The sequence below is a fragment of the Thalassophryne amazonica genome, chromosome 7 (assembly GCF_902500255.1).
Source record: "Thalassophryne amazonica chromosome 7, fThaAma1.1, whole genome shotgun sequence".
Classification (NCBI taxonomy): domain Eukaryota; kingdom Metazoa; phylum Chordata; class Actinopteri; order Batrachoidiformes; family Batrachoididae; genus Thalassophryne; species Thalassophryne amazonica.
In genome coordinates, this window is record NC_047109.1 from 56408504 (window position 1) to 56480592 (window position 72089).

General features: G+C 42.6%; 2 long non-coding RNA genes across 2 annotated transcripts; both read left to right on the forward strand.

Annotated features, from left to right (window-relative positions):
* Window positions 1-32916: 32916 nt before the first annotated feature.
* On the forward strand, window positions 32917-43373 carry LOC117513980. The gene is made up of 3 exons (XR_004561761.1): window positions 32917-32927; window positions 42822-42824; window positions 43259-43373. It is a non-coding gene; the product is annotated as an uncharacterized LOC117513980 (long non-coding RNA).
* Window positions 43374-57206: 13833 nt separating this feature from the next.
* Window positions 57207-68241, forward strand: LOC117513296. The gene is made up of 3 exons (XR_004561544.1): window positions 57207-57298; window positions 58356-58361; window positions 68228-68241. It is a non-coding gene; the product is annotated as an uncharacterized LOC117513296 (long non-coding RNA).
* The last annotated feature ends 3848 nt before the right edge of the window (window positions 68242-72089 follow it).

The following is a 72089-nucleotide window of genomic DNA, read 5'->3' on the forward strand; positions in this document are numbered from 1 at the left end:
TTTCAAGACACATTGTTGTGTGGGCCGCTGAAGAGGAGGTACTGCTGGCCCACCACCACCAGATGGCGCCCTGCTTGAAGTGCGGGCTTTAAGCACGAGAGGGCGTTGGAGCAACCGGGAGTGACAGCTGTCACTCATCATCAGCACCAGCTGTCACTCATCCACAGTTCATCACCACCACCATAAAGGCCGGACTACAACTCCACCTCCCCGCCGAGAAATCAGCCACTAGAGAGGTAATTTCTCTGCTACACTTAACCCTGACATATAGTCTGAACTTATTTGCAGCCATTTTCCTGTGGTGTTGCCTTATCTGAGGGATTGGCGTTTGGTGTGATTAGCGAAGGCTTCGTTTCACACTCCAACCAGATAAGTGGTTAGACAGGAGCTGCACGAGTGTGTGATTGGAGGTGGAGGTGCTCCCTCCCAAAAGAACACAGACTGTGGGATTACTGAGTGTGCGAACTCACACTCATCAATATTGTTTCTGTTCTCTGCCAGCAGTACCAGGTCTGACAGCTGGAGACGGTGGCCACCTGGGGATCCAGGACTTGGCGGCTCTGGTGTTCTTCAGATCCGTTGGCGGTGAAGGCCGTGTGGGATCCGGCTCGGTTCGGGACGGACGTCTCCTATCCTCAAGCCTGCCCACACGTCACGCTACATATAATTGTCTGTGGTACCAAAACTGTGTTTGTCTGTATTCCGTTGTGCACTTCACAACATTAAATTGTTACTGTTTGGCTTATCCATTGTCCGTTCATTTAACGACCCCTGTTGTGGGTCCGTGTTCCGACACCTTCACAACACACATGAACAATTAAATCTATTATTAGATATAAACGCAACACTTTTGGTTTTGCTCCCATTTTGTATGAGATGAACTCAAAGATCTAAATCTTTTTCCACATACACAATATCACCATTTCTCTCAAATATTGTTCACAAACCAGTCTAAATCTGTGATAGTGAGCACTTCTCCTTTGCTGAGATAATCCATCCCACCTCACAGGTGTGCCATACCAAGATGCTGATTAGACACCATGATTAGTGCACAGGTGTGCCTTAGACTGCCCACAATAAAAGGCCACTCTGAAAGGTGCAGTTTTATCACACAGCACAATGCCACAGATGTCGCAAGATTTGAGGGAGTGTGCAGTTGGCATGCTGACAGCAGGAATGTCAACCAGAGCTGTTGCTCGTGTATTGAATGTTCATGTCTCTACCATAAGCCGTCTCCAAAGTCGTTTCAGAGAATTTGGCAGTACATCCAACCAGCCTCACAACCGCAGACCACATGTAACCACACCAGCCCAGGACCTCCACATCCAGCATGTTCACCTCCAAGATCGTCTGAGACCAGCCACTCAGACAGCTGCTGAAACAATCGGTTTGCATAACCAAAGAATTTCTGCACAAACTGTCAGAAACTGTCTCAGTGAAGCTCATCTGCATGCTCGTCGTCCTCATCGGGGTCTCGACCTGACTCCAGTTCGTCGTCGTAACCGACTTGAGTGGGCAAATGCTCACATTCGCTGGCGTTTGGCACGTTGGAGAGGTGTTCTCTTCACGGATGATGCGAAGGAGATGTGTTGCACTGCATGAGGCAAATGGTGGTCACACCTGATACTGACTGGTATCCCCCCCCAATAAAACAAAACTGCACCTTTCAGAGTGGCCTTTTATTGTGGGCAGTCTAAGGCACACCTGTGCACTAATCATGGTGTCTAATCAGCATCTTGATATGGCACACCTGTGAGGTGGGATGGATTATCTCAGCAAAGGAGAAGTGCTCACTATCACAGAATTCGACTGGTTTGTGAACAATATTTGAGGGAAATGGTGATATTGTGTATGTGGAAAAAGTTTTAGATCTTTGAGTTCATCTCATACAAAATGGGAGCAAAACCAAAAGTGTTGCGTTTATATTTTTGTTGAGTATAAGTATTTGAACACCTTGTGGTTTTGCAGGTTCTCCCACTTAGAAATCATGGAGGGGTCTGAAATTTTCATCTGAGGTGCACGTCCACTGTGAGAGACATAATCTAAAAAAAAAAAAAAAAATCCAGAAATCACAATGTATGATTTTTTAATAATTTATTTGTATGTTACTGCTGCAAATAAGTATTTGAACACCTACCAACCAGCAAGAATTCTGGCTCACACAGACCTGTTAATTTTTCTTTAAGAAGCCCTCTTATTCTGCACTCTTTACCTGTATTAATTGCACCTGCTTGAACTTGTTACCTGTATAAAAGACACCTGTTCACACACTCAATCAATCACACTCCAACCTGTCCACCATAGCCAAGACCAAAGAGCTGTCTAAGGACACCAGGGACAAAACTGTAGATCTGCACAAGGCTGGGATGGACTACAGGACAACAGGCCAGCAGCTTGGTAGAAGACAACAACTGTTATGATTATTTATTAGAAAGTAGAAGAAACACAAGATGACTGTCATTCTCCCTCAGTCTGGGATTCCATGCAAGAGCTCACTTTGTGGGGTTAGGATGATTCTGAGAAAGCTCATAACTACACAGGAGGACCTGGTCAATGACCTGAAGAGAGCTGGGACCACAGTCACAAAGATTACATTAGTAACACATGATGCTGTCATGGTTTAAAATCCTGCAGGGCAGCAAGGTCCCCCTGCTCAAGCCAGCACATGTCCAGGCCCCTTTGAAGTTCACCAGTAACCAACTGGATGATCCAGTGGAGGCATGGGAGAAGGTCATGTGGTCAGATGAGACCAGAATAGAGCTTTTTTGGAATCAACTCCACTTACCATGTTTAGAGGATGAGAACAACCCCAAGAAAACCATCCCAACTGTGAAGCATGGGGGTGGAAACATCATACTCTTCTGCAACTGGACAGGACGACTGCACAGTATTGAAGGGAGGATGGATGGGGTCATGTATTGCGAGATTTTGGCAAACAACCTCCTTTCCTCAGTAAGAGCACGGAAGATGGGTCATGGCTGGGTCTTCCAGCATGACAATGACCCCAAACACACAGCCAGGGCAACTAAGGAAGGGCTCTGTAAGAAGCATTTCAATGTCCTGGAGTGGCCTGGCCAGTCTCCAGACCTGAACTCAATAGAAAATCTTTGGAGGGAGCTGAAACTCCAAACCTGAAAGATTTGGGGAAGATCTGTATGGCGGAGTGGGCCAAAATCCCTGCTGCAGTGTGTGAAAACGTGGTCAAGAACAACAGGAAACATTTGACCTTTGTAATTGCAAACAAAGGCTACTGTACCAAATATTAACATTGATTTTCACAGGTGTTCAAATACTTATTTGCAGCAGTAGCATACAAATAAATTATTATAAAATCATACATTGTGATTTCTGGAATTTTTTTTTAGATTATGTCTCTTACAGTGGACATGTACCTAAGATGAAAATTTCAGACGCCTCCATGATTTATAAGTGGGAGAACTTGCAAAATCGCAGGGTGTTCAAATACTTATTTTCCTCACTGTATATAGCTCCAAATCACAACAGAGTTGCCTCAAGGTGCTTCACACAAATAAGGTCTAACCTTACTAACCCCAGAGCAGCAGTGGTAAGGAAAAACTCCCTCTGAGGAAGAAACCTCAAGCAGACCAGACTCAAAGGGGTGACCCTCTGCTTAGGCCATGCTACAGAACAATTCACAAAACAAATATCCAGGAAATGCTGTTGGTGCACAGGACAGGAGGGTCTCCAGCACAATTACCACACCCATCTCTGGCTAGAGCTGCACCTTAAACAGAGAGAAAAAAAACAGAATCAGGCATCAGAAAGACAAGAAATATAGTATAATTTGTCAGCATTAAACAAAAAGAAAAACAGGAAATACTAAGGTGATCACCGGCCACTAGCCTAAGCTTTACTAAAAGACCCAGAATTTAGGTAAAGTTGAGGGTGCGGCATGCTCCGTTTCCTAATAAAATGAATTAAAAAAGTAAAAAGTGCAGAACCATACTATGCCAGTATGCTAGCCATACAAAAGGAAAATAAGTGCATCTTAAGTCTGGACTTGAAAGTCTCCACAGAATCTGACTGTTTTATTGACGCAGGGAGATCATTCCACAGAACAGGGGCATGATATGAGAAAGCTCTGTGACCCACAGACTTCTTATTCACCCTGGGGACACAAAGTAGTCCTGCACCCTGAGAACACACAGCCCGGGCCAGTATGTAGGGTTTAATTAGGTCAGCTAGGTAGGGAGGTGCCAGTCTGTGGACAATTTTATAGGCTAGTAGCAAAACCTTAAAATCTGATCTCACTGGGACAGGAAGCCAGTGAAGGGATGCCAAAATGGGTGTAATGTGGTCAAACTTTCTGCTTCATGTCAAAAGTCTGGCTGCAGCATTTTGAACCAACTGGAGAGCCCTAATGCTGTAAATCAGAAAACAGAACACTGCAGGAGAGGAGATAAACGCATGGATCAAGGTCTCAGCATCAGCCATAGACAGGATGGGACGAATCTTCGCTATATTTTGCAGGTGGAAGAAAGCAGGCCTAGTAATATTTCTAATGTGGAGGTCAAAGGACAATGTAGAATCAAAAATTACCCCAAGGATTCTAAGGATTTTATGGATTTTATGTGAACAAGATTACCAGCAGTTATCGGCATGTATAACTAAGTATCATCAGCAGAGCAGTGAAAGGTAATCCCGAAACACCACAATAATGCCCAAGGGGTGCTATATAAAGGGAGAAAAACAGGGGGCCTAAGACGGACCCCTGCGGACCCCCAAATTTCATGTCACTAAGGTTAGAGGTAATGTTACTGTACAAAACACAGTGAGAACGACTGGTCAAGTATGACGTCAACCATGCAAGGGCACTCCCAGTAATCCCAAAATGATTTTCCAGCCTATCAAGTAGAATATGATGATCCATGGTATCAAATGCAGCACTGAGATCTAACAGCACCAGAACCGTAGTGGTGTCCGAATCCATTGCAAGCAGAAGATCATTCACCACTTTAGTGAGAGCCGTCTCTGTGGAATGATGTTTTCAAAAAAGCAGACTGCAGTGGCTCAACATTGATAGTCCATGAGCTGCCGTGACACCACTTTTTCCGGAATTTTAGAGCAAAATGATAGATTTGATATCAGCCGATAGTTTTTCAATACACTAGAGTCAAGATTAGGTTTCTTAAGTAATGGTTTAATTACTGCAGATTTGAAACATTTAGGAACAGATCCAGAAGGTAAAGAAAGATTAATAATTTCCAGCACAGTTGGCCCAAGAGTGGGCCACAGGTCCTTAAACAGTTTTGTTGGTATAGGCTCAAATAAACAGGTTGTGCTTTTTGTTGACGTTATGAGTTTCATCAGCATGCCTAGAGAGATACTCTCAAATTTTGTAAATCTAGGTAATACCTCAGTAATGGCACCCTCCTCAATAGTAGGGTTTAGTGGCTGGGTTAAGGCATGCTGGGATATGTTTAACCTAATGTCTTCTATTTTCTTGTCAAAGTAATCCACGAAATCGTGTGCTAAAGGAGAGCAAACTACAACCCCTGGCAATAATTATGGAATCACCGGCCTCGGAGGATGTTCATTCAGTTGTTTAATTTTGTAGAAAAAAAGCAGATCACAGACATGACACAAAACTAAAGTCATTTCAAATGGCAACTTTCTGGCTTTAAGAAACACTATAAGAAATCAAGAAAAAAAAATTGTGGCAGTCAGTAACGGTTACTTTTTTAGACCAAGCAGAGGGAAAAAAATATGGAATCACTCAATTCTGAGGAAAAAATTATGGAATCATGAAAAACAAAAGAACGCTCCAACACATCACTAGTATTTTGTTGCACCACCTCTGGCTTTTATAACAGCTTGCAGTCTCTGAGGCATGGACTTAATGAGTGACAAACAGTACTCTTCATCAATCTGGCTCCAACTTTCTCCGACTGCTGTTGCCAGATCAGCTTTGCAGGTTGGAGCCTTGTCATGGACCATTTTCTTCAACTTCCACCAAAGATTTTCAATTGGACTAAGATCCGGACTATTTGCAGGTCATGACTTTGACCCTATGTGTCTTTTTGCAAGGAATGTTTTCACAGTTTTTGCTCTATGGCAAGATGCATTATTATCTTGAAAAATGATTTCATCATCTCCAAACATCCTTTCAATTGATGGGATAAGAAAAGTGTCCAAAATATCAACGTAAACTTGTGCATTTATTGATGATGTAATGACAGCCATCTCCCCAGTGCCTTTACCTGACATGCAGCCCCATATCATCAATGACTGTGGAAATTTACATGTTCTCTTCAGGCAGTCATCTTTATAAATCTCATTGGAACAGCACCAACACCTTGCCCAATGCAGATTCGAGATTCATCACTGAATATGATTTTCATCCAGTCATTCACAGTCCACAATTCCTTTTCCTTAGCCCATTGTAAATCTCATTTCCTTTAGGCGGTTTCTTACAGTTCGGTCACAGACGTTGACTCCAGTTTCCTCCCATTCGTTCCTCATTTGTTTTGTTGTGCATTTTCGATTTTTGAGACATATTGTTTTAAGTTTTCTGTCTTGACGCTTTGATGTCTTCCTTGGTCTACCAGTATGTTTGCCTTTAACAACCTTCCCATGTTGTTTGTATCTGGTCCAGAGTTTAGACACAGCTGACTGTGAACAACCATCTTTTGCAACATTGCATGGTGATTTACCCTCTTTTAAGAGTTTGATAATCCTCTCCTTTGTTTCAATTGACATCTCTCGTGTTGGAGCCATGATTCATGTCAGTCCACTTGGTGCAACAGCTCTCCAAGGTGTGATCACTCCTTTTTAGATGCAGACTAACAAGCAGATCTGATTTGATGCAGGTGTTAGTTTGGGGGATGAAAATTTACAGGTGATACCGGTGATTCCATAATTATTGCCAGGGGTTGTACATGTGGTTGTCCATGAATAAGTGTTGCCACCATGTCAAACAAGAACTTTGAGTTGTGCTTGTTTTTGTTGATCAAATCAGAGTAATAGGTCAGCTTTGTAGCCAGTAATGCATGCTTATAGTCTAAGATAGCATCACACCACGCAAGGTGGAATACTTCTAATTTTGAACTGCACCATTTCCATTCTAGACCTCAAGCCTTATGCTTGAGGTCACGCAGGTAATCACTGAACCAAGGTGATTGTGTTTTGGGGGAGCGCGGTTTTAGCAAAAGTGGTGCAATCATGTTGAGTGTAGTTTTGAGCACTGAGTTTAAACTATCCACAAGACTGTCTACTGATTGGGTACTTGCCAAATGTGAAGCTAAGACATCAGGCAGTCTAGTTTCGAGTTCAGTCTTAGTTGAGGAGCTGATGCATGTAGTGATATATAAGGTTGTTGTTCCACTAAACATGGCAGCGAAACTGTAAACTTAATAAGTGAGTGATCAGAGACCACTGATGTAAGAGACATGATGTCAATACTCGTGACAGCAATACCATGAGCGAGAACCAAATCCAGGTTATTTTCACTAATGTGCGTCGAGTCCTGAATGCATAGCCGAAATCCTAATGCATCCACATGATTTGCAGAGGGGATCAGAAGGCTTATTTATATGAACTTTGAAGTCACCAATGCTCAGAATGTTATCTGCACGAGTTGACAAGTTAGAGATGAATGCACCAAATTCATCTAAGAATTCAGAATATGGGCTAGGAGGCCAATATACAGTGACAAAGTAATACAGCTGATTTTTATTCCTCTGACCTTGGCAATGCGTAATATCCTCAGCAGAGTGGAGAATCAGATGCTCAAATGAGTTATATTTGTGACCCCCAATAGCTAATAAGCTAAACCTAGATTTATAAATAAGAGTAACACCCCCGCCTTTCTTCGCATCACAAGGGACATGACTAAATGTATATGCTGGTGGCCAGGCCTCATTTAAGGGGAGGACAAGTGTAGGTTTAAGCCAGGTTTCACATAACCCAATCATATCTAAGTGATGATCAATAATTAGTTAATTAATCAACAATGATTTTGAGGATAGTGATCTTATGTTACTGAAACCCAGACTAAGGACCTTATTATATTTTATTTTTGATTGTATCAAGTATTTGCTAGGCTTAAATGGTTATTTTTTTTAGTGAGTTTTAGGTATTTGAGTATGCATGTCAACTGGTCTGAACTGGTTTTATCTGGTCAGAAAGGCCAGCACACAAAGGAGTTAGGTTCCACCAGGTACCAGACAAGTGAGGGCTGAAGACAGGGTTTCTCCTCTGTCTATGCGAGCCAATAAGGTTAGGTGTTGCGTGAATAAAACCCACCCACTGTACCGCCTACATTGCCTTTTATAAAAACTACATGTTTTCTTTTTTGTGGTCTCTCAAAAGATGGGGCCCCTGTGTGGGCTACATCTCTGGGAACCCAGGACTGTTTTCACCATGATTTTGAATACATTTAATCTGAGAAATAGTTTGACTTTGTACTTTGTAATGGACAGCATTACAATAAGAACCAGGGTAAAATTAACACTATTATGAATTACAAGTTAGCTCAGCTCACTAGTACGGAGCAGCAACCAATTCAAACCACTCCGTCAACATTAAAAGCAAGTGTTTGCGCACACTTTGGATTCTATAATATCCAAGGAAAGAAGGCGCTTCATCCGAGCTAGCAAATGGGTGCATTAATATTATTTGACTTTAAAGAGATTGACAGTCAGCTGTTCTGCTGGTTGCGCAACCAGTGTTAAAAAATACATCCAATAACTGTAAACCAGACTGGGCAAACTAAGTAACAAATAATAAATACATACCCTGTAACACAACCGCATCCCACTGGTTAAGCGGCACATATGACTCAAGAAGAATATCGTCCTGCTGTCCGATGCGCCTTCCTGCTTCACAGGGCTTTGTAACATTACATATTTCAAAGTTCCACAAGTTCCACATGGCGGTCAATAAATATCTGATTGCCACCATCACCTTAGATGACGTTAACAGCTAGCAGTGCTAACTGCTTGCACGTCCCGTGTCCACGGGAATGCTGTTCTGTTAAGATCGCTAACCCAGTGTCACTTCCTTTCCAAACATTCATGGTCACACTCTTGAAAAATCAGATAAACCTGCATGCCTTTCACATACACACATGTAAATCAAATCAAATAAATAGAATGGCAAGCATTGTAAACAGTGTGACTGAAAAATTTGTCTGACTAGGGAAAAAAAAAAATGTTAAAGCAATGAATTCTGGTTTGATTTTTTTTTTTTTCAGTATGCAGTAGGAAGAATTCAATATGCAAACTGTGCAAAATGAAACATTTCAGAAACACATAAAATGTTAGGCACATTTAGCACATAATCACCCCGAGTTGAAAGAAGCCAAGCAGCCCCAGAGGCAACACCAGGAGCCTCCCAGCGCACACTGTATCACCTTATCAAACATCCAGCCAATTCTCAATGTGCAAACAGAATGAGATCCATCACCTGTGTCATTTCAAAAGACCTGCACCGTGGGAAGTGAACACCTTTATTCATAGATTTACTTTTGTTTACATTTCCTTTTTCAAATATAAAACTCATACATAATATTAGGGTTGGTAAGGTTAGACCTTATGTGTGTGACGCGCCTTGAGGCAACTTTGTTGTGATTTGGAGCTATATAAATGAAATAAATTGAACTGAATTGAAGTAGACACACTTTATTTTCATGGCATAATTTGCCACACCCCCTTTCTTAGCACACTGCAGCACAACCAGTGCAACTCCTGAAATTATGAACTCTATGTACTGAATTATTGAAAGTAGTTTTGAACTGACTCATGATCCCATGAACAGGAGTTGAATCCAATCGCGAGATGCTGGAAGATTTATGCCCCTAATTATAACACTCAAAGATTAGGATTGCAGATGGTATGTTCACACACATCAAGGCATTTTAGATGGCAAAAATGAGTGTTAGTGAGTATATATACATACACACAGTTGCACAAAGGTCAGCAGTACATACATGCTGCTGACCGTTGTGAAACTATGTATTAACTCTGCCAACATCTGTCAGTTGGCAGAGTTAATAATGATATTATGCATTACTACTCTACTGGCAGAGCACTTTGCTCTACTGACAGAGTAAAGTGCTCTCTGAGCACCCTTTTCATTTTGATGGTCACATTTTCTCAGTAAAATCTAATTCTGTACATCTAATACTTGGCAGAATTACACTGTCAGAGTGTATTAAAGAGGAACATATTGATGTTTGGAGACGAGAAGACAGTTATTTGTTTTTAAGTCCAGGGTACTGGGAACAAACTACTTGAAATATGTGCATGCCAAACACATGGTTTGCCTTTGTGAAATTCTGCAACCGGCAGTAAGATTATGGACCAAGACCATATTTATTAGACATACGTCAGGGTTTAGTGCAGGATTAAATACCATTTGGGGTAGATCCTAGTAAACTGTCCTTTTATGTGCACAAAATATTCTGTGTGTACATGAAAAAATTAATGGGCATTGTGAGGGTATAAAGCAGAAGAGTTTAATATCTGTAAATATACGATTCTGTTTGATTATCGTACAGTGCATCCGGAAAGTATTCGCAGTGCTTCCGTTTTTCCACATTTTGTTATTTTACAGCCTTATTCCAAAATGGATGAAGTCCAACGCACAATACCCTATAACAACAATGGGGGTTTTTTTTTTAGATTTTTGAAAATTTATTAACAATAAAAAAACTAAGAAATCACGTGCACATAAGTATTCACACCCTTTGCCATGAAGCTCTAAATTGAGCTCAGGTGCATCCTGTTCCCACTGACCATCCTTGACATGTTTCTACAACTTAACTGGAGTCACCTGTTGTGTGGGCCGCTGAAGAGGAGGTACTGCTGGCCCACTACCACCAGATGGCGCCCTGCTTGGAGTGCGGGCTTCAAGCACGAGAGGGCGCCGGAACCAGTGGAGTGACAGCTGTCACATCATCACCACCAGCTGTCACTCATCTACGTCAACCACCATAAAAGCCGGACTGCAACTCCACCTCCCCGCCGAGAAATCATCTACCATACAGGTAACTTCTCTGCTGAATCTAAAAACCTTGTGTAATAGTCTGATCTCATTTGCAGCCGTTTTCCTGTGACGGTGTCCTTATTCTGCAGTATTGGCGTTTGGTGTGGACTGCGACGGCTTCGCCTCACACCCCAAACCAGATAAGTGGTTAAACAGGAGCTGCACGAGTGTGTGATTGGAGGTGGAGGTGCTCCCTCCTAACTGAACACAGACTGTGGGATTACTGAGTGTGCGTACTCACACTCATCAAACTGTTTCTGTTCTCTGCCAGCAGTACCGGGTCTGACTGCTGAAGACAGTGGCCACCTGGGGCGCAGGGCTTGGCGGCTCCGGTGTTCTTCAGATCCGTTGGTGGTGGAAGCTGTGTGGGTTCCAGCTCTTCTATCACCAGACGTCTTCTATCTTCAAGCCTGCCACACGCCACCTTGTGTATGACTGACATTCTGCACTACTGTTATTGTCTGTACTTCATTGTGTGCTTCACAACATTAAATTGTTACTTTTTGGCTTATCCATTGTCCGTTCATTAACGCCCCCTGTTGTGGGTCCGTGTCACGACACCTTCCCAACAGGATTTCTCGGCCAGCGTCATGGATCCAGAGGGGCGTCAACCAGTGCTTGAACAGCCAATGGAAGAGCGAGGTGCACAGGCGCCAGCAGGAGGCGTGTTAGGTGAGCTGCAGCACATCTTAACCGTCTTTACTGCTCGGTTGGACTTAGTTACCGAGCAGAGCATTATTCTCAATCGAAGGATGGAGGCTCTCACTGCCCAGGTGGAAGCGCATGCTCAGGGCGCTGCTGCAGCACCTCCTCCTGCTGACAGAATGCCAGAGACAGACATTCCACTGGTCATTCAACGAACCCCCCCACCTTCCCCTGAAGCATACATAAGCCCTCCGGAGCCGTACGGAGGCTGTGTGGAGACGTGCGCGGACTTCTTGATGCAGTGCTCGCTCGTCTTTTCACAGCGTCCCGTCATGTACGCGTCAGACGCTAGCCAGGTGGCTTACGTTATAAATCTGCTTCGAGGAGAGGTACGCGCCTGGGCTACGGCGCTCTGGGAGCAGACTTCACGGCTCCTAATGATTTACACTGAGTTTGTGAGGGAGTTCCGACAGGTGTTCGACCACCCTCATAGAGGCGAGACCGCTTCAAGCGTGCTGCTGTCGATACGACAGGGGTGTCGGAGTGCAGCGAAGTATGCAGTCGACTTCCGCATCGCGGCAGCGCGAGCCGGCTGGAATGCTGTTGCGCTCCGCGCCGCCTTTGTAAACGGACTGTCTCTGGTCCTTAAGGAGCACCTGGTGGCGAAGGACGAGCAGCGGGATTTAGACGGGCTTATCGACCTGGTTATACGGTTAGACAACCGACTAACAGAACACCGACGGGAGCGAAACGAAGGGCGTGGTCAGGCACAAGCCGTCCCTCTTCCTCCCGGTTCCAAAAGGGAGCCGACTTCCCCACGCTCCACAGCCAGGGCTCTCCACGTGATGACAGCTCCCCCTGCTGACGTTGCTATGGAAACGAGCAGGGCCAAAAAACGATCAGATCAGAGACAAAGGAGGCTGATCCGTGGAGAGTGTTTTCTCTGCAGCTCAACCGAGCACATACAGAGAGAGTGCCCCAAATGGTCAAAACAGCAGCACTCGTCCTTAGAGACTGGGCTAAGGGTGGGTCACAATACCCACACGGGGAAACCCCGAAAATCTGCGCGTATCCCAGTCACGATCCTGAGTGGGGATCTAACCCTTCACGCCCCAGCACTGGTGGACACGGGGTCGGAGGGGAATCTGCTGGACAGCAGATGGGCAAAGGAGGTTGGGCTCCCTCTAGTGGCCTTACCATCACCATTGTCAGTGCGGGCACTAGATGGCACCCTTCTTCCACTAATCACACACCAGACACAGCCCGTGACTTTGGTTGTTTCTGGGAATCACAGGGAGGAGATTGTGTTTTATGTAACACCTTCTACCTCCCGAGTGATTTTGGGTTTTCCATGGGTGTTGAAACACAACCCCCGGATTGATTGGCCGTCTGGGGTTGTGGTTCAGTGGAGCGAAACCTGCCACCGGGAGTGTTTAGGATCTTCGGTTCCATCCGGTGTGACAGCTAAGGAGGAGGTTTTAGTCCCCCCCAATCTGGTGGCGGTGCCAGCCGAGTACCATGACCTTGCTGACGTCTTCAGCAAGGATCTGGCACTCACGCTGCCCCCACACCGTCCATACGATTGTGCCATTGATTTGATACCGGGCGCTGAGTACCCGTCCAGCAGGGTGTACAACCTCTCACGTCCGGAACGCGAATCAATGGAGACCTACATCCAGGACTCGTTAGCTGCCGGGTTGATCCGGAACTCCTCCTCCCCGATGGGTGCTGGTTTCTTTTTTGTGGGCAAGAAGGACGGCGGACTCCGTCCATGCATTGATTACAGAGGGCTGAACGAGATCACGGTTCGCAGCCGATACCCGTTACCTCTGTTGGATTCAATGTTTACACCCTTGCATGGAGCCCAAATTTTTACAAAATTGGATCTTACGAATGCTTATCACCTGGTTCGGATCCAGGAGGGAGACGAGTGGAAGACGGCATTTAACACCCCGTTAGGTCACTTTGAGTACCTGGTCATGCCGTTCGGCCTCACCAATGCGCCCGCGACGTTCCAAGCATTGGTTAATGACGTCTTGCGGGACTTCCTTCATCGGTTTGTCTTCGTATACCTAGACGATATACTCATCTTTTCTCTGGATCCTGAGACCCATGTCAAGCATGTACGTCAGGTCCTACAGCGGTTGTTGGAGAACCGGCTGTTTGTGAAGGGTGAGAAGTGCGAGTTTCACCGCTCTTCTTTGTCCTTCCTGGGGTTCATAATCTCCTCCAACTCCGTCGCCCCTGATCCGGCCAAGGTTGCGGCGGTGAGAGATTGGCCCCAACCAACAAACCGTAGGAAACTGCAACAGTTCCTCGGCTTTGTGAATTTCTACAGGAGGTTCATTAAGGGCTACAGTCAGGTAGTTAGCCCCCTGACAGCCCTGACCTCCACTAAGGTCCCCTTCACCTGGTCGGATCGGTGCGAAGCCGCGTTTAGGGAGTTGAAGCGCCGGTTTTTGTCTGCACCAGTTCTGGTGCAGCCTGATCCTACTCGCCAGTTCACAGTGGAGGTGGATGCCTCTGACTCAGGGATAGGAGCCGTGCTGTCCTAGAGCGGGGAGTCCGATAAGGTCCTCCACCCTTGTGCCTATTTTTCCCGCAGGTTGACCCCGGCTGAGAGGAATTATGACGTCGGCAATCGGGAACTCCTGGCGGTGAAGGAGGCTCTTGAAGAGTGGAGACACCTGTTGGAGGGAGCGACGGTGCCCTTCACGGTTTTCACGGACCATCGGAACCTGGAGTATATCCGGACCGCCAAGCGGTTGAACCCCAGGCAAGCCCGCTGGTCACTGTTCTTCGGGTGCTTTGACTTCCAGATTACATACCGCCCCGGGACCAAGATCCAATGATCGGATGCCCTGTCCCGGGTGCATGAAGAAGAGGCCAAGGCCGAGTTGTCAGACCCCACAGAGACCATCATCCCCGAGTCCACTGTCGTGGCCGCCCTCACCTGGGACGTGGAGAAGACCGTCCGGGAGGCCCTGACACGGAACCCGGACCCGGGGACCGGCCCGAAGAACAAACTATACATCCCACCGGAAGCCAGAGTGTTTTGGACTTCTGCCATGGTTCCAAGCTCTCCTGTCAGGACCATGGCGGTAGTCCAGCAGCGCTTCTGGTGGGCGTCTATGGAGGCCGACGTCCGGGACTACGTCCAGGCCTGTACCACCTGTGCCAGGGGCAAGGCTGACCACAAGAGGACCTCAGGACTCCTCCAGCCCCTACCGGTGCCTCACCACCCCCTGGTCCCACATCGGCCTGGACTTTGTCACGGGCCTCCCGCCGTCCCAGGACAACACCACCATTCTCACGATAGTGGACCGGTTCTCCAAGGCGGCCCACTTCGTGGCCCTCCCGAAGCTCCCCACGGCCCAGGAGACAGCAGACCTCCTGGTCCACCACATCGTGCGTCTGCATGGGATACCAGCGGACATCATCTCAGACCGTGGCCCTCAGTTCTCCTCTCAGGTCTGGAGGAGTTTCTGCAGGGAACTGGGGGCCACTGTGAGCCTCTCGTCCGGGTATCACCCGCAGACCAACGGACAGGCAGAGCGGGCCAACCAGGAGCTGGAGCAGGCCCTCCGTTGCGTTACCGCCGCGCACCCGATGGCCTGGAGCACCCATCTGGCCTGGATCGAGTACGCCCACAACAGCCAAGTGTTGTCTGCCACCGGCCTCTCCCCGTTTGAGGTGTGTTTGGGGTACCAGCCCCCATTGTTTCCACTTGTGGAGGGAGAGGTCGGTGTGCCCTCGGTCCAGGCCCACCTCAGGAGGTGTGGCCGGGTGTGGCAGACCGCCCGTTCTGCCCTGTTGAAGGCCCGGACGAGGGCCAAGGCCCATGCAGCCCGCCCGCGTTTTCCGGCCCCTGCATACCAGCCCGGGCAGGAGGTGTGGTTGTCAACAAAGGACATCCCACTTCAAGTTGACTCTCAGAAACTCAAGGACAGGTATATCGGACCGTTTCCCATCACCAAGGTCCTCAGCCCGGCCGCAGTGAAGCTACGGCTACCAGCTTCACTGCGGATCCATCCTGACTTTCACGTGTCTCAGATCAAGCCTTACCACACCTCACCACTCTGCACCCCTGGATCTGCACCGCCTCCTGCCCGGATCATCGACGGTGAGCCGGCATGGACCGTGCGTCGGCTCCTGGACGTCCGTCGCAAGGGTCGGGGGTTCCAGTATCTGGTGGACTGGGAGGGGTATGGCCCCAAGGAACGCTCCTGGGTGAAAAGGAGCTTCATCCTGGACCCGGCCCTCCTGGCCGACTTCTACGCCCGGCACCTGGACAAACCTGGCCGGGCGCCACGAGGTGCCCGTTGAGGGGGGGGTCCTGTTGTGTGGGCCACTGAAGAGGAGGTACTGCTGGCCCACCACCACCAGATGGCGCCCTGCTTGGAGTGCGGGCTTCAAGCACGAGAGGGCGCTGGAACCAGTGGAGTGACAGCTGTCACATCATCACCACCAGCTGTCACTCATCTACATCAACCACCATAAAAGCCGGACTGCAACTCCACCTCCCCGCCGAGAAATCATCTACCATACAGGTAACTTCTCTGCTGAATCTAAAAACCTTGTGTAATAGTCTGATCTCATTTGCAGCCGTTTTCCTGTGACGGTGTCCTTATTCTGCGGTATTGGCGTTTGGTGTGGACTGCGACGGCTTCGCCTCACACCCCAAACCAGATAAGTGGTTAAACAGGAGCTGCACGAGTGTGTGATTGGAGGTGGAGGTGCTCCCTCCTAACTGAACACAGACTGTGGGATTACTGAGTGTGCGTACTCACACTCATCAAACTATTTCTGTTCTCTGCCAGCAGTACCGGGTCTGACTGCTGAAGACAGTGGCCACCTGGGGCGCAGGGCTTGGCGGCTCCGGTGTTCTTCAGATCTGTTGGTGGTAGAAGCTGTGTGGGTTCCGGCTCTTCTATCACCAGACGTCTTCTATCTTCGAGCCTGCCACACGCCACCTTGTGTATGATTGACATTCCGCACTATTGTTATTGTCTGTACTTCGTTGTGCGCTTCACAACATTAAATTGTTACTTTTTGGCTTATCCATTGTCCGTTCATTAACGCCCCCTGTTGTGGGTCCATGTCACAACACCTTCCCAACACACCTGGGGTAAATTCAGTTTTTTGCTTTTTACAATGAGTTGAGGGTTACTGAATTAATTTGTTTTAGGTGGGCATTTAATAAACTTTCATTTAAAGAAAATAATAATGTTTAACCACCTTTCTTCAAAAAAAAAAAACAAAAAAAAAAAAAAAGGGAGTGGGCTTATGCACAACCCTGTGCCCTCAAACGCGCGAATACAGTGTATACAGATTTGTCATACAGCCACCTATTCCATTGGAAGGTTTTTTTAGTTTTAGTTTTCTTCGAGTTGTTCTTTTGATATCCTTTCTGTAGTTTTGTGCAAAGTGCACAATTATGAATAGGATGAGTCGGGAATACTTCCCCAAATTTTTGTTTGCAGAGGGTATGCAATTCATATTGCTCAGTGACACTGGATGTGGCTGATGCCATTTTGATATATATGGATGGGGTCTTAGTCTTCAGTACAGTGGTGCATGGAGAATATACTTTTTCAGCTGTCAGCAAGCTGCCCATGTCTCCAATGTTTATCTTCCACAAGAGCAGCACAAGAGATTCACAGCTGCCACTGAACAGGATATAATTAGGTTTGCCCAAGTCTGACAAGAGAGTTCTTTCAACACCACTGCATAACCGACTGCACTGACAGGCTGGAGCATTTACCTTTTTACTGCACTGTATCAATGCAAGTGATTGAATGAGCAGCTAAAAATAGATTCCAGGCCTTGGCACTTGATGACACAAATTGGACATTTTATTTAGCAGAAAATTAGCTTGTTTGGCATCAGACAAGAAAAAGACAAGCAGCTACCGCTCAGATAAGACGGATGAGGGGAAGAAACCACAGACTCTTCATTAAAAACTATGCCCCTGTCACCCATAAACCAATATCTTCTCCCAGAAAACAATTGACTGAATAAACTAGCTTTGAAGAAATACAATCATACACAAACCACAATCTATACTCAACAAAATATAAACGCAACACTTTTGGTTTTGCTCCCATTTTGTATGAGATGAACTCAAAGATCTAAAACTTTTTCCACATACACAATATCACCATTTCCCTCAAATATTGTTCACAAACCAGTCGAAATCTGTGATAGTGAGCACTTCTCCTTTGCTGAGATAATCCATCCCACCTCACAGGTGTGCCATACCAAGATGCTGATTAGACACCATGATTAGTGCACAGGTGTGCCTTAGACTGCCCACAATAAAAGGCCACTCTGAAAGGTGCAGTTTTGTTTTATTGGGGGGGGATACCAGTCAGTATCTGGTGTGACCACCATTTGCCTCATGCAGTGCAACACATCTCCTTCGCATCATCCATGAAGAGAACACCTCTCCAACGTGCCAAACGCCAGCGAATGTGAGCATTTGCCCACTCAAGTCGGTTACGATGACGAACTGGAATCAGGTCGAGACCCCGATGAGGATGACGAGCATGCAGATCAGGTTCCCTGAGACGGTTTCTGACAGTTTGTGCAGAAATTCTTTGGTTATGCAAACCGATTGTTTCAGCAGCTGTCCGAGTGGCTGGTCTCAGACGATCTTGGAGGTGAACATGCTGGATGTGGAGGTCCTGGGCTGGTGTGGTTACACGTGGTCTGCGGTTGTGAGGCTGGTTGGATGTACTGCCAAATTCTCTGAAACGCCTTTGGAGACAGCTTATGGTAGAGACATGAACATTCAGTACACGAGCAACAGCTCTGGTTGACATTCCTGCTGTCAGCATGCCAACTGCACGCTCCCTCAAATCTTGCGACATCTGTGGCATTGTGCTGTGTGATAAAACTGCACCTTTCAGAGTGGCCTTTTATTGTGGGCAGTCTAAGGCACACCTGTGCACTAATCATGGTGTCTAATCAGCATCTTGATATGGCACACCTGTGAGGTGGGATGGATTATCTCAGCAAAGGAGAAGTGCTCACTATCACAGATTTAGACTGGTTTGTGAACAATATTTGAGAGAAATGGTGATATTGTGTATGTGGAAAAAGATTTAGGTCTTTGAGTTCATCTCATACAAAATGGGAGCAAAACCAAAAGTGTTGCGTTTATATTTTTGTTGAGTGTATTTTCTTGACAGTATGAAGAAGTTAATCGATTTTATTTCTTTTAAAAGAATGAGTAAAACTCTTGTGTTTTCCCTACAGTTTTCTGGTTGCCATGGTGGTCAGGTCGATGAAGGCAGCTCCTTTTCCTTTACTTCTCACGCTGTGGTTTTATCACCTGTTTCACAATGTCAAAAATAAGCATCACACCACACTCACATTAATCCTCAAGCCAAGTCTGTAAATATGTGCTGGTGCTGAGTTTTACTGCATCCACAACACCACGGAACCATCTTGAGTCCCAAATGGGAACCACCCAAGCAGACAACCGGTCCATTCCCAAACCTCTAAAATAAGTATCCATCTGCCACAGCCAGATGAAACGTGGGTGTCCCCTTGGCCTTCCTGAGCTAGTAGGGTCCTCAACACTCAGGTAGCTGAGCCCTGGATTATGCAGAGAGAAACGTGCCACATTGCCAAAGAGTTGAAACTGACGCTCCCTCGCAATGCAAGTTATAGTCCTCATCTTAGTCTCTCTAAGTAACGACTCATTTGATACACAATCATAGTGATACTGAAGGATCAAAAGATGTCCAGTTGTCATCTTAGGTAACTGGTTACCACCCAAGTCTCACAACCATACGGGGGGCACCAGAACCCTAAAGCCATGGACCTTTGTTCTCCTGCAAAGATGTCGGCATAAATTGAAATGGTCTTCCAATGTGCCACCATAGGCCAAATGAATGTCTGTACAAGTTCGACACGTACAGATACACTTCTGATAGCTGAGTCCAGGAAGTCTTTAAAAGCCTGTATCTTAGTCTTGATCCAGGACAATCTAAAACCCAGACACTCTGATTCTTCACTCAGCTTCGCAAGTGCTACAATCACAGTATTCATTGATTCCACAAAGATCACAGCATCATCCACAAAGTCAAGGTCAGTAAACCAAGGTCAAGCAAACATGATGCCTGGCATTAACACCAAAGAGTTTAAACCTGGTCTCATCAGACCAGCGAATTTTGTTTCTCATGGTCTGAGAAACCTTCAAGTGCCTTTTGGTCAGCTCCAGGCGGGCTGCCATGTGCCTTTTACTAAGGAGTGGCTTTTAAATAACTCTACCATTACAGGCCTGATTGCTGCAGAGATGGTTATCCTTCTCACCCAATCACTCAGTTTAAACAGGTGGCCAGCTCTAGGAAGAGTCCTGGTGGATCTGAGCTTCTTCCATTTATGGATGATGGAGGCCATTGTGCTCATTGTGACCTGCAAAGCAGCAGAAATGTTCCTATATGATTCCCCAGATTTGTGCCTCAAGACAATCCTGTCTCTGAGGTCTACAGACAATGCCTTTGACTTCATGCTTGGTTTGTGCTCTGACATGCACTGTCAACTGTGGGACTTTATATGTAGACACAGCCCAGTCTCATGTTTTTTTTTCATGCTCCCGTCACGAAATGAGTCAAATTTTCGTGACAGGGTTTTTTTTAAACTCACTATTACTAACCCTACTCCTAGCCCCAACCCTAAGTTTAATCATAATCTAATCCTACTCCTTCCCCCAACCCTAACCATAACCACCCCGACCCCCCACTTCACTTTTAATTTCGTGCAGCCATCACAGAATGAATTAGAATGAATTTGTGCTGCCATGACAAAAATGAGGCGCTTTTCATCACAATATCACAAACCAATAGATTAATGTATATTTCGTGCTCCTGAATCACGACATGCCATGAGTCAGAGTTGGTAGACAGGTGTTTGCCTTTCTAAATCATGTCCAATCAACTGAATTTACCCCAGGTGGATGCCAATTAAGCTGTAGAAACATCTCAAGGATGATCAGTGGAAACAGGATGCACCTGAGCTCAACTTTGAGCTTCATGGCAAAGGCTGTGAATATTTATCTACATGTGATTTTCTAGATTTTTTTTATCTTTAATAAATTTCCAAAAATTAAAAAGAAAAACAACTTCTTCACATTGTCATTATAGGGTATTGTGTGCAGAATTTTCAGGAAAAAAAATGAATGTTATCTATTTTGGAATAAGGCTGTAATATGGCAAAATGTGGAAAAAGTGAAGAGCTGTGAATACTTTCCCAATGCACTGTATTCAGCTTTGATTTCTAATAGATACAGTAACTCCTAATTTTAGCATATTTTGACATAATAACCAGCAATTATTCTTTTATAAATTAATGTAAATAAGGATGTTGGCGCAATGTGACATGATTGGGCTTGTTCAGGCAGGCATATATAAAATGGACCTTAGCTCCTGGATAGTATGAAGTGCATTTTGGATGGACCGAAACATAATGGCCAAGAGGTGTTCTACTGGATTTAGGTTAGGCGGGCATGCGAGCCAGTCAATGGTAACAAGTCCTTCATCCACTAGGAACTGCCTGCTTACTCTCACCACATGAGGCCGGACATTGTCATGCACCAGGAGGAACCCAGGGCCCACTGCATCAGCGTAGGGTCTGACGATGGGTCCAAGGATTTCATCCCCACACCTAACAGCAGTCATGGTGCCATTGTCTAACCCACAGAGGTTTGTGCGTCCTTCCAGGGATATGCCTCCCCAGACCATCACTGACCCACCACCAACCAGTCATGCTGAATGATGTTGCAGGCAGTGTAAAGCCTGATTTATCCTTCTACAACTCTGTAACTCCATAGCCACACAATCACGTTGCTGTGGGCATGATGCTTTCAGAGTTCTCCATCGCGTTGGTGGGTGTCACAGTGCAATTTGCCACTGGATCAGTAGGGTGTGCAATGTGAAAAAAAAAGGCAGGGACTTTCCTTCCGCATGCATCGCCCCTACTACTGGTCTTTTCTTTTCTTTTTATTTTTCTGGACTGATTTGTCCCTAAACAACCACCAAACCAATGTATGTGCAATTTCCCTACATGAATTGCTGGTCATTTAAGCGTCTTTGTAATTTTTCAACTGGTCTTATTTGTAGTTTTCTTCAACCAAACATTCCTCTATTTGATTCATGATCAAAATGTAATCAGTGTGCGCACTGCAAAAAGTTTTAATCAGACTTTAAATATAACGGGAGAGGAAGGAGTGAAACTGGAAAAGTGACCGATCACAGCCCATGCAGTCTCCTTTGTTTCGATGTGTAATTTAAATTTTTGGAAGGTGCGCATCAGGCTACGGAGAGGGTCTCAGAGACGGTTTGCAGCAATGCAGAGGGCTCTGCCTGCTGGCTAAGGAGCTGCAGAGACGGAGAAGTATAAATCAGGCTTTATGTTCTCCACAGCATGTCCAGACCCTTTCATGTCCTTCACATGTGCTCAGGTTCAACCTGCTGTCATGTGTGAAAAGCAGTGGTGGACATGCCAATTCTGGTGTTCTATGGCAATCGAGCTCAATGATGCTGGCCAGTGAGCAGCAGGCCCACCACAGGGTGTCGGGCCCACAGGCCACCCTCATGAAGTCTGTTTGTGATTGTTTGTTCAGAGACATTCACACCAGTGACCTACTGGAGGCCGTTTTGGCACTGCTCATCCTGTTCTTCACACAGAGGAGCAGATACCAGTTCTGCTGATGAATTAAGGACCTTCTACAACCCTGTCCAGCTCTCCTGGAGTAACTGCTTGTCTCCTGAAATCTCCTCCATGCTCTTGAGACTGTGCTAAGAGACACAGCAAACCTTCTAGCAATGACACACATTGATGCACCATCCTGGAGGACAACCTGTTATAATGTCTGTAGGGTCCAGGTACCGCACCATGCCACCAATATAACGGTACATAATAAAAAAAAATCTCTCTGTACATGAAAGGTTCACATCACAGCTGGATGACACTTGTGTCGTGCACACTGACAGTAGACCACATCTGGGTGAGCAGCAGCGTGAACAGAACATTTTGTGAAAACCAAACACAGATCAAACATGGATAAACATGAATGTGCAAAGTTGCATCCAATTAGCAGCTCTTCATGTGCTGATGGAATGAGTCATTCCTGTCTCCAAATAAATCATCAGCTTTCTTCACTGTGCACATTAACACACCTTCACACATACACATCAACAGATGCATGCATAAATTATCACACTCACATGTAGTTCTGAGACTTGCAGAGTGCACAAGACTCAGAAAAATAAATTACTATATTAATAGGATTTGAGATACATCCCCAATTCCAATGAAGTTGGGACATTGCGTGAAATGCAAATAAAAACAGAATACGATGATTTGCAAATCCTTTTCAACATATATTCAATTGAACACAGCCAGTCGTCCAGCCCCTCGTCTGAATTCCTTTGTCTGAGAAGTTGCTGAGAGACTGGCGCTTTGTTTGATCAAAACTTTTTCTAAACCTGTCAGGCACATCAAAGTGGACACGTTTCGAAAAATTAAGCTGGTTTTCGGTGAAAATTTTAACGGCTGATGAGAGATTTTGAGGTGATATTGTCGCTTTAAGGACTTCCCACGGTGCAAGACGTCGCGCAGCGCTCTCAGGCGCCGTCGTCAGCCTGTTTCAAGCTGTATATTCCACTGTTAAAGGAGATTTTTTTTAATGAAAGACGTGCGGACGGATTGCAGCATCAGCTCGCAGCCGCCGCGACGCTCCGCCACAGGAAAAACACCTCAGTTGGAAGCCTTAAGGACAAGTTGGAACATGTCCAGCTGTTAAACAATTTCTCATATACTCACTCCACTGAAAGCCATCAAAAGCCGCCTGGATTTTACAAATGGTTATCAACACGGAGGTGTTTTTCCTGTGCCGCCGCACCGCGCCGGCTGTGTCCCGACTCGCGGACCCGTCCGCACGTCTTTCATTAAAAAAATCTCCTTTAACAGTGGAATATCCAGATAAAATGCTGAAACCGACTTCTTCTGAAACTTCTCTGTTCTCTCACGACGTTCTGGATCAATACAGCCTGAAATGTGGAGGTTTTCAGCTTGAAACAGGCTGACGACGGCGCCTGAGAGCGCTGCGCGACGTCTCGCACCGTGGGAAGTCCTTAAAGCGACAGTATCACCTCAAAATCTCTCATCAGCCGTTAAAATTTTCACCAAAAACCAGCTTAATTTTTCGAACCGTGTCCACTTCGATGTGCCTCACAGGTTTAGAAAAAATTTTGATCAAACAAAGCGCCAGTCTCTCAGCAACTTCTCAGAAAAAGGAATTCCGACGAGGGGCTGGACGACTCCTCCTACAAGGAGTGCTCACAGGCGAATGACGTCACTGACAGGTGTGGAAAAACTCACGCATGCGCACGAGGGTTCAAGCATGTCTGACGTAAAAACATATGAATGAAATCCATATAGTTTTTGAAAAAAATAAAAAGGACCTATACTTTATTGACAGCCCTCGTACATCAACAACATCCAGAAACGCCACCGCCTTCTCTGGGCCCAAGCTCATTTGAAATGGATAGACGCAAAGTGGAAAAGTGTGCTGTGGTCTGATGAGTCCACATTTCAATTTTTTGGAAATCATGGACGTCGTGTCCTCCGGACAAAAGAGGAAAAAAGTTCCAGCACAAAGTTCAAAAACCAGCATCTGTGATGGTATGGGGGTGTGTTAGTGCCCATGGCATGGGCAACTTACACATCTATGATGGCTCCATCAATGCTGAAAGGTACATCCAAGTTTTGGAGCAACACATGCTGCCATCCAAGCAACGTCTTTTTCAGGGACGTCCCTGCTTATTTCAGCAAGACAATGTCAAGCCACATTCTGCACGTGTTACAACAGCGTGGCTTCGTAGTAAAAGAGTGCGGGTACTAGACTGGCCTGCCTGCAGTCCAGACCTGTCGCCCATTTAAAATGTATGGTGCATTATGAAGCGTAAAATACGACAACAGAAACCCCGGACTGTTGAACAGTCGTACATCAAGCAAGAATGAGAAAGAATTCCACCTACAAAGCTTCCACAATTAGTGTCCTCAGTTCCCAAATGCTTATTGAGTGTTGTTAGAAGGAAAGGTGATGTAACACAGTGGTAAACATACCACTGTCCCAGCTTTTTTGAAATGTGTTGCAGGCATCCATTTCAAAATGAGCAAATATTTGCACAAAAACAATAAAGTTTATCAGTTTGAACATTAAATATCTTGTCTTTTATTTTACACAACATCCCAACTTCATTGAAATTGGGGGTTGTACAACTCAATATGTATGTTCATGCAGTGATGGTGATTTTTAATGCCCCCCCCCCCCCCCCCCCCCCCCCACACACACACACACAGACACACACATTCATCTTGACGATCAATGCATGTCAAAATGATGGGGAGAAATTCCACTCAAAGCCTCTATCAACTATTCCCAACCCAATGAAACAGTTTGTTTTGGGTAGGTCAGTTTCAACAAACCTCACCCCAAAAGGCCTTAGGAATGAGCTAACCTTGGATGAAGGCTTATTAACACTACTAGCTACCTGATGCAATGCAATGGAAAAAATCATTCATATTACTGTGACGAGCTGTGTGGAAGAACGAAGACTGAGCCAGAGCTTTTGTCTTTTCTGCACTCTGTCCCAAGGAGGTGCTTTTATTTTTACACATAACAACACAGAGACACTGGGGGACGTGATCAAACACATTACACTTTACACTTATGGTAACAACAACATGACACTCAACCAAACTAACTAAACCATTTGAACTACAATACACTTTTTACTGAGCACCGCTACTTGTACCTAAGAATAGGTAATACATAGGACTGCGGAAAGAGAGCATCATTAACACTGTACTTGTGCTGGTATGTGTGCATTTCACAGGACGCATGTGGTTGACTTTGGCTTCCATTAAGGATTTAATTTATGATGAGCTACATAAAGCACATACTGTAAAACACATATTTGTAAACACTGTAATATAGATCCAAAAGTTTCCTCACTTGTTCCAGGTCCCAACTTTAGTCCAACATAAACATTCATAACAATCTGTACACAGTAAAATCACTAGGGTTAAATTAACACTGCTAGTGAACATATGGTCCCACTCTGGCTAGATCCCTTAGAGACTGGGCTAAGGGTGGGCCATAACGATCACGAGGGGAGACCCCAAAAATCCGCACGCATCCCAGTGGCGATCCTGAGTGGGGATCTCACCCTTCACACCCCAGCACTGGTGGACACGGGGTCGGAGGGGAATCTGCTGGATAGCAGATGGGCAAGGGAGGTTGGGCTCCCTCTGGTGGCCTTACCATCACCTTTGTCGGTACGGGTACTAGATGGCACCCTTCTCCCATTAATCACACACCAGACACAGCCAGTGACATTGGTCGTGTCTGGGAATCACAGGGAGGAGATTGTGTTTTTTGTAACACCGTCTACCTCCCGGGTGATTTTGGGTTATCCTTGGATGTTAAAGCACAATCCCCGGATTGATTGGCCATCTGGGGTTGTGATGCAGTGGAGCGAAACATGCCACCGGGAGTGTTTAGGATCCTCGGTTCCACCCGGTGTAATAGCTAAGGATGAGGTTCAAGTCCCCCCCAATCTCGCAGCGGTGCCAGCTGAGTACCATGATATTGCTGACGTCTTCAGCAAGGATCTGGCGCTCACGCTGCCCCCACACCGTCCGTACGATTGTGCCATTGATTTGGTACCGGGCGCTGAGTACCCGTCCAGAAGGTTGTACTACCTCTCGCGTCCGGAACGCGAATCAATGGAGACCTACATCCGGGACTCCCTAGCTGCCGGGTTGATCCGGAATTCCACATCCCCGATGGGGGCTGGTTTCTTTTTTGTGGGCAAGAAGGACAGCGGACTCCGTCCATGCATTGATTACAGAGGGCTGAACGAGATCACGGTTCGCACCCGATACCCGTTACCTCTGTTAGATTCAGTGTTCACGCCCCTGCATGGAGCCCAAATCTTTACAAAACTGTATCTCAGGAATGCGTATCACCTGGTTCGGATCCGGAAGGGAGACGAGTGGAAGACGGCATTTAACACCCCGTTAGGTCATTTTGAGTACCTGGTCATGCCGTTCGGCCTCACCAATGCGCCCGCGACGTTCCAAGCTTTGGTTAATGATGTCTTGCGGGACTTCCTGCATCGGTTCATCTTCGTATACCTGGACGATATCCTCATCTTCTCCTCGGATCCTGAGACCCATGTTAAGCATGTACGTCAGGTCCTGCAGCGGTTGTTGGAGAACCGGCTGTTTGTGAAGGGCGAGAAGTGTGAGTTCCACCGCACTTCTTTGTCCTTCCTGGGGTTCATTATCTCCTCCAACTCCATTGCCCCTGATCCAGCCAAGGTTGCGGCGGTGAGAGATTGGCCCCAACCAACAAGCTGTAGGAAACTGCAACAGTTCCTCAGTTTTGCAAATTTCTATCGGAGGTTCATTAAGGGCTACAGTCAGGTTGTTAGCCCCCTGACAGCCCTGACCTCCACTAAAGTCCCTTTCACCTGGTCGGATCGGTGCGAAGCCGCGTTTAAGGAGTTGAAATGTCGGTTCTCGACTGCACCTGTTCTGGTGCAGCCTGACCCCGATCGCCAGTTTATAGTCGAAGTGGATGCCTCTGACTCAGGGATAGGAGCTGTGCTGTCCCAGAGTGAGGAGTCCGATAAGGTTCTCCATCCTTGTGCCTACTACTCCCGCAGGTTGACCCCGGCTGAAAGGAACTAAGACATCAGCAATCGGGAACTTCTGGCGGTGAAAGAGGCTCTTGAGGAGTGGAGACACCTTCTGGAGGGAGCCACGGTCCCCTTCACGGTTTTCACGGACCATCGGAACCTGGAATACATCTGGACCGCTAAGCGTCTGAAGCCCAGGCAAGCCCGTTGGTCACTGTTCTTCGGTCAGTTTGACTTCCAGATCACGTGTCGCCCCGGGACCAAAAACCAATGGTCCGATGCACTGTCCCGGGTGCATGAAGAGGAAATCAAGCCAAAGCTGTCGGATCCACCGGACACCATAATCCCTGAGTCCACTGTCGTCGCAACCCTCACCTGGGACGTGGAGAAGACCGTCCGGGAGGCCCTGACACGACACCCGGACCCCGGAGATGGACCTAAGAACAGACTATACGTCCCACCAGAGGCCAGGGCTGCGGTAACATACAACATGTACGTCCAGTAAAGACTCACCCCATCCTTAGTTTTTACACACTCTGGGTGCTGGGCCTTTAAGTAAACATTCATTAGTGCTCACTTTGATCTCCAGGGAAATTTCTTGTGGCCCACCATTATTTTTTCTTCTGTTTGAAATGGAAGTGATGTCACATAATACTCAGATTAGATGTACAATTCCACCATTCACCAACAATTCATTGTGAATGGTGGAATTGTAGCTCTAAACTGCTCATCAATTCACCATCATCATTCATCCATCAATTCCATTCCAGCCTCTGCTAGAATGAAAACAGTACTGCATGTCCACTTTGTTTCAACCATCAATTAAATTTGCATTATATCAGTTCTGGACTTTATAAATCAATTTTCATCCATCCATCCATCCATCCATCTTCTACCGCTTAGTCCAATTATAAACAGACCTGTTTTTATGTTTATTTTTTAAGCTATTAGGCTGCAGCTAGCTGTGTTTTGTTTTTGGGCTTTTGTTTGTTTGATTTTTCAAAATGGGCTACTTTATTTTATTAATTTTCCAAAAATATGAAGAGTCACATAAGCCTACATTGTTCTTTTCAATTTATTTCAAAGTATGCCTGCACATGCCAGTGTATTTTTCAATCCATTTTATGAGTTTGGCATTTTAATTTGCACTAACAGTTTTTAAAAACAATAAAATATGAACACTTTTCTTTAGAGTAGCTCTGTAATTTCGTAAATGCAACACGTACAAATTCAAATTATGACATTTTTTTTACCATGTCTGATAGAACCCCAAACTGCAGGCAGCAACAGGCAGGTGGTATGTGAAAAAAACAGCTGATTTATTGTCCAAACAACAGTTAAAAAATCCAAACACTGTCAAAAAGTGAGACATGGGAAAAGGGTCCAAAAACACACAAAAAAGAGACTAAAATGAGGCACAAGGAAATGAAACAAGAAACACTTGGAATGATACAGCAGCAAAGGCAAACTCTGGATACTCACACGAAGCAGGTAACTGGCAAACAAACATAAACTGAGATGTGGCTTAAATGCAAAAAGAACTGATGAAAAACTAAAAGACAGGTGTGTGCAAAAGTCAAAAGGTCACAGAGAAACAGAAGGTGGCAAAAAAAAAAAAAAACAATGGTATGGAAGATGAGAAAAGGAAAAAAAAAAACATAATAATCAAACCCCAAGAAAGAAGTAAAAAAAAAAAACACAAAACCAAAATATAAATCCAAGTGCACAAAAGTAAAAACAACCATGGAACTCAAAGGTGTAAAAATTGTAACATAAGAGAAAACTCGCAAGAAGAACAAACACACAAAAAAAGAGGTGATCAAATAAAGTACAAAAACCAAAAGACTAAGTCAAGATCTCTAACAGAAAAGCAACGTGGAGCATAAAAACAAAATGCTACAGTAGAAAAACAAACATGAGGATGAACACAATAAAGAGGACAATCAAATAATCAAACTATACAAAGAACTGAACACTAACCAAAAACTAAATCAAGAAATACAAGCACATAATCCATGGAACTCAACTGAGAACAGATAAGCCAGGAAGCCACAGGGAAACATTACATGGGGAACTGGGAACAAGGGAGACCAAAGGGAAACCAAACACAGACAGTGGAGAGACAGATCCGAGACACAGATAGAGGATGACCCACAAAGAGGACACACCAGGATGACAGACCATGACGGGACAGGAGACAGACTACAAAACACAGACATGAACACAGGACCTGGAGTGTTCACACACATACCCACAACACAAATAAGAAAAAGATGGGACAATATGAAGAATGCAAATTAAGAAATACAAACAATATGGTATTGTGTGGTAAACCTGTGTCAACAAGGCAGTTCTTGAAAATTGAGTGACCATGATAAAAGGAGACAAGTGAGGGAAGCCACCAAGACACAACTCTGATGCAGTTATAGGCTTCTGTGGGTGTGAGTGGAGAAACGGGGAATGGAAAAAATATTTTTTAAATGATTCACATGTTGTGTGGCTCCACATTGAAACACCCATTGTGGATAAGGTACCAGTCCATTAGTGTGGCATTAGAAAGCACGCGTGACTCATGTAACACCACATGACAGCAATATGTGGCATTAGTATGGTTTTTTGCACTTTTTGTTTTTACAGGCAATTCTGTGGTCTTTTTGTTTTGGTTTAGCACCATGAAGGAACAACAGACTGTGGCTAACTATGCATATAAAGTTTCTCTAAAGCAGACTGCGGACAGTCTTTGTGTCTGAGAGTTCTGCAGTTGAATTGTCTTCTATACTTTTACTTTTTGCATTCTAGGTCAGGTTAACGCAGCCCGCACATCTGTTCTGTTGAACATTTCTATAAAAAGACACAATCAGACCTGAATTGTTTGGCGTTCCTCCTATGAGGACATACAGACTGTTGACAGCTGAAGATGTATAAATTACTGATAGTGTTGTGATTAGTGATTCGTATCTCACATCCAGCCAGCCACTTTTCCCTTAGCGTCACCAAATATGTGATCGCTTGCACAGTCTGATGAATGGATCTAAGACTGACCTCGAGACAGTGACACATTTCCTACACTAATATTTTTTAAAGGGTATTTCTCACAAAGGAAGCAATGATCAGCAATTAGTTGTGCGATCAGAAACTTGATTGCTCAGAATGATTTAATATGTACTGAATTGTAAAATATGTATTTATCCATCATTGTCCAGGACTCAGTATTTCAACTGGCTCATTTATCTCGACAAGTATGTTTTTTCCTGTTGGAGATGTTTTTTGTTTGGTTCCAGATTAAATTACCATATTAGAAAATGCTTCATCCTGCTGAAAAAACCAAACTGCACATAACTTATGGAAACTTACTCAGTGACAACTGCAGCAATAAGCACCACAGTCACTTATGCCAAGTTACAAAAACAAAAAAAGAAAGAAAGAAAGATCAATTACTACATTTACAAATTTTTATTACACTCAAAAAAACTGATTCTTTGGATTGGATTTCCATGTAACAAATATATGTAGTCCCAGCTAAGTAAAATTGAATTATCTGGCTTGGATGTGCTTTATTTGAGTTGGAGCTACATACGAGGGCTGTCAATAAAGTAACGGTCCTTTTTATTTTTTTCAAAAACTATATGGATTTCATTCATATGTTTTTACGTCAGACATGCTTGAACCCTCGTGCGCATGCGTGAGTTTTTCCACGCCTGTCGGTGACGTCATTCGCCTGTGAGCACTCCTTGTGGGAGGAGTCGTCCAGCCCCTCGTCGGAATTCCTTTGTCTGAGAAGTTGCTGAGAGACTGGCGCGTTGTTTGATCAAAATTTTTTCTAAACCTGTGAGACACATCGAAGTGGACACGGTTCGAAAAATTAAGCTGGTTTTCAGTGAAAATTTTAACGGCTGATGAGAGATTTTGAGGTGATTCTGTCGCTTTAAGGACTTCCCACGGTGCAAGACGTCGCTCAGCGCTCTCAGCCGCCGTCGTCAGCCTGTTCAAGCTGAAAACCTCCACATTTCAGCCTCTATTGATCCAGGACGTCGTGAGAGAACAGAGAAGTTTCAGAAGAAGTCGGTTTCAGCATTTTATCCGGATATTCCACTGTTAAAGGAGATTTTTTTAATGAAAGATGTGCGGACGGGTCCGCGCGTCGGGACGCAGCCGCCGCGACGCTCCGCCACAGGAAAAACACCTCTGTTGAAAGCCTTAAGGACAAGTTGGAACATGTCCTGCCTGTTAAACAATTTCTCATATACTCACTCCACTGAAAGCCATCAAAAGCCGCCTGGATTTTACAAATGGTTATCAACACGGAGGTGTTTTTCCTGTGCCGCCGCACCGCGGCGGCTGCGTCCCGACGCGCGGATCCGTCCGCACGTCTTTCATTAAAAAAATCTCCTTTAACAGTGGAATATCCGGATAAAATGCTGAAACCGACTTCTTCTGAAACTTCTCTGTTCTCTCACGACGTCCTGGATCAATAGAGCCTGAAATGTGGAGGTTTTCAGCTTGAACAGGCTGACGACGGCGGCTGAGAGCGCTGCGCGACGTCTCGCACCGTGGGAAGTCCTTAAAGCGACAGAATCACCTCAAAATCTCTCATCAGCCGTTAAAATTTTCACTGAAAACCAGCTTAATTTTTCGAACCGTGTCCACTTCGATGTGTCTCACAGGTTTAGAAAAAAAATTTGATCAAACAACGCGCCAGTCTCTCAGCAACTTCTCAGACAAAGGAATTCCGACGAGGGGCTGGACGACGACTCCCACAAGGAGTGCTCACAGGCGAATGACATCACCGACAGGCGTGGAAAAACTCACGCATGCGCACGAGGGTTCAAGCATGTCTGACGTAAAAACATATGAATGAAATCCATATAGTTTTTGAAAAAAATAAAAAGGACCCTTACTTTATTGACAGCCCTCGTATATTTATTAGATGGAAATCCTCCACGTAATTGAATTGAGTTCATCCAATGAGTCATTGTTGTTTATATTGTTGTTTTAACCTATAAAGTTGAAGGGGAGCAGTAAATCTGAAAAATCAATGGTTACTGGACAAAACTGCTTCATGTCAACCCCTAATAAAAACACCCATATTGCAGAAAAAAGCCTCTTATGAAACCTTTATTTTTCCTGTCAACTAATAATTTATACGGGCCCACTTGTAAGCAAACAGTGTGTGAGAATAAGGGCGTCAAAGGTTAAATTGACCAACATTGAACTGCCATCCAGATGGCGGCTGAGCCGTTGCTACAGTGAGGTGGAAATTGTTTTGAGATTCACACGTACAGAAATACATATCAGTCGTTATTCACCAGAAATAATCCCGCTATGTGTTGGATCTCTCCCCATCGATTGATCACTCATCTATCACCTACTCTGGTCTGAGTGTGGAGGGGAGTCCCACTCAGGCTGTATGAAGGACCCATCAATTATTCAGGCTTGTGTTTTACAGCCAAAAGGACAGGAGCGCCACAGTCGACTCGTCACTCGGCAATGATGTATTAGTGCGATAAAAAAAGAACTTGGCCTTCTTGTTGTTGACATGCAGCCCCACAGTGTGAGGTCTGTGCACTCTGACTCAGGAAATGACACTTTTACTCAAGTACAGCATGTTTCACCGCTCACGTTCATGGAACAGCAGCAGCCTGGAAGGAGGAGGGTGTGATGATTGGTCGTCAACCTTACTGAGTCAGAGTTCCTCCCTGATGCTGGGCTATGAATACTCCCGTCCCCTCAGGAGGATCTGCAGCCTAACATGGTGTGTCACTGTTGCCCAGCTCTCTGCGTGCACTATCACCATGGTGCAAAGAAGACGGCTGACAACAGAGTGTGAAACGCAGTGATGTCACCTCTGCAGCCATTTTGGTTTTGCTCGTTACAACCTGGACTAAGGAGGAGTTACTGAAAAGAGTGCAGTTCACAACCTGCAGCATGCAAAGTCAAATATAACACAAAAATACCCAAAGTATATGTAACGGAGGCCAGCAGGAGTCACTGTGCATATGTAGTTAGTAAAACTCACTCAACAGCTCAAAAAGATTTTCTGGTCACAAGGCCAGAGTCCTGGGTTTTAGCCTTCTGGTCAAAGTGTCTGACTCCCATGCCGACGATGATAAGTTCGTGTTCCGAGGGGAGCGAATGGGCGCAGTCATAACAACACAACGCAGAGAGCAGCCGCTACATATACACAGTAAAATCACCAGTGTTAAATTAACACTCTGGCCAGAGTAGGCAGAGTAGGACCATATTTACACTGGCAGCATCAATTTAACGCAGTCAGTGTTAGTTTTACTTTGGTGATTTTACTGTGTATATATATATATATATATATATATATATAGATAGATAGATAGATAGATAGATAGATAGATAGATAGATAGATAGATAGATAGATAGATAGATAGATAGATAGATAGATAGATAGATAGATAGATAGATAGATAGATAGATAGATAGATAGATAGATAGATAGATAGATAGATAGATAGATAGATAGATAGATAGATAGATAGATAGATAGATAGATAGATAGATAGATAGATAGATAGATAGATAGATAGATAGATAGATAGATAGATAGATAGATAGATAGATAGATAGATAGATAGATAGCGAGTGATATGCAACATTGGTCAAAGCATATGTCTAGGAAATAAATGTATGGCTGGATAGAAAGCTGACAGGCTGAAGTTTTTCATACCAATGTCAATACTGGCCCTGCATTTTGTCAGTCTCTTAGACAACATGTTCAATGTAGGCCCCGCGTTGGCCAATTACGGCCTGCAAACGCTTTGGGGAAAGTGTCCTGAGGAATGTTTCGGATTTCTCAGCAGATGTTTTCCTTCAATGCATCGATACTTGGCATCAACATAAACTTCAGGGTCTCTGCAAGTAAAAAAGAAATGTAAGTGATTACGTTTGTAGCATTTAAGGGTCAAACTGAGTGTTTTAAATGTTGTATATTTTTTGGGACACCCTATATATATATATTGTTATTTGAATTAATTATTAAGACCCTATTGTCTTATGTACAATTTGTACATGTTCCATAAAGCCCCTCTATCAATTTTCAATTTCACTTTATTTTTATTTATATAGTACCAAATCACAACAAAGTTGCCTCAAGGCACTTCACACAAGTAAGGTCTAACCTTACCAATGCCCAGAGCAAGCACACAGGCGACAATGGTAAAGAAAAACTCCTTCTGATGAATTGAGGAAGAAACGTCAGGCAGACCAGACTCAAAGGGGTGACCCTGTGCTTAGGCCATGCTACTGACACAATTTACAAAACAATTCACAAAAGGAATATACAGGATATGTTGCTGGTGCACAGGACAGGAGGGTCACAGAAACAGACACCACATCCATCTCTGGATGGAGACACACCTCAAACAGAGGCAAAAAAAAAAAAAACAGAATCGGGCATCAGAAAGACAACAAATACAGTATAATTTGTCAGCATTAAGTAACAAGAAAAACAGAAGAAATACTAAGGTGATCGCCGGCCACTAGCCCTAAGCTCCACTAAAAGACCCAAAATTTAGATAAAGTTGAGACCGCGGTCCGCTCCATTTCCTAATAAAATGAATTAAAAGAGTAAAAAGCATAGTAACATACTATGCCAGCATGCTAGCCATATAAAAGGGAAAATAAGTGCGTCTTAAGTCTGGACTTGAAAGTCTCTACAGAATCTGACTGTTTTATTGACACAGGGAGATCATTCCACAGAACAGGGGCACAATAAGAGAAAGCTCTGTGACCCAGGCCGGATGTGGTACGTAGGGTTTATTTAGGTCAGCTAGGTAGGGAGGTGCCAGTCCGTGGACAATTTTATAGGCTTGTAGCCATTGGCACCCCCATGTGGTGGCTAGGGGTGGCTACAGCCACCACCAGGTTACTCTGAGCCACCCCTCAGCCACCACATGAGGGCGCATTGGATTTGTGTGGATTTAGGGAATATATTTTAAGTCACAACATAGTTGAATAACCCACATATATTAAGTTAATGTAATTAAAGTGTGATTGTAGTAATAAAAAAACAGTGTTTAAATATATGAATATACTGTAAATTCAGTATATCAAATAGTTTGTTTTGTTTTTTTTTTGTTTTTTTTTGGTCGGGTATGCCACCCTAAGATTTTGCCTAGCCCCCACTAGCCACCCTTAGAATTTTTTTTTTTTGCTGGTGCCACTGCTTGTAGCAGAACTTTAAAATCTGATCTCACCTGGACAGGAAGCCAGTGAAAAAATGCCAAAATGGGTGTAATGTGGTCAAACTTTCTGCTTCATGTCAAAAGTCTGGCAGCAGCATTTTTGTGCTCTGCGCCTCTGTCCCGACGTGTGAATCCCTCCGCACGTCTTTTCATGCCGAAAAAGTGCTGATGTCAAACTCTTCTGCCATTTCTGTGGTAGTCAGACGACGTCCCGGATCAACAAAGCGCTTACTTTGGAAATGAACGGCATATTCCACTGTTACAGGAGTTTTTTGTCATGAAAAGACGTGCGGAGGGATTCACGCGTCGGGACGGAGGCGCAGGGCACAGAACAAAAAGCAACGCCGTGATGAAGCCTCACAGGACATGTTGTGGCATGTCCAGCTTGTCCACAATTTCTCGGATAGTCACACGACTGAAAAGCCACCGAAAGCCATCTGAATTTTCCGAATGGTGCAAGAGCTGGGCATGTTAGGGCTTGTCCTGTGAGACCAACATGGAGGTGCTTTTGTCCCGCGCCACGAGCGGCTCCGTGGCGAATTTCTCCGCTCCTCTTTCCATTACAAAAACTCCTGTAACAGTGGAATGTGCTGAAAAAGTGCTATGTCCAGCTGTCTTGCCATTTCTCTGGTAGTCAGACGACGTCCCGGATCAACAAAGTGTTCACTTTGGAAATGATCTGGTCGTTTGAGCCTGTCGATCGCTGCTCGGTGCGCGGCGTGTCATCCGCCGCTGTGGGCCGTCTTTAATCCAGTTGTAATTGTCCTTAATCTCTGTGATCCCCATAAGATCTTCACCGAAAGCCATCTGAATTTTCCAAATGGTTTCCGCTTGGCTGTCTCTCACACTTTCTGAAAAAACTTTGATGAAGCAAAGCAGCAGTCGATCAGCCAATTTCCTGACAATGAAAATCCGACGAGGGGGCTGGAGCACTCCTCCCACAAGGTGTGCTCACAGGCGAATGACGCAACCGACAGGCGTGAAAAAACCCACGCATGCGCACGAAGGTTCAAGCTTGGCTGATGCAATCACACATGATTCAAATCCATATAGTTTTTGCAAAAAATAAAAAGGTCCATTACTTTTCTAACAGACCTCGTATAAGCTTTTGACAAGAACAGAAGTTAGCTTTGCATTAGCAAAAGTTAGCATGCATGTTGATGTCCGTGAAATGTCTTGTAAATCATTCCAGAGGTGTTTTCAGGTTACAAAAACAGCGTTTTCACTTTTGTGTTTATTTCTCACTAGCTTTTACATAGAAATATGCTACAGAAACACATAACATTAAAAAATTACATAATATATGAGATAGAGGTTATATTTACACACAAATGAAACAGAGTTTCCAGCTAGCTACCAGCCTGTGATGTCACCATGCTAACATCTGCGAAATGTCTTGTGAATCCCTTCACAGGTGTTATCAGGTTCCAAAAACAGCATTTTCAGTTTTAGAAGTGTTTTTGTATCGCTAGCTTTTACATAGAAACATGCTATAGAAACACATAAATGAAGCGGTTTTGCAGCGCTACAGAAAGGCCAGCCACTGACGTCATGGTGCCACTCTTCTCTGATTGGCTTTCACCCCCACCACTCAAAAAAAAAAAAAAAACCCAGAATGAACAGAATGAGACTTTTTTAACCTCTTAAAATACCTCTTAAATCAGGTCAAGGGTAGCCATCTCTGAACTTGTCCAAGGTCTGTGTCCCAAGAATGTTCCCTGTGAAGTTGAAGACTCTGGTATGCTGAGCACAGACAGATGGACAGACGGACTCAGAGCCTTCGCAATACCCGAAGGCCATATTTGATGACCTCAGGCAAAAAATGGGTAATTTACTGGCTCCTTCGCTGTCTGCATAACAAGACTTTTTCCCCCAGCATGCACCAGCAGACTCACACTGGTGTCATCTTCTCCTGTGACTGTATAATTTGGGGCACCCTCATGTGGCAAATTATAAACATTAAATATAACAGTGAATTCAGTGGGGCTAAACTGCAGATTTCATCTGGCATCTGCTGTAGCAACCATGAGTGAAGAAAGGGACAAGTCGAAGGAACGAACTTACACTGGTACAGAAAATGTTTAATGAGTCTTGAGACAATGAGGACAGGACCTCTGAGAATACAGTCAGGCCAACAGCCACGCCCTCCACAGAGGAGGTGAGGCCTTCACAGACAGACAAGAACATGCTGCAGGGATTATATAGACAGGTCACGGCACTGCTCCCTACGTACATATTATACTACTGTACCTCCTTCTCTCACAATGAACGAAGGATGTCATTCATTATTTTATGTGCAGCTGAATTAAACACATGCCGCTACAAGCTGATGTCCCAGTGAATCTGAGATCATGATCTTTATGCTGGAGCTGTGATGTGATTGTGTTCAGTTACCGTATACTGCCGTATTTATTTGTAATAAAAACACCTGTCAGAGAATGTCACTCAGATCATTTATCAGTAAGAATACCAAGCATTTCCTGTTTTATTTGCTGATTTTTAGTTTATAACATCAAACAGAAGCTGTAAGTGGTGATGCAACAGGCAATATTTACACTTTCTCGCTTTCCTCACTAGTGTTCTTGTACAGTTACTCAGTTTTTGAGAAGTGCTTTCTCCAGACAGATTTACCAAACAGAACCATACTCTTTGTATTTCTTCGTGACTGATTTATTGGAAGCCCAAGACATATTCAGTGACGTGGAAATGTTCATCTACAGTGGGGCAAAAAAGTATTTAGTCAGTCCCTGATTGTGCAAGTTCTCCTACTTAGAAAGATGAGTTCTAGAGCTCCTCTAGAGCAGTGATGTTTTGGGGCTGTCACTGGGCAACATGGACTTTCAACTCCCTCAACAAATTTTCTATGGGGTTGACGTCTGGAGACTGGCTCGGTCACTCCAGGACCTTGAAATGCTTTTTTACAGAGCCACTCCTTCATTGCCTGAGCGGTGTGTTTGGGATCATTGTCAATGCTGGAAGACCCAGCCATGTTGGATCTTCAATGCTGTCACTGATGGAAGGAGGTTTTGGCTTAAAATCTCACGACACATGGCCCAGTTCATTCTTCCCTTAACACAGATCAGTCGTCCTGTCCCCTTTGCAGAAAAACAGCCCCAAAGCATGATGTTTCCACCCCTATGCTTCACAGTAGATATGATGTTCTTGGAATGCAACTCAGCATTCTTCTTCCTCCAAACACAATGAGTTGAGTTTTTACCAAAAACTTCTATTTTGGTTTCATCTGACCACATGATATTCTCCCAGTCCTTTTCTGGATCATCCATATGCTCTCTGGTAAACTTCAGATGGGCCTGGACATGTACTGGCTTAAGCAGGGGGACATGCCTGGCACTGCAGGATTTGAGTCCCTCTCTGCGTAGTGTGTAGCCTTTGTTACTTTGGTCCCAGCTCTCTGCAGGTCATTCATCAGGTCCCTCCGTGTAGTTCTGGGATTTTTGCTCACCGTTCTCATGATCATTTTGACCCCACAGGATGACATCTTGCTTGGAGCCCCAGATTGAGGGAGATTATCAATGGTCTTGTATGTCTTCCATTTTCTTACAATTGCTCCCACAGTTGATTTATTCACACCAATGTGCTTGACTATTGTAGATTCACTCTTCCCAGCCTGGTGCACATCTACAATTTTCTTCCTGGTGTCCTTCGACAGCTCTTTGGTCTTGGCCATGGTTGAGTTTGGAGTATGACTGTTTGAGGCTGTGGATAGGTGTCTTTTATACAGATAACGAGTTCCAACAGATGCCATTAATACAGGTAACAGGTGGAGGACAGAAGAACTTCTTAAAGAAGAAGTTATAGGTCTGTGAGAGCTAGAAATCTTGCTTGTTTGTGGGTGACCAAATACTTATTTTCCACCATAATTTACAAATAAATTCTTTAAAAATCCTACAATGTGCTTTTCTGGATTTTTTTTTTTCTCATTTTGTCTCATAGTGGAAGTGTACCTTTGTTGAAAATTACAGACCTCTCTCATCTTTCTAAGTAGGAGAACGTGCACAATCAGGGGCTGACTAAATATTTTTTTACCCCACTGTATCATCCCCTGACTTGTCACAAGAAAACTGCCTGTAAAAGTAATTACTTACACTCACCTGCCACTTTATTAGGTACACCTTGCTAGTACTGGGTTGGACCCCATTTGCCTTTAGAACTGCTTTAATTCTTTGTGGCATAGATTCAACAAGGTGTTGAAAACATTTGTCAGAGATGTTGGTTCATATTGACATGACAGCATCAAGCAGGTGCCATTTCAACCAGTCTGTCTATTCTACTCTGACCTCAGACCAGACCATCTGGCACCAACAACCATGCCATGGTCAAAGTCACTTAAATCATTCCCATTATCAGTTTGAACTTCAGTAAGTCATCACCACCTCGAGATGCCAAAATGCATTGAGTTGCTGCCATGTAACTGGCTGATTAGCTACTTGTGTAAACAAGCAAATGAATAGGTGTACCTAACAAGCGTAGTTGTGTTATACTAATGATGTTGAAGAGATAAGTTTTCACCATGCAGCCACAACTTGCAATAGCTGAACATTTGTCTGTCAAGGGTCCCAAAATCCCCACTGGCCCTCATTTCCACAAATACAGGTTTTTGTGAGTTAAGTATGCAATCTTCATCTGTTTCCTCCAAATTCTCCAAGGCACTCACTAAGTTTCACGAAGACCTGTTTAGAGTAGAATCTGCCTTTTTACAGCCTGTTTGATATCTAACCAGCACACTGTATTTTGAAACCATAAACTGACAATAATTTAAGATACAGTGCATCCAGAAAATATTCACAGCGCTTCACTTTTTCCACATTTTGTTATTTTACAGCCTTATTCCAAAATGGATGAAATTCATTCATTACTCACAACACCCCATAATGACAACATGAATAAGTTTTGTTTTTTTTTTGCAAATGTATTAAAAATAAAAACTAAGAAATCACGTGTACATAAGTATTCACACCCTTTGCTCAATACTTTGTTGATGCACCTTTGGCAGCAATTACAGACTCAACTTTTCTTGAATATGATGCCACAAGCTTGGTGCACCTATCTTTGAGCAGTTTTGCCCATTCCTCTTTGTAGCACCTCTCAACTCCATCAAGTTGGATGGGGAGCGTCAGTGCACAGCCACGACACTAACACTCTCTGATTGGTTGATTATCAGTCAGATATTTTCCCATATCCGGACCGATACCGTGACAATCGATCAACAATGTGTATTTTCGTTACAAACCAAGAAGCTAAAAACACAATTAGAAAAACCGAGTCGGACATGAACGTACTCCATAACTATCTCAACAGCATCTGAAAAAACACAGACTGAAAGCTTACCAGCTAATGACTGGACCATCTGTTAGCAAGTTCTTCACCAAGGTGAAGCAAACAGGTCTGACTACGAGCCGTCAGCAGCTTTCATATTTGGGCGATACTGTAAGTTTGTGTGTTTAGAAATATATATAATAGCCATATAATAAACAAATTATTAGCCTCGCTTGTTTGGTCTGTCCGGGGATATCAGACCAACGTGTTTTTCGCAGTGACAACATGTCAGTCTGATATTTCCCGTACAGACCTCGCGGTTGGTTAATAATCCTTTAATACTGCCCTGTGGACCAAGGAAAACTGACTTTAGAGCAGGTTTTTAGTGATCTGTGGTGCAATTCTGCTGCATCACAACAGCAATGCACTGACACGACACATGACCACACCTCATTTTAAGACTAATATACTCATGAGTGCATAGATTTATTTGCTACTTACACACTGTAGGCTGAATGTGAAACTACAATCTACATCACTGATACTTGCACTGCACTAAGCACCGCACTATGCACTGCTCTGCACGTTGTAAACTCCAAACCAATGGCCCTCAAGTGGCCCCATAATGATTTACTCTCTGTCTTCTTTTGAATACATCCACATTAATGCAAGCTGCAGTCACAGTATTCAATATGAAGGGCTGCTGATTTTCCACATATCATTTGAAGGAGATGCCGTGAAATCAGAAATAGGGTCAGTAAAACTGAGGAGGTACCAGTGCATTAGAAATGTTACCACACAATTAGCCCAGTGGCCAGAAACCCTTAATGAACACCACTGAATCATTCCAGAAAACAATCAGTCGCTGACGCCCTACTTCTGGAGGATGACAAGCAAATGGCACTTTTGATGGAGGGTTATGTGCTTTGCAGTAATCGCTCCACTCCACTCCCCCATCTGGAGCTGTCCAGGGAAAAGGTCATTGATTATCTCTCAGACATACAGTAAATCTTTGACAGAAAGATCTTTCAGTAGCCTTAACATCAAGCTAAATGCAAATCAGCACAAATGTTTCCTCACACCACAGATCCAAACAGCTGTGCTAACTGCTGATTCTGACAACACCTGGATGGTGTAGCTGAGGCAGAGAGACATGCTCTGCTGCTCCTGCAGCCTGTTTTAGGTGTTATGCTAATGTGCCCTGCACATGGCTCACAGCGACAGCACAGGCGAGTTGTGACTTGTGAGAGGGTTAATCTCTGCAGAGAGACCGGAGTGCAGCCCAATCAACAGGGGTAGCAGGCAGAAAATTACACTACCAACTACAGCAGCTCCCTGAGCAACTCCTTGTTTTAAGACGTGCTGTTGCCTCAACTCCAATGCAGTTAGCAGTGTGCACGTGTAACGTGCATTATGTCTGCCCCTCGCTGGACTCAAACTCAAACCTTGCCTATGGGAGGGTGGTGTCACTGAGGTTTACTTGGTGCACAGTACTTACCAGTTTTCTGTTTTTGAAATGTGCAGATTGATGCATTAGGATATAAATGGACAGAATATTACAAGGTACCCGCCCCAACCCTACAAAGACAATAAAGTCTATTCTATTCTATCAGTTTACATTATCCACAGAGTTGCTGATTAATTTCAGACAAAGCAAGTGGGAAGGGTTTAGGTTATCTTTTGATAATTGTTGTGTCCTTATATCAAGGCAAGTATGAGAAATCATCACTACTAATGATGACATTAAATATTACAAGCAAGTAAGTTATTCTAGGTTCTCATTTTTTAACTTGGAGTTGCCACAGCAGATCCAATATGGATCTGCATGTTGATTTGGCACAGGTTTTATGCCAGATGCCCATCCTGATGCAACTCCAGATTACATGAAGAATGAGCTTATGTTATTTTATTTTATGTTATGTTATGTTATGTTATAACCCCAATTTCAAAAAGTTGGAACAGTATGTGGTATTTTTGAACAACAAATGCTGTACTTCTCTGTTGTGCATTGTACATATTAATATGCAGTGGTGAGCACAGTTCCACTAATCACTAATTATTGAAGATATGTTTTCATTATCGGAATAGCTTTTCAAGACTTATGCCTCATTGGGGGATTGCTACATGCTGTTAAGAAATAATTAATTTTCTTTTTTTTTTTGTAGCAACCAGGCAGTCAAGCTCCTTTTGCTGCAGTAGCGTTAAGCTTAACGCCTCTCAACTGCTTCATTGCTGCTTCATTGCTGCAATGTACGTAGCAAACAGGAGCTTCCAGCAGTGGGCAGGGTGCACAAAGACAGAAGTGGTGACTCATTGTTTGGGTTTGTGATCGTGGTGTAATTGGCTTATTAGTAGCTGAGTACTGGAGACAATACTGAAAGTTATCGGTTATCAGTTAGCTTTAGCTTCCTATACATTTTTGAGAGGTTTATCGGTTTAGCTTTATAAAAGACAACTTTTCAGTTAGCTGATTAGCTGTTATCAAAGCTAACTTTTTGTTTATCTGTGCCTACCACTGTTAATATGTACGCACAAGTAGGGATGCACCAATCCACATTTTTTCACTACCGATCTGATCCCAACACCTCAATTTGGATATCTGCAGATACCGATACTATTCCAATTAGAGGTGGGCGCATCGATCCTAGTATCCAACACTGGTATTGATATTGAACGATCTTCGTGTAAAAAGATCGATACTCAAGCTTTTTTCTCTCCCGCACGCACTGACAGATTCATCAAAGTCTACTCTCTGTCTGTAAGAGCAGCGCTGGGCTCTGTCACACAACACAGAGCAGCGCACCCTCCCCCCTCTAGTCTTTTGTTGTTGCACCATCACGTGGCTCAGCGGCGCCAGCCAACAGCCATGCAGGTAGGCTCAGCCTGGTCTGCCCACACAGCGCTCTGCTCTACCTCAGGAGATTTTGTTTTAAGTTGTGTTGAGTGATATTGTTTTTAAATAAAAATGTTGATTGTGATAATAAAGTATTTTGTTGTCACATACAATGTTTGGTGAAATTCTATGCTAGGTCTTTTGGATCCTTTGGATCTAAGAAGCTTAAATAAAACGTATCGGTATCAGTATCAATATCGGCAATACTGGGCCTGTATTTACTTGGTATCGGAACAATACCAAAATTCCCGGTATTGCCCACCTCTAATTCCAATACCAGAGCTCTGTTTTCTTTAATATTATTATTATCATTATTGTTGATTTTATATGAGGATTTTTGTATTCCCTGTTATACAGCTTCATGATGAAGTGCTATATTCAAAAGAAGATCTGAAAGTTCACCTACAATTTGCCAGAAGGTTCCTCTAAGATGCAAGCCTAGATTTGATGTTTTGGTGAAAGAATTAAGTACTTTTATTTATTGTTGGGTCAGTGGCTGAAGTTTCACCTCTTGAACACCAGATGGCACACCCACCCAAAGTACATGTACTGTTTCAAAGAAGGAGCGCATTTCCATATTTCCAAAATACAACAAGAAACCACCAATAAATAAATAAAAGTACTTAATTTACTCATATTTGGAGTCAGTCTGGGTCAGTCTGGGTAAATCGTTGCACCCTTCCTGTCGTCTCCTTTTGTCTTTCTAGTCCCAGCAAAAAAATAAATAAAAAAATAAAAATCCTTGTGCTCTTTAATGTGGCGCTTTTTCAAATGTTTGATTAAGTTTACTGTATTGTAGGTCCGCCTCTCGGTACAACGGCTTTGCAAGCATTGCACATTGCTGTCTTGCTTTGCAGTGTTCCACACAGTGGATATGTGATGAAACGCTGGTCAGTGACACTGCTGCTTGATGTTCTCCCGCTCACTGACTGTGGGCTGTGATTTCCTTAACAGAGGTGTGTGTCATATTACTCCGTGTCTCACTGGGGTACACCTCTGTTTGAGAGCTCCCTTTCACGGGTTGCATCCAGCGGCAGCCAGCAGGGAATCCCTTCTGGAGACGTTTCAGCAAGAAAAAAAAAACAAAAAACAGATGTGGCTCCTAGATTGGAGCCAGGAGCCACAGGAAACTCTGCAAGTTGTATCGGAAATTTCAGATCTGTGAATTACGTTGGTATCTGAACCCGATGATATTTAATCGGATTGGCCTCATCTCTATGCACAAGCACTTGAAATTTACTTTGAAATCCATATTTGCATATTTACTACAAATCCTGTCCATTCACCAATAAATAGCCCCCCCCCCCCACCCCCCCGCCACCTATCCCCACCAAGAACCCCCCCCCCCCTCTGGAGCCACCAATGCTTCCAGGACCATCAGACAAGAGAAGTTGGAAAAAAACAATTACAGCCATATTTATTTCTTTATCTACTAAACGAAACGTTTAATAGGCACAAAAAAAATCAGCACAAAGCGGCATCGTGCGCAGAGCTCGAGCATCGTTTCCCCTCAGTCACGTTCTGCCGCTGCGCTTCCACAAGGTCATTCGAGCGCACGGCGCGTGCACCACAGCCGGCTGAGGATTTTTTAATATATAATATTTTTATTATATCACATCAACTGTACAGCACTTCTAAATAAGTCACAGCGAGACTGAAACACCGCAATCATTTCCGCGTACTAAAGAGCAAGGACAAACAGTGCGCAAACTGCGCTTCTCACTACGATTTTCTCTTAATCCTGATCTTCACATGCGGAGCTGGAAAGCCTGGGTTCAGGTCTTTCCCATCTGGTCCAAGCGGACACCTGCGTCCGGAACAAACAGGTGTAATCTGGTTTGATGTCATAAAGAAAAGGATGATAAACATTCCTGCTGCTACAGGCACGGCCGCACCACGCACGCCCATTTCTTTTTTTAAAAAAATACATATATATAGGAAGCGGTGAGTATTGCTTCTTTTCTTACCTGTGGGTGGACACCTGGGCGCGTGACAGGGTGACTTTTTTTCCCTTCAGCACAGGGAGTCACCCCGAGTCCTGGAAGAGAAACGCTCGTGCGTGCCTCCTCTGATGCGCACTGACGTAAAAGCGGAGAACAGCACCTCCCTCGCCCCTTCTTCTCCTCCTCCTCCTCCTTTACTACACAGCATCCTTCCTCGATGGAGCGACCCCCCCCCCCCCCCCCCCCGCCCATCCCTCTCAGAAAGGGAGGGGGGGGGGGGTCCAGTGTTGGCGTTTGTCATTGATGAGTTAAAGGTCACACTGCGAGGAAGCGCAAACATCACGTGACTGTTGCGCTCCTTCTCCTCTGTCTGGCCGAGCATCATTTGCGCCATATGCACCAAATGTTTGGTGCAACGGACTGTGCAAGACTCTGGCTGCACGTGCCAGGGCTCGTGCCTAATTGCATGTCCAAAAAAAACAAACAAACAAACAAAAAAACAAGGATGCCCCCTGTGCAAAACCACACAAAAATGGCCAGAAATGTTCTAAAAATACATGTAATTCAAATTTTTAAAGATTGATTGATTGATTTTTTTAAGTGAATTGCACAGCCCAGTTTCACTTTTTTGTTTCGTCCTCTCGTCACTACATGATTCAAATTTTCGTGACGGGTTTTTCTTTTTTTAATTCACTATTACTAACCCTACTCCTACGTGATCTTACATTTTGCAAGTCCTGTTTTTGTGTCAGAGCCCAGAGCGGTTTTGTTGTCGTGTGTAGACGTTGACTGGCTGCAAATTAAGCACAGCTTGATTCATGTCAAATCAACATATATTTTAATCTAGTTTTTACAACCTTGCCAGATGATCAAAGAACCAAAGACTGGACTATATTACAAGTTTAAAAAGAACAATTGTTCCAAAGAGTTTGCAGCATTAGTCCAGAATGAATATTGCATATTCAAGTCAAAATGTAAACTTATTTCCACACAGTACACACCACAGATTTTCACTAAATAAAACCAAAGTGCTCAAACATTTGATTCTTGACTCCAGTTTCCAGTACCATGACAAAACAAGCAGTCCACTAAATTTAGCAGAAGGTGCACTCTCCCAACATCCACCTTCTGTCAGTGTCAGTACATACGACTTTCATCAGGATCATTCAAATCAGATGAGGTTTTTTTATATATATTTTTGGCTGCAGGAGTTCTGCTGTTGTCTGTTTGGCTGATCTATTGATCTGTGGGCTGAAACGCACCGTATCTGCAGGTGGCAGCACGTCCGTGCTGTGATGGTGGAGACTGACAACACTATCACTCGTCATCAATCTTTCCAATGCAGTGTAGACTCATTGGGCCCTATCTTCCACCCAGTGCAAAGCAATGCTCAGCACAGTGCAAGTGTCTCTGTTAGTTTCCAAGAGTACGTAGAATAGAATAGAATAGAATAGAATAGAATAGAATAGAATAGAACTGTACAGGGGTGGGGGTCAACGGAATTGGCACAGTTGTCATTTTTCTGCCCGGTGTCCACTTTTTTTAAGTAGGAAATAGGCAGTGCTCATCATTGCTGTCCTGAATATGGTCTACCCAGCCCCGTCTCACATTTTTTTCGTCCTCCCGTCACAAAATGATTCAAATTTTCGTGTTTTTTTTTTTTTTTACTTACTATTACTAACCCCACCCAACCCTAACCTTTACCTAACCCTAACCATAGTCACACACACACACACACACACACACACACCCCACCGCTTCACTTTTAATTTTGTGCAGCCATCACGGAATGTATTCGAATTAATTTGTGCTTCCATGACAAACATGTTGCACTTTTTGTGACAATATCATGAACCAATAGATTGATGTATATTTTGTGCTGCTAAATCACGGTATGTCGTGAGACTGGGTTGGGTCAACCATCTGTTGGATGTCTATGGGATATTACTCATGCAAAACAAAGTTGTTCTTTTGGTTGTTGTGATGCATCAAAGTTCACCAGATGCAACAGAGTTCTTCCTCATAAAATGTTCTGTTAATGTGGTGAATTACTCAAAGATAGCATTTATTGTTTTTGAGTTATTGTCTTCGCAAGCTGGCTGTGATGGACTCACTTACTCATCCACTCATCTGTCCATGTTGTCCAATCCCTATGCTGTTGCCAACCCAAGGAATATACTTCTCCAAACAAACGATAGTTCTGCTCTGGTGTGTGTGTGTGTGTGTGTGTGTGTGTGTGTGTGTGTGTGTGTGTGTGTGTGTGTGTGTGTGTGTGTGTGTGTGTGTGTGTGTGTGTGTGTGTGTGTGTGTGTTGCAGAGATTTCCTCCAGCTGTTAACTCTAATTATATTTAGCTGTGCCTCCTCTGCCTGTCTCACTCAAATTTCCTTTACAGTAATGAAACTAGGACTGATTTATTGATGATCCTTTGCCAGATTGTATCAGCAGCTATAAATATCATGAATGACTATTTTTTTTAAAAACTAGAGCACCGTGCTCACAGAGCGTAAGCCTCCACCAACACTAGTTTCCACTTCCACAAATTTTTACCTTGGAAAAAATTGTCATGGTCAAAGTCCTGTTAGAAGTGGCTTCTCATAAGATAAAATATAATACAAAATATAGATCAAAAGGGCTTTTCAATGTTTAAATCAAATATCCGCTAAATCTGCAATACAGATCAGATGCAGATCAAACTAGTCTGTTCATTGAGAGTGACAGTTTGCACCTTATTGTCACAAATGAGAGTGATTGAGGCACTTCTGATTGAGACATAATGCAAAATGTACATCAAATGGGCTTTTCAATATTAAATTCAAATGTCCACAAAATCCATAATCTGGATCAGATCCAGATCAAACCTTGTCATGCAATCGTGAGTGTCAGTCTGCACCTCACTTTAAAATAAGAGTGTGATTGGGGCATGTTTGAATATATATTAAATGGGGCTTTCATTGTTAAATTTAAATGGCCACAAATATGTGATCTAGATCAGATCTAGATCCTGATCAAACTTTGTCAGTCGATAAATAACACTGTCAAATATGAAAGAAAGATAATCTTTTTTGAGATAGTTATGAATTTTTGAAAATTCATTCAGTGTTAAAGGATAGGGATTTTTCCAATTTTCAAAGATTTTTCCTGACTTTGACCTTTGATCTATGACCTTGAAAAGTGAATCTTGCCTATTAGGATATGAATCCTCTGTAAAAATAAATAAATAAAACAATAATAATAATAATAATAATAATAAGTCATAACAATATATGAAAAATCGTTGGCTCCAGGCTGTTCACAAACAGACAGACAAACAAACAATCAAACAAACCAACAGGGGCAAAAACATAACCTCCTCAAACTTTATTGGCGGAGGTAATAATGTACTAAAAAAGGACTTGCTATAGAGTGCCTATAAAAAAGTACTGTACCGGAAATCATTCACATGTCACATCAAAAACAAAATATTTACGTTTGTTTATTTATTTATTTTAAATTATGCTTTCATCAAACTGGAAACAATCATTTACATCATCTAAATGAGATAAAATCACACAATAATAGACAGTATGAGCTTTCACTCCTTTATTTGGCATTACTGATTGAAATCTCAGGTATCATGGAAGCAGGTTTTTGTGTACTTTTTTGCTGATGTTGCCCTGTTTGCTGAGAATGCTGCAGGAGTGTCTCTCATGTACAAAAACAGAATATATTGATAATTGGAAGGTACTCAGGGAGTGCATATACCTCCACCAAGGATCCATATACCCTCACTGCCAAAACACCCACTTTCACCTGTATTTATCATCAAGATCTTCTTTCCTAAGAATTTTTCGTGTATGCTCATAAAATTTGATCAAGATCCATTCATTATTTTTTTTTCAGTTCAACATTGTTATATCCTGGATCCAGAAGAATGTTTCGGATTGACTAAAATAAATACCAAAATTGTTTCCTAGGACATTATTCATTTGCTCACAAACTGTTATTGAAGTTCATTATCAATAAATCTTTTAATTAAATGTTCTTAAATGCTTAAAACGTCTTATGAATACTGAATCCAAAATATGTTCCAGATCAAATTCTAAATAAAATCACTCATTTTCTAGGACAGTATCCATCTGCTCACCAAATTTCATCAGCATCCTCTCACAACGTTTTGAGTAAATTATTCTGGATTTCTGTTCCAGAATATATTCCAGATTGCCACCTTTATCTGCTCACCAAATTTCATTGAAATCTGTTCATGACTTTTTGAGTTATCCTACTAAAAGTCAGAGGTAATAATAAAAATAAACTCCCGGGCCCGTATGCACAGAGCAGCCTAAGGCTAAAAATAGCTCATAGTGATGTTATTTCTAAGAAAAATCTTAGAATTTCTCGAATTCTTGGACATTTCTTAGAATTTTCTCTTGGTAAAATGAAAGTTGTCCGCAAACCACCTTAAGCCTTAAGAGAGCTCCTAAGGTGCCAAACTGGTAAGAGTAGTGAGGAGGACTTTTAAGAAGTCTAAGTGTCTTAAGCAGACAGGCTGGTGGAAAAGACAAAGAGAAAGCAGAAATATTCTCCGTATGTAGGATGAGAGTGAGTCAGTAACACAATACTGGCTTGATCTATGTAATTATTTTGTTAAGTTACTGTCCTAATGTATTCATAAACTGTTTAGGTTGTCGTTATCATATACACACATTAATATTATCATTATTTTTTATTATTATTATCAGTATTATTGCTATTTTATTTTATTATTACTTCTATTTTGTCATTTGATTTTTAAATGGAAAACAATGGAAATAAGTGTTTTCACTTTTTTTGTGTCATGCATGTAATTTTAACGTATTTACAATTATATTATGTACTTACGTTGAACTTATTAATGAACTTATGCACCCACACGCACTTTTAATATGTAGATAATCGGCATGTGAATGAGATATGTTCAAACATCTTCAAGGTGTGTAACAATTCATTTAGTTCTGAACTGTGTGAAATAATGAAAGACAAGTGAGAGTTTTTTGCTTTTTGGCACTCTGCCACTAGGTGGCGCTCTTATTTTTCAGATAAAACAACACAAGGGCAGCATCAAACACGATACACTTTTCATTTATGGTGACACTTAACTCACTAAACCAACTGAACTGCAAAAACACAATAAATCAACAACACTAGCAACATTTTTAAACTAACATAAACCACAATAGCAACATTTAAAACCCCAAAACCCAGAACTCCCATAATGAATTGCAGCAGAAGAATTTGCAGGTTGAGCAACTGGCCCGGCGATCATTCCAATTTAATTTTGCTGAGTATCATCATCATGACATTAAATTATTTTTATAATTACACATTTCTTAATGCATGATTTTACTGTTCATTCATATGTAGGAGTGCAGAGTGCATTTTTTGCTCCTTCCCTTTCCATGACAACCAATCGCAGCTCTTACAGGACCACGCCATACCTAGCAACGGGGTCAACCCCGCCTCCTCACTAAGAGAGGAGTTTCAGTCTCTTTCTTGCTCAGACTCGCTCTCAGACGCCTCCTGGCTCAGTCTTTGGTTAAGATTCCTTGCCAGGAAATTTTAGGCTAAGTTAGGAGCTCTTTGAAAGGGCTTTGAGATGCTTCATGCATACGGGCCCAAGACTTGTGCTTTTTAAAGGTATGGAATGTTGTTTTGTCTGTTTTACTGCAATATGACTCACCCCACCCAGGTGTACTGCAACCAATTTAAACCCAGTACCTAAACACAGCAGATCGGCATTTCATTGTTACGCATCTTTTAAAGTACTTATTCAAACCTTTTACATCTTTGAATAAAAACCTTGATGTTTAAATGTTGATTTTATATATAATTCAATTAAACTAAAATCCTTTCGAGGTGACAACAATTATTTTTTATTATTCTGTACAGACACAGAAAAGCTGCAGCCAGAGCTGCCACTGTCATCACGCACACCGCGTTCTGTGCCTAGGGCACCAAGAGCTCGATGGGACACCAAATTAGCCTCATGAATGACTATAATCATAATCATTATAATCATGGCTGGACAATTAATAATAACTAATTAAAGTCCCTATAATTATCCTCTTGAAAGGCCATGAATTGGCTGTACATACTGTATTATGCAACTTATTTAATGACATTATGACTCGCTAAGTCCTGGAATCGCTTCCCGCCTTGTCCTTTGTATGTGGAGGTTGCATGTTCTCCTCATGTTCACATGGGTGTACCCTGCCTCTCACCCTGTGATTGCTGCGATAGGCTCCAGCTCCCCCCCCCCCCAAAAAGCCTTGACTGGAGTAAGCAGGTATAGAAAAGGAATGAATGAATGAATGAATGAATGAAGATCAATGGGATGTTTCATTTTCGTTCAACCTCTAACACAAAAAGATCTTTTTTATATAATTTGGTGAATTTACTGCAGAATAGAGTAGACTTTATGGTATTTGCAAAATTATGTGTCATGATTTTAAAGTGAGGAAATCAGAGAAAAATGTTTTTTGAAAATTTGTTAGTGACCTTAGGCAACATTGTTGTATCCAAATATATGCTGCCATCTGGCGGTCATTTTAATATATAATGAAATAAATTGTCTGTATAGAATTTAGAACATTTAAATCATACACTCACCTTCAACTGCTGATCCAAGATCAGGTCACAGGGGGCTTTGGATGTAGGAGGAAGCCGGAGCACCTGGAGGGAACCCATGCAAACTCTACACAGAAAGGCCACAGGTGGGACTTGATCCCATGACCTTCTTACTGTGAGGCAACAGCACTAACCACTATGCCACAGTGCCACCTGTATTTAAATCATTAATGCTTAAATTACAAATTAATTCATCTTGTACAATAGTGTGTCAATGTTCTGCTGTCTTTGTATGTTTTCTCTCTTTAAAAAAGTTTGAAAGTTTACATTATGTTTTCAAACCCAGCCATGCTTTCTCAACCAAACTAAGATCTGGTCACTGACTCAGCCACAGCAGAGTTCAGGTCAGATCAGATCTGATAGCATGAACTGTTGTTGCACATCTCTGCATCCTCCATAATATGGGTCTGCCATGGGCCCTGGTTTGCAAACATCCACACAGATTGCTGTTCTATCTTCACCCCACCAGTAGCCATTCAGACGGTCACCAGCTCTGGATAAATAAACTCTGATATATGGAGCGTACGAACCCTGATGGACCTTTAGTTCCAACCGTAAAGGCAAACGGTTCTCATCTCTCACAAACTCTAGAATCTTAACCTCAACAATGTTGCCTTGAGTGAAACAAGAAAAGAAAAGCAGGAGAAGGCCAACAATAGGAGGTTAAAAGGGCAAAGGTTCCTTCTGGAAAGGCCTCCCTGAGGGAAAACAAGCAATCCACAGTGTCGCCTTTGTCTTCAAGAAGTCTTTCCTTCTAAAACTGACTGAACACCTGGTGGGTGTTAATGAATACTTGAAATAACACTCAACGCTGACCACAAAGAGAAGGAAACCTTCTACGCCAAGTTGGAGACCACTGTATCTTTGATCCCAGCACCTGACAAGATCATTCTCCTCTGCAAATCCAATGCCCGAGTTGGAAAGGACCACCAGCTCTGGAACAGAACCATCATGAAAACATTGTGGGCAACTGCAAAGTCAACAGCACCTTGATTCTCAAGAAGTGCACCTAACACAATCTCATCATGACCAACACCACCCTTGGACAACAGAAAAAGTTCAAAGTCTCCTGGCAACACCCTCGCTTGAAGCACTGGCATCTTCTTGATTGCGTCATAGTCTGAAAGCATGACCAGAAAAATGCCCTGTCCACCAAAGCAATGACTGGTGCAGAGAACTGTTGGACAAATCATTGCCTGGTCTGCTCCAGGATCAGGCTGAATATCTGCCCCAAGAGGAGGCCTGGGCACTGCAAAACTCTCAAAAGATTCAACTTCCCTAAGATCGAAGCAAAGTTTCAACAGCACCTGATGAGAACCTCCCACATGCTACTCCGTCCCAGCTCCTAAACATTGGGAGGAGCTGAAGAGAGTTATAACAACAGCCTATCAAGAAACACTCGGACACCAAAGGAGGAAGCACCAGGACTGGTTTGATGAGAATGACCAGGTCCACCATTGATTCATTGACCAAACGCAAAAAGCTTTCCTTGACCTCCAGAAAAGTCTGACCTCATAAGAGACAAAGTCTCAACTCCAGCAAACTCCAAGGACTCTGCCAATCAAAACTCACAAACTGAAAACTCAGTGGCGGATCAACAAGGATGCTGAAATCCAAACCCTCACAAACACAAATAACCAACCCAATCTCACGCCATTTCGTGATTGCATCACGAAAAGTAAATTAATCTACTGATTCTTGATACCGTCACAAAAATGTGGCTCTTTTCATCACAAGAGCAAGAATTCATTTTGTGACGATATCACGAAATGCGGGGTAATGTGTGTGTGGGGGGGGTTGGTTAGGGTTAGAGTAGGAGTAGGGTTAGATATAGTGAAATAAAAAAAATTGTGTCATGAACATGTGACGCATTTCATGACGGGAGCACACACACACACACACACACAAAAAATAGAAGATACTTTGTTGTCATAATATGTTTTTGTTCAGAAACAATAGAACAGTATAAAAAAAATCCCCCATACTTGGTTTCAGTGCAGAAAGTTAAAAACCCACCCCTGCCACATTTTTACGTGTAATGTGGTGTTGTGTCAGGAAGGGCAATTCAGTGTGAAATTTGTGCCAAATCAACATGCAGATCCACCTTGAATTTGCTGTGGCAACCCTGAGCGCAAACAAGGGAGCAGCTGTAGGAACTTACTAGTGTTCAGAAACTACAATACTTAAATTCAATTTCTCCCTTCATTGCACTTCTTTTCTGGATTTTTTTCTTAAATAAAATAAGTATACACAATTATCACTCCACAACAAATGTTATAATACAAATAGAAGTTCAAGTAGAACATTTGTTCAGGAAAAACAATGCAAAAAATAAAACAAAATGTTTCCCCTTTAGTGCACTTCTTGTCTGAATGCTGAATTACATACAGGAGAAAAAAGAAACTAAAGTATCGATGTCATTATACTGGTATTAATCAATATCGGAATCTATATAATTGATATTTGGATTGATCCGGCCACCACTAGTGAGTTGCTGGGGTGCACTCTCCTATCTCAGGGATTCAGCCTACCTTGTGTGTACCAAAGTTTAGAACAAAGAAACTGCAGGCAGCAGAATGTTTTCAGCTCAAGCACTGATGCAGTGAAATAATTTAATAACTGAAGTTTGATTGAAGTTTTCATAATTACACTTAAAGCTCTTCTGTTCTTGGTTGCCTTGGTTCTTGGTATCAGTGATGGTTGATTTTTAAGTGATTTTTTTATGTTAAATATCTTAATTTTCTCTTTTATTGTTAATTTTTAAAAATGCAAGGGTGTTGGCCAAGTGGTTAGTGTGCAGTAGAGGTGGGCAATACCGGAAATATTGGTATTGAACTGATACCAAGTAAATACAGGCCCAGTATCACCGATATCGATACCGGTACTTTTTCATATTTAAGCTTCATAGATGCAAAGGATCTAAAAGACCTAGGATAGAATTTCGCCAAACATTGTACGTGACAACAAAATACTTTATTATCACAATCAACATTTTTGTTTAAAAAAATATCACTCAACACAACTTAAAACAAAATCTCCTGAGGTAGAGGGCTGACAAGCCAAAATACAAGGGTGCGCTGCTCCGTGTTGTGTGACACAGCGCATTGCTGCTCTTACAGACAGAGAGTAGACTTTGATGAATCTGCGTGCGCAGCAGTCAGTGCGTGCGGGAGAGGAAAAAAAGCTTGAGTATCGATCTTTTTACACGAGGATCATTTAATATCAATACCAGCGTTGGTATCAATATTATCGATATTAAGATCGATCCGCCCATCTCTAGTGTGCAGATCCACCTCAGGTTTGCTGTGGTGAAGAGAAGCTAAAGGACTTACTGGTTGTTAGTTTTATGTGGCTGAGTTTTTTATGTAAATGATGTTTTATTATGTTTCAATTTGGGAAGCATTTGTATTTGTATTACTGGAAAGTGCCTTGTTATCATTATTATTATTATTATTATTATTATTAACCACAGCACACAAATGAAAATAAAAAGCACAAACTAACTACCAAGCCACTTGATATTAAATATATAGATTATTCAGATTTTTTTTAAAGTTGTCTTTTTGTGCATGCATCTCTCTATCGTGGGTGCCCCCACGCCCCCTTGCTCCACTTTGCACTCATTGGTGCAAATGAGCTGCTCAGCAGCGCCATCCTGTGGAGGAGAAAAGGCCGCGGTGAGAGGCACGCGCCGACAGTTCATATATATATTTGGAGGAGGAGTCGGCTTTGATGGTGTCTTCACGTATCTGCTTGTGTCGTATTTTTCTTCTCTGATATGACGCTCCTGAGGACGCAGGTCGGTGAAATCTGGATTGTACCATGACCCGAGGCGGCATGGACCTGCTGTGGAGGATTTTAGCAGCTCTCAGCTTCGACTGCTTTCATAAGGACTCCTCGTCAGCGAGGTGAGTGTTTGACAATCACCGATATCAACGGCTAATTAACGGCTGCGTGCGGCAATCAATGGCTCAGCCGTTTAGAACGTGACATCAGTGGATTTTTATTTTTTACATTACAAGGTCTTCATTTTGATGTGTTTAACAATTACTCTAATTACACACAAGGCTTCTGGGAGGAGCTTTGATTTAAGAAATGTTTATCGGAAAATGTCGCTCATCTCATTTAAAGTTAATGTCTGTACAAGACTGTAATTGAATAACTAAAGAAAGACATTTGAAATCATTTGGGTTGTTATGACAACAGGTTTTCACAAGGTCTGTCTTGTTACACAATGTGAAATCCAACAAAGGTTCCCAACAATCATGATATTCTCTATCATATGTCAACCCAATGTTTGAGAAAATTAACCCAATAATTAATAATCATGTGGTTAGAACAAGAGAGCCGTGTATAAATGTACGCATTAAAAAATAATCACTCATTCACGTCACTGATTTTTCTTATTTGTTTTGTCGGATTCAAGGATGTGTTCTTTGTAAACATCCTGCTTTTAATGAAGCCATAACTGAATGTTAGCGCACGGGAGTCCAAGTTTATCAAAGAAATTAAAAGCCTTTATTTTAAGGCCTACACACCTGCACATGTTAATTTAAAGAGCAATTACTCAACTCCTCCCAAACAACATACAAGTCTTGTTTTACCTGTTTTCCCTTGTTTTGAATCTGTGCATGATCCCACTTCTTACTGCCCAGGCTCAGGTCAATTTGTGTACTAATTCTGTGTGATAAATTTTCAAAAAATTTATTTAATCCATCCGCCAGAGAGAATTTCAACTATATTGGCTGCATTTGTTTCACTGAAACCCCAATCTGTGCATGAAATGGTTAAAGCTAGCATTGTAGGTCATTTCAAGTTGTCAGGAAAGAAAGTTTTAAACATATTCTAAAAACGTGTGATGTGAGAACACATTGTGACTGAAAACCATGAGTAGTTGGATGTACTTTGTGCAGATATGGGGTAATATTTAACAAAACTCAGGGCAAGTGAGCGATACGAGTAACAATGGAGTGTGGTGTGGAGCAGAGCGCGTTAGACAAGCTTTATGGAGTTGTTGGTTTCCTTTTCCAGCAGGACTTGTCACCTGCCCACAGTGGCAAAACTGCTAGTAGCTGGTTTGCTGACTGTGGTGTTACTGTCCTTGATTGGATCCATAGACAATACCCCGTAGAGAATCAACAGGGTATTGCCAAGAGGAAGATGATGCACCAGACCCAACAAAACTGATGCGGTGAAGGCCGTCATCAAAGCAACCTGTGCTTCCATAACACACGCAGCAGTGACACAGACGGATCTCCTCCATGCCACGCCACATTGATGTAGTAATTCATGCAAAAGAAGCCACAAGCCAAGTATTGAACGCATGAATGACAATACTCTTCAGATGTTTGGCATGTCTGCATTATTTATTTATTTATTTATTTATTTTTATTGATCTTATGAAATATTCTAATATTTTGGATTTGTAGGCCACTATTATTAAAATCACTTGAAACATTTTGGTTTCATGTAATGAGTCTAGAATATAGAAAATTTTCACATTATGAAATAACTGACAATTTTTTCATGATATTCTAATTTTTGAGATGCACCTGCAGACTTCGACCTTTGTTCTCCTGCAAAGATATCAAGTGTCACCAGTCACTTCTGTCCAGTGACCTCATGACTCCAAAAGCTCTTTCCAGGCATCCCTCGATCTGAAACACAGAGAACCCAGAAACATCAGTGTCACTGCCAAAATAAGTCTACATCATCACTTACACTGCATGTGGATACATCTCTGATGGCCAAGTCCAGGAGGTCATCAGAAAATGTGGATCTTAGTCGTGAGCCAGGATAATCTTAAACCCAGACACTCCAATTCCAATTCTGTAGTTTCTCCAAAAATTTTAGTCTCATCAAAGTTCCGTTTTGGCGCCGTTCATCCTTGACCCAAAGCACATAAGCATACCAAACGGCAAATGTCAGCTGTTCCCAGTCGCATGCACGCAGAGCTTTTTTTTCTGCATTCTGCTGAAAGCAGGTGCTTTTAATTTTTATACATGCTGAAACAGAGACGGTGGTGGAAGACATCAAAATCAGTACTCTTTTCACTCATTGTAACAACTGATCGAAGTTGTACGCACGCACCCAAGAAGAGATTCTTGTCTCTTCCGCCTTCTGCCACAAGCAAGTGCTTCTATATTTAGACAGAGACGGTAGCGGAAGACAAATGCATTTCACACACAACAGCAACATGGCACTCAGTGCTGTGAAAAAGTGTTTGCCCCCTTGACCCTTTACATGTTAGATCTTAATTAGGACATCAAAAAACAAAGCAAAAATTCAGGCCTTGTATATTTGAATTCCTAAATGTATGCACTTTAAACTCATAGTGAAAGGTAATCACTACATCATGAATTAAAAGAAAAATCTAAAAGCCAAAATGATGGTGTGAATAAGTAGTGCCCCATGTATAGCACATGTAAACCATCACTTTTATATACAGCTTTCTTCGGACAAGTCAGGGGATGGATACACGAACATTCCCAAGACACTGACTGTCTTGGACAGTATTTACATGAATTATGAAGAAATACAAACAGTATGGCACTCTATGGTAAATCTGTGTGGAGTAGAGAGTTCTCAAAAACTGAGTGACTGTATAAGAAGGTGAAGAGTGAGGAAAGACACCAGGACAATCCTAAAAAAGTTATAGACTTCTGTGGCTGTGATTGAAGAGATTGTGCATAGTGCAGGTTTTGAGTGTTGCATCACCAGTTACACAGCTTCATGATGAAGTGGTACAGAGAAGGTTTCTATAAAAAAAGAAAGGAAAAAAAAACACTTGAAAGTTCAGCTACAATTTGCCAGAAGGCACATTGTAGATTCAAGCATAGATTTGATGTATTGTTGAAAGAAAATTATTCCCTGTGCAACTCCACTATGAAGGCAGGAGTGGCGATAAAAAAAATGCAAAACTATCTACTCCACACAGATTACCATAGAGTGCTATACTGTTTGTATTTCTTCATAATTTATGTAAATACTGTCCAAGACATAGTCAGTGTCTTGGGAATGTTCACGTATCCATCGCCTGGCTTGTCGGAAGAAAACTGTATATAAAAGTGATGGTTTACATACTAAAGGGGGCACTTACTTATTCACACCATCATTTTGGCTTTTAGATTTTTGTTTCTTTTAATAAATGATGTAGCGATTACCTTTCACTGTGAGTTTAAAGTGCATGATTTTAGGAATTCAAATATACAAGGCCTGAATTTTTGTTTTGTTTTTTGATGTCCTAATAAAGATCTAACATGTAAAGGGTCAAGGGGGCAAACACTTTTTCACAGCACTGTAACTAAACTGACTAAACCAATTGAACTACAAAAACACCTAAATCAATAACACTAACAACACTTAAACTAAGATGAACCACAATAACATTTAAAACACCAAAACCCAAACTCCATGATGCATTGCAGCACAACGTCCATTGTTTATTGGTTAGATAAAATCGCTAATTTCTCAAAAAATATTTGTCCTGTCAGTGTTCTGTTATTGCAGCGTTCATCCTTGACCCAAAATACATAAGCATACCGAATGGTAAATATCAGCTGTCCCCAGTTTCTGCATGACTGAAGCCATCCACACACACACACAGGCCACTTTGCTGTTATAATATAGATCACAGTATTGTCCGCAAGGTAAGTCTATAAGCATTTTCACAACCTGACCCAAAGCCCAGTCCATGTAGGACACTCCACTGACAAATGTCAGTATTAATGATGCATAGTAGTATTTAACTCCATTTTTCAGTTTGCATGTATTTTCACTGAATAATTTTTGTTCCCATCACCCTTGTAAACACTTTACTGAAATGATGAAAGACTAGTACAATAATCCAGTCACTTGATGATTACTTTTTAAATTTCATAATCGGTTCCTGTATTCGCATGCATCACCTCCATTTTTTTTATCATTTAGTTTTTACTTCCACTCATCTTTACTCTTGTGATGTCAAGGTGACATGGCTGACCGATGTGCGGGATTAGACAAAGCCACAGTTAGTGTTTGCATATGTGGTCATGCTAACTGTGGTTGACAGTGGCTGCAGTTAACTGTTAGCATCAACAGAAATTTGCATTAATGCACATGCTTATATGAACTGCAGCTAGGGGCAGATCAAGAGTGTTGGGGGTGCATGCTTTCCTAGAGTCCCTTTATTCAGAGAGTAGCATCAACTGAGAACATGGCACCATTTTGGGGCCAATTATGCTGAACTACTGAATGAACCTTTTATGTTTTTAACATTTTTAAATCATTTAACCACATACAGCAACACATCCAGGTACAGGTGCTATCAAAATAAATATAACAGTAGTTAAACTATCAAATTGACAAATTTTTAATTTATGATGATTTATTTAATTAATTTAAAGCCTGATTTATGCTTCTGCAACTCTGTAACTCCGTGTCATGCAATGACGTGTGTGACAGTTTAAAGTTCTCCGTCGCTGGATTATGTTTTATTATGGATTAATTTGATCCTCAACAAGCTTTTCTTTCTACAATCATCACCTTCAATTCAAAAGTAAGCTGTACAATTTCGTCTTTTTTCGAGTCCATGTTGTAAATTTGCTGACTTTTCTGATCCATTTGTAATGAGCGTGCACACTGCAAAAACTATTTAAATGAGAGGAAAGAGTGAAACCAGAAAAGTGTCAAATCACAGCCTTTTGCGCTGTCTGATTTTAAAAAGTGCACGTCGGGCTGTGGGTCCCTTGTTTAACCACAGTGTGAAATAAGTAAACTGGAATAATCACGGAAATTACTCCCATTTCCACTTTCCTCAAATCGGTGAGTGTGAGAGATGAACTTTAATTTTGTACCTCTGTTACTGGGCATGTCCAGACTGCTCTGTCCGGTTAAATGCGAGGGGTTTTTAATGGAAATACATTGCAATTGGACAGGACATTTTATCCAATGTGAGTGAAAATCTGTTAAAACAAAATCCATTATATACGGTGTTTATTACATAGAAAACCATACAAAAACACTTGGTTTATATGATGACGGTTTAGGTGAGTTTAACTGTACATGGGACTGAACAATAAATTTACCTCTCAAAACTTTGATGATGAAGTCGCTTCCATCCCACACAGCTGACTTTATTTTCCCAGATGTTTCTTCTGTTCAGATTTGAAGAGAATCTGTACATCTTGAAGCCCTTGTTATATTTTTATATATATATAACCCGGCATTTTCAGCAAATAAATAAAATAACTGGATTTACATGCAGACAGATTAACCACGAACGCTATTTTGGCCCCAAGATGGCACCAGGAGTCACCTTTTTTTTTTTTTTTTCAGCTCGTCATGTCACCACTCTGTATAAAGGGGCTCTATGCTCCAGCCCTCCCCCCAATGGGCTAAAAGATAGACATGCTGAATGCTTTTTGTGAACCATCTATTCATCAACAACTGACTCAGCTAGATACATTTGATTCAGCAAGGTGTAGCAAAGGTGTTCCCTTTTTTAGCCACAGATATTTCAAATGTTCTGTTACTTGTCATCCTAACATTGCATTCTAGATTGTACAAGTTCAAATGATTTAAACATGGGTTATGAAGTTTCTCTGTGGTGCATTTTGTGGTAAAATATGCACCAAAATGCAAGGAAGAGCACCTAAAAACTTTTGGGGAGTGGCATCCCATCGGTCACGCCTGACAAATTTCCAAAACATCCTCCCCCTTACGAAATTCTGGCTCTGCCCCTGGGCATCTAGCTCACAATTCTCAAATGCTTAAATCTGTGTCTATTATGTTGGTCTGTATGGTGAAAAATCAAGGATGTATGTATGTATATAGGGTGTCTCAAAAAATGTACTCTGAAATATGAATACCAGGAAATGGTTTTACTGGGAAATAATGGTGTTCTTTTCTCATTTCAGGAACCCTAAGGGCCCCTTCACACATAGTGCAAATTTGGTCAATTTGCGTACAACTCTAGGGCGACACACGGCAGTAGAGTCGTATGAGCATACCACGAAACATTGCGCCGATGGGCAGGCGTGCACCATGCCGGCATGACGGTTGGTGCATGCAGCAGTGTCTGTCAAGCAGGAACAGCAGCTCACATGAGCTGCTGTTCCTGCTCGCAGTGTGTTCCATGGGACAAGCTGCACCACATTGCGTGGCTGATGTGGAGGAAAATGAAACAAAAGCAGCTGTATAATTAGTGAATATCACTGGGTTTATATAAAGGGGGATGTAATACAGAACCCCACGGTTAAATAACCCTGGTTTAAAAAAACCCCACCACTCTAAGGATTTGAACCCATGCACTCTGATTACCAGACAGAAACAATACCACTGCACCACAATCACTGTCTTGCAACAGGAGTGTGAAATGGCTCAAATCAACAAGCACACAAGGGTGATTCTTTAACTGCGGGCACTATTGGCCTTGTAAATGTAATTTCCACCACACCATTGCCTTACAATATAAAGCGCCTTGGGGCAACTGTTTGTTGTGATTTGGCGCTATATACATGTGCTCTGATGTCACTGTTTATCTCCATAGAAACTACCCAAACAATCTTTCATACAAACTGTTTAAAGGGACTTTACAGTGTTGTGGTGGAAATTACGGCAATAGTGTGGGACAACTACATTTTGTTTAAAAAAATCACAACAGTTGTATGACATTGAATACCCCAATTATGTTTTGATTATTTTACTGATATTTTATTCAGAGATATTTTAAAACATTAGAAAAAAAATGTTTCTTTACCATTCATTTTTATCATTGAAGATCAAAAGTCTGGGTGTGGGACAAGCACAAAACAGCAATATTTGCATATAATGATGCTGAAAAAAGGTGAAAAAGTCATCATAGACTACTAGAACAAATTTCTTAACACACTTTCATTGTAAAGATAACTATAAAAGTGTGAAATTTCCCCTTTTTTCTGTTTTTCATACAATATGATCAAAGGACATAAGTGCCTGCAGTCTAAGAATCATCCACAAACGTATTTTCGAAAAAAATAAGAAAAAAAAAAGCACTGTGATAACTGACCAAACAGCATTTGCTACGGTGTATTTCTGCTGATATGTGACTGAAAGTGGTGTATTTGTCGTGCTGTTGGCTTGTCATATGGTCCTGCAGTGCCCCACTCACGGTCCTGACAGACAGACGTGATGTTCAGATCGCCTGCTGCATGTCCACATGAACTGACGGTCCGGTCCAGCTGGAACAGCCTGTCATTGTGCGCGCTCTCCAGCCCGTCACAGAAGCAGTATATGTTTTTTGACGAGAGTACAGAAAACGCGCACACACGCACGTGTCCATCAAAAGACGGTGCATGTTGTGCACCTCTGATGTCTAGAGCAGAGATGTCAACAGCTGTGCCCTCATCCGTTCAGCCCACAGACCAAAGTGTCACTGTCTGATCAGATGAGAGGTGCTTCGCCTGCGGAGGAGCACGAACCACATGCGTGCACGTGTTATGGGGGGAGCAGCAGCAGCACGACAGCGATTGTCTGCAGACTGTTGTCGTGCCAAGAGTGCAACTGGCCACACATTTTGTAAGTTCCATGCAAGCGGTGTTAGATGTTCGTGCATGCCTGGAATTTGGCCGACACGAGAGTGTGTGATGGGTTCACACAGTGCACTCTTTTAGCTGCTGGTGTGCATAAATAGTTGTAGCAACAGCTGTACAAGGTGTTAGAGGCAGCTACGATTCCAGACATTTTGCATCCAATTCCTGTTTCGTGCACACTTCGACCAAACTTTGCACTATGTTAGAAGGGGCCCTAAAGTTTTTCTGCAAGACATTAAAGTCCAGGAAAAATGCTGCAGTTGACCCTAATTCAGAGAACAAAAATCGTCAAGTTCTGTGCAACGCATCCTAAGTGCTGACATGCCTCTCTTTCCATACAAAATTCAGTCTCAGAGCAAACTAACTCCCCAGCAAATGGCAAGGAGACTTGAATTTGCTAGGTGGTTTTCTGGAAAACTGGTGATGGATGATTTGTTTCTTAGGAGTTTTTAGACGAGGAGGTTACATTGATCATGTAGTGTAAAAGATAAAAGGTTAAAACCTCAAAAAGGAAAGACTAAAAACTGTGCATTGGAGAGAAAAATTACATGCTTTGGCCTCATGGTCATGCAGAAAATGGCTTTTCTGTGTTGTCAAAATCAGTGGTGGTCACAGTTCCGCTAATTATCAAAGCTAATGTTTTCATTATCAGATTAGCTTTTCAGATAATTTTGAAAACCATCAGCGGGGTAATTATCTTACGATAAATTTTGGTCCAATAATTTTTAGACTAACATATTTTTGTAGGTGTGGTGAACAAAGCTTAACAGCAAAGATTTGAGTACCTACTTGTTAAATGTTTTGTAGTAGATGTACAGTTCTGTCCTCTGCAAACAAAGGAGAGCTGGTTCCAGGAGAAACCGCTCTAGCCTCTGCAGACAAAGGAGAACTGGTCACAAAAAAGAAAAAAGCTCATTTCTTTTTACTCCATATTGAGTCACTGGCAATATCACCCAAGTCATCCAGAGGCATACAGTTTTAACTTATGGTTAAAATTTTAACCAAACTAATTTCGGACAAGTTATTTAAATTAACGTCACTTCTGAAGTTTTATAAAGTGAAAATATGTTTTAGTTTTAAAGTAATGCACTAATTTTGAAGGTTTTAGTGTGGACATGCTGTGTCCAGGCACGTTATGGGTAATCTCAGTACATTCATGACAGGAGAAATGCATTTGAGACGCTCTGATCAGGCCCCACATGGACAACAGCATTAAACCCTTTGTGCCTAAAACTCTCTTGAATATATTCTCTGGGTTTGTAGATGTTACTGTTGTTGTTTTATGTGAAAATGCCAGAAGCAGCTCAGGTTGCTTCTCCATTATTTTCAATTGGAATCATTGTGAGCTGCAATCGCTCCCTGTTTGCTCTTTAACGTCCTGCTTATGTCAAACACTGTCTGTCCTCTTTGTTCCACAGTAATACATATAAGATATCTGAAATTTGGTTTGTGTTCATTAAATTCCATGCATCTTAAATGTAGCAAACACAGATTATTTTTTTGGAATATTTGTTTTAGCAAGTTTTCAGGGTCTCTACTGCCATCTCCTGGCCAGTAGTGTTCATGGCAGTATTTGCCCTAAGTATTGAGAGATCCCATAATACTTTGCTTGCCAGAGAGTTTTTGCAGCCTCTTGCTACAGCTGATGAAAAGAAATAAAAATGTACATTTTGGTTGTATAATGTTCATTTACAATTGTTGTTGTGTTTTCTCTCTGTGCTGTTTAAACCGTAGCAACTCTCTGGCGCACAAAGGATTATGGGTTAGGGTCTGAGCGTCTGGGCATCAGTAGATGGCAGTGTTCTATTTGTTTTGACCCCTATTATATAAGACGGTTGTTTAATCACAACTTGACTTGGCTTTTGCAAATGGCTTTTTTATAAATAAAAAAATGGCGTATTTTACAAAAGCACATTTATATGTAAACACCAACACACACCTCACGTTAACGTGTTGGTTTTTACATAGAATGAATGAGTCAACCAATCAGCCATAATCACTTTGGCATCTGTCTGTGTTTATTACAAAACTTAAGAATTAGTGCATTATTTAAAGTAGACCTGCACTGAAATAAATGCAGTCAGATCTTTGGACCAATGACTTATATTTACACATAAGATCCTTCTGAATGTAGTAAAGTAAATCTGCAAGCCCAGATCTGTCATTCAATGGAGAAATCTTCATTTAAAAATGACAAATTTACAGCTAAAATTTAGCCCTCCGCAAAACTGTCAGCACATCCGGGACGTTGCCAAGACGTCAAAGAGAAGACCCTATCCCAGCATGCATTGCGCGCGCCAACTGTCAGTTTGCATCTCTTACAAAAGCACTTTTTTATTGTCTTATACGGAAGGATTGACTTTTTTTAAAACTTCATATTGTCTTTCAGAACGTTTGGTGAGTACACATTTCTTTTATTTTTGCTTGAAAATTATTTTTGGGGACTTTTTCATATGCCCATTTGATTAAGTGGTGTCGCATTGAAAATCTACTGTCTTTAGCCTCCGGTGTTACCGTTGTGAGGTACGGATGCGGGACCTGCAAAGAATCCAAGTCATTAAAAAGATACCTCTCTCAGTGGCCACGGAGCTCTGCGGCTGCGATTACCGAGACCGTGCAGTGCTGCGGATTTTTCCGCAAGAAGTCTGTCCTTGTGGGCGGCTGGAGCGCTCCGCATTAAAACAGCAAGCGTAGTCTCTGGACTTGTTGCCAAGTTGGCTGCACCTCCATTCAGTAGACAGGGAGGTGGTGCCGGAGTTGGCCGCAGCTCTGCACAGCCGACATGGGGGCGGTGTGAGTGGCCCGCTGCGGCATTTACCGAGCCCGCAGACTCGATAAGCGCATCGGAGGCAGTGAGAGCAAGGCGTCGGTGAAGAACGTCGCCCGCTGTCGGATGTCGCCGCTGATCTGAGCATGCAGAACTGTATCTCGCATTCATTGCAGCTTACTTTTGGACAACTAATTCATGCATTTATTTCCTCTAGGCTGGACTATTGTAATTCATTATTATCAGGTTGTCCTAAAAGTTCCCTAAAAAGCCTTCAGTTAATTCAAAATGCTGCAGCTAGAGTACTGACGGGGACTAGAAGGAGAGAGCATATCTCACCCATATTGGCCTCTCTTCATTGGCTTTCTGTTAATTCTAGAATAGAATTTAAAATTCTTCTTCTTACTTATAAGGTTTTGAATAATCAGGTCCCATCTTATCTTAGGGACCTCGTAGTACCATATCACCCCAATAGAGCGCTTCGCTCTCAGACTGCAGGCTTACTTGTAGTTCCTAGGGTTTGTAAGAGTAGAATGGGAGGCAGAGCCTTCAGCTTTCAGGCTCCTCTCCTGTGGAACCAGCTCCCAATTCAGATCAGGGAGACAGACACCCTCTCTACTTTTAAGATTAGGCTTAAAACTTTCCTTTTTGCTAAAGCTTATAGTTAGGGCTGGATCAGGTGACCCTGAACCATCCCTTAGTTATGCTGCTATAGACGTAGACTGCTGGGGGGTTCCCATGATGCACTGTTTCTTTCTCTTTTTGCTCTGTATGCACCACTCTGCATTTAATCATTAGTGATCGATCTTTGCTCCCCTCCACAGCATGTCTTTTTCCTGGTTCTCTCCCTCAGCCCCAACCAGTCCCAGCAGAAGACTGCCCCTCCCTGAGCCTGGTTCTGCTGGAGGTTTTCTTCCTGTTAAAAGGGAGTTTTTCCTTCCCACTGTAGCCAAGTGCTTGCTCACAGGGGGTCGTTTTGACCGTTGGGGTTTTACATAATTATTGTATGGCCTTGCCTTACAATATAAAGCGCCTTGGGGCAACTGTTTGTTGTGATTTGGCGCTATATAAAAAAATTGATTGATTGATTGATTGTTGAAACCAGGATGTGTATAACAGTAACATTACTAACAGATAAAATCAATTTCAAAGTGGGATTGGACTGAAGGCGCTCGCGCTCCGTCTTCTCCCTCACGTCACTGCAATGTCCTGGATGTATAAACAGTTTTCGCGGAGGACCAAATTTTAACTGCAAATTTGTCATTTTTAAATGAAGATTTCTCCACTGAATTACAAATTTGGTCTTGCAGATTTACTCTACTGAATTCATAAGGGTCTTATAAAGACATATCAGCTATTTCTTTCTGAGATCTGACCACATTTATTTCAATGCAGGTCTACTTTAAAATGAAAAGATATGCGTTTTAACTTTGTACAAATGCCAGAATTGACATTAATGGATTTATTCTATCCAGATTAATTTGATTTATAAGTCAAAACCATAAGTCAAAACGGCTTTATTTTCCAAGACCTCTGCCTCACGGCGCACCACTATATGCTTTTAAGGAATAGTGTGTGTGTGTGTGTGTAGTTGAGCTTAGCTCCTCTCAACTATTTGCTGCTGTAAAATATGTAGTAAACAGGAAGCTTGCAGCAGTGGGCAGGGCGCACAAAGAAGTGCTGTCAGTCCAACATCAGTCCAACTGTTTGTGGTCGACTTTGACGCTACCAGAAGCGATCGTGGTGTTAAAACTCAAGATCAGCTTGTTAGTAGTTGCAAGTGTACCAGAGACAATACTGAAAGTGAGCGGTTAGCTGTAGCTTCCGATAATTTTTTGGGTGGTTTATTGGTTTAGCTTCATAAAAGATAACTTTTCAGCTAGCTGATTAGCTGTTATCGAAGCTAACTTTTTGTTTTGCTGTGCCCACCACCGGTCAAAATACCTTTGGGAACATTTTTTTGAGACATCCTATAAATAAGGCAACTTGTAAAATTGCCAGAAGATGTACAGTACATTTAAGCACATAAATCCCGTTGCTCACAATGGACTTAACCTGTTAGCATTGAGCTATGTGAGGCGAGCGAGTTTGAACCACATGAATGATTAAGTACAGCATGAGTTACTACTTTAAGGTGCTCTACTTGCTCAGGTCCTCAGCCACCACAAGTATGTGTTTTGTTAAGCATATTATAAATCCAGTTGCTCACAATGTAGGCACTCTGCTTGTGCTCATGTATGTTGGCAAGTCGCTGACAAGCTAGCACTAAGCCAACTTTACAACATCTTGTGTACAGCACTTGGTCAACTCTGGTTGTTTTTAAATGTGCTCTATAAATAACGTTTGAGTTGAGCTGAATCTTACGAAAACTGTAACTTTACTTTTTAAAATAAGGAAACTGCTGTGACACTGACAGCATTTACCAATTATGAATTGCAAAGGGATTAAATGTACAGTGCATCTGGAAGGTATTCATAGTGCTTCACATTTTCCACATTTTATGTTGCAGCCTCAAACCAATAAAGTCTAAATTAATTTTTTCCTCAATTCTATGCACAACACCCCATAATGACAACATAAAAGGGCTTTTTTTTCATTTTTGCACATTTATTAAAAATAAACTAAGAAATCACATGTACATAAGTATTTGCACTCTTTGCTTAATACTTTGTTGATGGATGGTTAGCAGCGATTACAGCCTCAAGTCTTCTTGAATATGATGCCGCAGGCTTGTCACACCTATCTTTGGGCAGTTTGGTCCATTCCTCTTTGCAGCACCTCTCAAGCTTCATCAGGTTGGATGGAAAGCATCGGTGCACAGCCATTTTCAGATCTCTCCAGAGATGTACAATCGGATTCAGGTCTGGGCTCTGGCTTGGCCACTCAAGGACATTCACTGAGTTGTCCTGAATCCACTCCTTTGATATTCTTGGCTGTGTGCTTACGGTCATTGTCCTGCTGAAAGATGAATTCTCACCCCAGTTTGAGCTCAAGAGCGCTCTGGAGCAGGTTTTCATCCAGGATGTCTCTGTACATTGCAGTCGTGGCGGAAACAGACTCATTCTCCAGGGAATTTTGTCTCTTAATGATCCTGTCGTGGTGTCCTCAAGTACAGTGCATCAAGAAAGTATTCACAGCGATTCAGTTTTTCCACATTTTGTTATGTTACAGCCTTGTTCCAAAATGGTGTAAATTCATTTTTTCCTCAAACGCCTACTCACAACACCACATAATGACATGAAAAATGTTTTTTAATTTTCACAAATTCATTAAAAATTTAAAAACTAAGAAATCACATGTACATAAGTATTCACACCCTTTGCACAGTACTTTACTGATGCACCTTTAGCAGCAATTACAGCTTTAAGTCTTCTTGAATATGATGCCACAAAAGCTTTGGGCAATTTTGTCCATTCCTTTTTGCAGCACCTCTCAAGCTCCATCAGGTTGGATGGAAAGCATCGGTGCACGGCAATTTTCAGATCTCTCCAGAGATGTTCAATCGGATTCAGGCCTGGGTTCTGGCTGGGCCACTCGAGGACATTCACTGAGGTGTTCTGAAGCCACTCCTTTGATATTCTTGGCTGTGTGCTTAGGGTCATTGTCCTGCTGAATAGATGAATTCTCACCTCAGTTTGAGGTCAAGAGCGCTCTGGAGCAGGTTTTCATCCAGGTTGTCTGTATATTGCTGCATTCATCCTCCTGACTGTCTCTCTTCCTGCCGCTGAAAAACATCCCCACAGCCTGATGCTGCAACCACCATGCTTCCTGTAGGGATGGTGCCCGATTTCCTCCAAATATGACACCTGATATTCACTCCAAAGAGTTCACTCTTTGTCCCATCAGACCAGAGGATTTTGTTTCTCATGGTCTGAGTGTCCTTCGGGTGCCTTTTGTCAAACTCCAAGCAGGCTGCCAAGTGTCTTTTACTAAGGAGTGGCTTTTAAATGACTATCATTACAGGCCTGGTTGCTGCAGAGATGGTTGTCCTTCTGGAAGGTTCTCCTCTCTCCACAGAGAAATGCTGGAGCTGACAGAGTGACCCTCAGATTCTTGGTCACCTCCCTGACTAAGGCCCTTCTCCCCTGATTGCTCAGTTTAGACGGGCGGCAGGTCTAGGAAGAGTCCTGGTGGATCTGAACTTCTTCCATTTTATGGATGATGGAGGCCATTGTCCTCATTGGGACCTTCAAAGCAGCAGAAATGTTTCTCTACCCTTCCCCAGATTTGTGTCTTGAGACAATCCTGTCTCAGAGGTCTACAGACATTTCTTTTGACTTCATGCTTGGTTTGTGCTCTGACATGCACAGTCAACTGTGGGACCTTGTATGTAGACAGGTGTGTGCCTTTCCAAATCATGTCCAAGCAACTGAATTTACCCCAAGTGGACTCCAATAGAAACACCTCAAGGATGATCAGTGGAAACTGGATGCACCTGAGCTCAAGTTTATGCTTCATGGCAAATGCTGTGAATAGTTACGTACATGTGATTTCTTAGTGTTTTGCAAATTTATTAAAAATAAAAAAACTCAAACTTTTTTCACATTTGTCATTATGGATTATTGTGTATAGAATTTTGAGGGGAAAAAATGAATTCCATCCATTTTGGAATAAGGCTGTAACATAAAATGTGGAAAAAAAATGAAGAGTTGTGAATACGAGGTCTGTGAGAAAAGTATCAGACCTTTTTTTTTTTTTCAAAAACTATATGGATTTGAATCGCGTGCGATTACATCAGCCATTACATTCAGACGGGAGGGGTGGACCAGTGCTCACTCAAAGCCTGCCCACATGCGAATGACGCAACCAACAGGCGTGAAAAAACTCACGCATGCGCACGAGGGTTCAAGGTTGGCTGATGTAATCGCACGTGATTCAAATCCATATAGTTCTTGAAAAAAATAAAAAGGTACGATACTTTTCTCACAGACCTCGTACTTTCTGAATGCACTGTATATAATTTCAAAAAACCTTTTCCCAATAACTGATCTTAGGAAAGACTGATTTAACAATTGTAGCCACATTTATTGGCTGTGATCATGAAGTATATTTTATTCATCAACTCACTACCTGAATACTATGAGTTAAAAACCCTACTGATGTACTTAGCTATTGTGATTTGGGAGATTTTATATACTTCATCAATTTAATAAATGCAGTAAAACATATACATTTAAAGTATTTTTTACATCCGCCAGGAATGGAATAAAATCATTAGCATTGGTCTTTTTTAAGCAGGGTTATATCAAAACTACTGCACAAATGTTGATGAAATTTTCACCACAGATAGATATTAGACTATGGAAGACTCCATTAAATTTTGGAGGTGATCTGTATTCTGGATCAAAATTTCACTTTACATAGGCTTTGAAGGATTACAATTTAAAAAAACAAAAAAAAAAACTGCTTCACAGATTCTCACCTAATTTGCACC